Source organism: Pteronotus mesoamericanus, unplaced genomic scaffold, assembly GCF_021234165.1.
Source record: "Pteronotus mesoamericanus isolate MK-2021 breed Mesoamerican mustached bat unplaced genomic scaffold, CSHL_Meso_final contig_202, whole genome shotgun sequence".
Classification (NCBI taxonomy): Eukaryota; Metazoa; Chordata; class Mammalia; order Chiroptera; family Mormoopidae; genus Pteronotus; species Pteronotus mesoamericanus.
In genome coordinates, this window is record NW_026555086.1 from 3,815,713 (window position 1) to 3,883,479 (window position 67,767).

General features: G+C 59.8%; 1 protein-coding gene across 1 annotated transcript; it reads left to right on the top strand.

Moving 5' to 3' along the window:
• The first annotated feature begins 747 nt into the window (after positions 1 to 747).
• Positions 748 to 60,035, top strand: NKD1 (NKD inhibitor of WNT signaling pathway 1). The gene is made up of 10 exons (XM_054570239.1): positions 748 to 857; positions 982 to 1,014; positions 1,665 to 1,798; positions 38,758 to 38,824; positions 50,832 to 50,938; positions 52,336 to 52,431; positions 56,523 to 56,670; positions 57,072 to 57,156; positions 58,571 to 58,698; positions 59,458 to 60,035. Exons 1-10 carry the CDS (start codon positions 833 to 835, stop codon positions 60,033 to 60,035), a joined length of 1,401 nt encoding a protein of 466 aa, XP_054426214.1. The 5' UTR covers positions 748 to 832.
• The last annotated feature ends 7,732 nt before the right edge of the window (positions 60,036 to 67,767 follow it).

The window sequence follows — 67,767 nt, forward strand, 5'->3', positions numbered from 1 at the left end:
AGGGGATCCCAGCGATTGGCTAGCAGCTCCTGGTTTTCGGACACTTGTCGCCACCAGGAATGGGCTGGGTCCACCGCTGGCTGGAGGCGCGGTGGGGGCTCTTCCTGGACTCTCAAATCAAAACCTAGAGGGCAAGGCAGGGGACATGCAGCGAGTAGTAAGCGAACACTCGCCGCGAAGGCAGGTCGTGGGGACACTGGGAAGGGGCAACGCAGCAGGAGCTAGCGCCCGAGCAGCAGCCTCTCCAGATCTCAGTTTCGTCACCTGTAAATTGGAGCTCCTGAGTCCCGCCGAGCCCGCCTGAAGGAAAAATAGAGCAGAGAGAAGGCACAGTACTGGTAGCGACAGGAATGGTTGTCCTAGAGACGGCAGGACCCCAGAGGGTGTCTGTCCCAATATGCCTGCTAGCCAGAGCCCCCAAACCGGGTCTCCAGCCCCAGGTCTCCAGCTCCCGGCGCCCGGCTGGGGGACGTAAACCGCAGCCTGGAGGGGGCGCTGTGTCAGACCTGCAGCTCCTCGCTGCGCCCCGCCCCCAGCCCGCTGGCCACGCCCAGCCGCCCCCTCGGCCGCCCGCCTCGCCTTTGATGCGCCGCGCCCGGCCAATGGGCGCGCGGGGAGGTGCGGGCCGCGGCGGCGGGCTGGGGGCTCGGCACGCCCGGGCGTCAGTCGGGCCGCGGCGACGGCGGCAGGAGCTAGTCCAGGCGCCGCCTCGGGCTCCGCTCGGCTTGGGGGCTGCTCCCGGAGGAGGAGAGCCAGGCGAGGGGCGGCGAGCCGCGGGGCCCGCGGGCCGGGCGCATGGCTTAGGGACGCCCCCACCCGCCGCACCCCCAGCATGGGGAAACTTCACTCCAAGCCGGGTCAGTGTCCCCGCCCGCGCGCCGGCCCCCGGGCCCCCGCCGCCCTCGCCCCCGCGATCGCTAACTCTCTGCCTCTCCTTTCTTTCCGGCTCCCGCCGCCGCCGCCGCGCGCGATGTGCTGCAGCCGCCGTGTGCAAGCGCAGGGAGAGCCCGGAAGGTAGGGGCGCGCGGGGCATGGACCCGGGGAATGGATGGAATGGCCTAGCCCGCGGGATCTATTACCAGGGCCACCCCCACCCCCAGCTCTGGCCACTAGCCCCACAAACCCGCTCCCGGAGCAGCCTTCGTGCCCCCTCTGTCCCGCTCCCCGCTGTCTCGTGCCCCCTCTTCTGAGCCTCAGCCCCTCGTCTCGCGGTCCCCGCCTTTCGCGCTCACTGCGCCCCCTGTTCAGATTCCCAAGCCCCTTCCCCCAAGATTCTGTCCCCCCTCTTTCTGGCCTTTGGGCCCTTCTTCCGAGATCTTGGCTCCTGCGCCCACTGTGCCCCTTCTCCTGACCCTCAGCTCCCCTCACCTCGAGTTCAGTGCACCCGTCTGCAGACCCTCACCCCGTTTCCTCAGCAGCCCTGGCCTCTCCGGGGCTCTCTTTTCTGATCCCCAGACTCTTCCTTCGGGTCCTGCTTTCCCTGCTCTTGGGGCTTCGCGGAACCCCTTCTGATTGCCTGCGTCCGTCTCTGGGATTCCGCCCCGGCTCTCGGCCCCCTCCTGGCCCCCGAGGCCGCGGCCGCGCCCGCTTTCCCCCTCCCTCCTCTCTCGGGTAACTTTCGCCCCGGGGGCCGGACTCAGGGGCTTGTGTCGTCCCCGCCCCAGGTGACAGCTTCGCCGTGAGTGCTGCCTGGGCTCGGAAAGGCATCGAGGAGTGGATCGGGAGGCAGCGCTGCCCGGGCGGCAGCTCGGGACCCCGGCAGCTGCGGGCGGCGGGCACCGTTGGCAGAGGAACCCGGGTACGACCCCCACACGCCCATCTTTCCCCCTCAGAGACGGGTCTTCATACACCCCCCCCCAACTTTTAGCACCCTCTTGGCACAGCTTCTGAGTCCAAACTCCCTTCTCAGCTGCCCCTGCCCCACCAACATGCCCCTGTGTCCCCATGCCTTGAGGATCCTTAGAGGTGACATGGACGGCGGTCTCCTGTCTGGTTGGGGGCAGAGGGCTGCCTGTGGGGACAGGTCCCAGGTGAGGAGAGGGTGCGGGTCCAGAGGATGAGAAAGCTTGAAGCTTGTCTGTGCTGGGGGCCGGGGGGGGGGCAGGGTGGGGATTTGGGAGCCCGCTCTGGCTACCTTGTTTTTGTGGCCAGCATTCAAAGGTGGGCTTGGAGGTGGGGCCAGGAGAGGGGGCAGGCACCAGAGGGCTGTCTGGCTGGAGCGCGGGACTGTGCTGGCCTCCGAATACACTCCGTGTGTCTGTGGCACTTGTCAGTACCATCTGCCCAGGAACCCCAGCAGAGCAGGCTGCCGTCTGGGTGACAGAGCTTGGGGGGCACTGAAGGTACCCCGTTGGCCCACTAGCTGGGCCTGCGAGGAGAGAGAGTGTGCCTTATTCTGCTGTAGCCTGGGCCCGTGCCTGAGGGTCCCCGACGCTGCAGTTGTTTCTGGGGGAGCAGTAGATAGATATGACAGGGGAGTGAGTGAGTCCAGCCCAGATCCTGGCCTGGGACCGGTGTTCACAGATGTCCTCTGAGCTCCGGAACTCTGCACGGGCTTTCAGATGGTCTGCGTGGAACTCAAGCAAGCCAAGGATCAAAGGATGAATCCACTTTTTGATGTGACATTTAATTTTTTTTTTAAACTTAGAAGGGAACAGACTGAGTCTCAGGGCTGGTTAGTTCTTTGGTCTTGTCCACGGGCTGGGGAGGGGCTGGTGGAGTTTTCAGATGTGTGTTTGTATTTGGGTGGTGGGACCTGGGCCGGGTGCAGCTCAGTGGCAGGGGCCCGCGTTGGGAGGTGAGCCTGCGGATAGAGCCGACTCTTGTGCACGCGCGAAACAGCCTCTGCGTCTGGGAGAAGCTCCCCTCCGCCTCCACCGCCTCTGCTTACTGAGCCAGGGCTTTCTCTTCCATGTTTCTCTCCACCTGTAGCTCGGGCGGAGCTGGAGCCGCTGTCCCCTAGCTCAGGGCAGCCTTGGTGGGGGGGACTCTGGAGTTAGGGTCCTTGAAAAACAGGCCTCCACATTTCCCTGTCTTCCCCTAGCATTTCTAGTTTATGATCTACATATGTTTTTAAAGCCCAATGAAAATGATCCGATTTAGCCATATGAACAAATAAATGCATTTGTGGCTCAAGACAGAGGCCAACTGAGTGGATTTCCATTAATCAAGTTTGGGGTTTTTTCAGCCTGTTTATTTTTACAAAGTATTCCTGCAGAATGACATTTTTTTGCAGCCTTCCCTCCACCCCCCTTTTTTCCTTTCCTAAACTGCCAGGCAGCTTGCTCCATGCTTTAGGGGAACTTGAAATACAGCGAGGGCTTGCTTCAACGGACTTTTATCTTCAAAGCCGTAACAAATGTTACCCGCATGTTTTTGGTGGGTCTCCTTGGCATCCAGTCCTGGAGGATGGGAGGGAGGAGGAAGGAAGGAGAGAAAAACAAAAGTCTGTCGTTTTTAATTAAATAGTAGTGTTCCCAGCGAAAGGAATGCGAGCCAGTAAAAGTTGCCATGGGGGGAAGTGAGGGAGGGTGGGGAGGGGGCCCCGGCTTAAATCGGTGGCTTTGGGGAAGTCATGGAATTGTGTGGCCTGGCTTCTTCCCCCAGCTGAGGGTGGCATGGGACGGGGCTCTCCCCCTCCCTGCCTCGCCCCCTGTCTTGGAGAAACACTGAGGGGTCGCTAATGTTTGTTCAAAGCATTTTTGAAGATGTGAGACACAGAGCCATCAGCGTGACATTTGTTGGGTGTTGGAGGGTGGGTCCTGAGCTTCAAGATATAGAGGAGGAGGGAACCTCTGCTTCCCTGTAGTCGTGTTTGGTGACGGGGACCCGGACGCCTGTGTTTCCACCAGCCCAGACCCTGCTCCTGGGTCTGCAGAGGTGAGGGTAGTGAGTGCCCCCGGGGTAGGCCAGGCGAGCCCAGTGGGGGGGGACCTGCAAGGCGGCCTCAGGTGGTACCTGGAGGAACATTTTCAATCTTAATCCTTATTTCTCCAATCAGAAGGAAAGTAACTAGGATGTGAACCCCATGATTTTGCAGATATTACTGCGTAGGATGAAGCTCAGTTGAAAGAGGCTAAAATTGACTCTGAAAAAAACAATTAAGTGCCAGTGGCCAAAACGGTGAATGTGGGAACGGAGTGCCCAGCGTTTGGGAAACACCGCGGCCCGGAACAGGCCCGTGGGGGGCAACCGCGGGGCTGGCTGCCTCTGGGACTCCCAGTGGCAGGGTCTCCATGACATCATCAGGATGTGAGAGGGCGTGGGCTCCACAGTTCCCGGGGCTGGAGGAGGCCCCCCAGCAGCCCCTGGTCGGCCTTGGGGTTGGCCGCTGTCTCAAGTCCTTCACTGCCCTTCCACCAGAGTGGCTGTGAACACGTTAGTGGCGCAATTAGCATCCTTATCATTATAACTACTATATAGTAAGTGCTTGTGTGGGTCGCGCACTTCGCTTACATTATCTTGATCCCCCTCGTAACCCTGTAAAGTTACCAGCCTGCTGGTGGGGACTGTTTTTTCTCCATTTCTGGAACACTTTTCTGGAACAACAGAAGCCACATGTTGCGAAGCCCTGTGCCACAGTGTCTGCCCAGAGGCTGCCGCACTTACCCTTACTAGAGAGGTGGTGGCCTACCAGCTGCGAGTGCTTCGGGGTGAGGCAGATCTTGGGGTGCGCAGAAGCAGGAGGGAACCCTTCTTGCCCTCGCCCTCCCTGGTGAGTGTGAGTAGCTTAGTAAATGTTCAGGGTGGGTCCAAGTCCCGCGCAAGGTCCTGGGGCGTGAGAGGGTGACCTCGCTAGCGCTAACCTAAACCTGTCTTCCTGAGTCCAAATGTGAATGAGGCCAGGCTCCGCCACAAGAGCCTGTCCCCTCGTATGAGCCCTTTTCCCTTTGTGTACCTTAGTGAACTCGTCTGTAAAATGGGCGTAAGAACATTCTCATCCCTCCTGGGATTCTAGCAGATAACTCTTCAAAACTGGCGGGGTGGGAGGTCGCTGAGATGCTGGTCCAGGGGCACTAGGGAGATTATGAAACACCGTATACACTCTAGGCTCGCTCGGAAGGACGCAGGCCAAGGCTATGGCTCCTGTTCCTTCTGTGGAACGAAGGCGACCTCCCAGGGAGTATGAGCTCGGGGAAGAAAAGTAATAAGGAATGCGAGGTGTACACATACGATGAGAGAAGAGCGATAAAGTGATCAGTGTATATGCCCAACAACAATGTACTCAACAATGAGAAATTAAAATAAGCATCAGAGTCTCAAAAGGATGATGGGATAGTTCTGGAAATATGAAGCAGCAACAGGCAGCTCCAAAAGCAAACCAGTTGGCAACTTTGGGTCTGGAAAATATAATGGGTGAAATAAGAAAGCTTAACGGCATAGAGACAGTGATGGGACAAGACTTGGAGAAGCGAGCCTGTGTGCCTGTGCGCGCTTGTGCGGCGAGCGTGCGCTCGCGTGACAGGTACACGTGTGTGCAAATGCATTTAAGACAGCCGCCTCCCCATCCGCCCTTGGCCCTTTTGTTCTTTTCTCTCAGATGCCTGGAGGGAGCCTCAGGAGCAAAGGTGGCAACCAGGCGGTTGGCAAATGTGACGAGGGGGCACCTAGTGCGTTGTAATATTGGGGGAAGACGGGGCGGGCGCAGGCGCGGTTGGAGCCCGCGGGTCCCTTTGGGGCTGGGCGGTGAGCTTGGAGGCTGGCCCAGCTGCTGCCCGAGCACCGGATTCCCGGGGAATTACCCTTGACTGATACCAGTTGGCACAATTAAAAAGCCCCATGTCTTCACCATATGGAAAGTGTTAGGCCTTCTTACGTGGTTTCAAAGCTATGTGCCGGGAGGTGGACTTGACATTTGAGGTAGGGCATAAATTAAATATTTGGTGTTTTGGAATTAAAAGATGATTTGCTTTGAGGCCGGCGGAGGCCTTTGGGCCTCCACTCGCTGGCATCTCCGCATTTTCCATGGAGGGTCTTCTCTGCCTGCGGCGCCCAGACCACCTTCGCAGCCCTGCCTGGCGTGGGCCGGGGCACAGTGCCGGGGGGTTTCTGGTTTCGGGCAGGCCTTTGTCCTTCGGGCTGGTGCGTGGTGGGCAACGGCACTTTCTCTGTGATGCCATCTTTGGTAGAGGCTTCGAGCTGTGTCTCGTCCTCCTTTTGAAACTTTTCTTTTTTGGAAAGGAGGCTGTTTCCCTGAGTCAGGCTCTGTGCATATTTTAGCCCCTTGAACTTAGGAACCATCCCCTGCGTTCACATTTTGCACAAACTGGAATAAAACCCAGGGCCAAGCTAAACCCCATGACACCACTGCGTGTCCCACCAGCTCCTGGAAGCTGGAGCATGTGTCCTCTCCTCTCCCGAGGGGGACTTTAGGAGTGAGGAGAGAAGGTGGGCCGTGGACAGACAGAGAGTGTTCCTCTCTGTGGCACCACACTCGGCGACCAAGCTGTCCCCGGGAGGGCTTCCAACAGCAAGGCCGAACCGCTCAGCGAGGCAAGAATCCCTTTCTGGGCGATGCGCCTTCCCCGCGGCAGCTGCAGGGCACACAGTGGGCACTCATGGGATACCTGCCGAGTGAATGAGGGAAGGAATGAATGAGTGGAGGGCGGATTAGGCCACCGGCCCTGCCTCCTCCTCCCCCACTCCCTTCCCCAGCCCGAGGGAAGCAAACGGATTAGGCCTTTCCTTTCAGGCACTCAGCTGTTAATTAATTACAATCAATAATGAATTGTCATTCATTGTGAGTTCCTTGCTGGGCCAGGCCTTGAAGATACTGTAGCAAATAACAGAGATGGCCCCTGTCCTCCCCCGGCTTCCCCTCTGCAAAAGTGAGCAGTAACCGGGTAGGCTGGCCGACAGCGACACTTGACACTCGGGGGAAACTGGGTGCGTTTAGGCCAAGACCTGGACGCCGGTGGGGAGGGAGGGATGGCAGAGGGGGCGGCCCACGTGCAGGGCGGCGCCTGGGCTGGCACTTGTCTGTGGAAGTGGGTGACGGTCCGGTGGGGCTGTCCAGAAGGGACTGTGGGTCCAAGTGGCTCCACAGCCCCAGGGGACTGGCTGCCTCTCCTAGGACGCAGTCTTTTGAAAAGCCCTGCACATTTGGGACACTTGGCACTTTGAACTCCCCGTCCCTCTGGACAGGTGTGTGGGGTGGAGCTGGCGGGCAGTGAGCGCACTGCCCCAGCCTGGGACCTGGTTGCTGTGGCACGTCAAGGACTTAGGGGCCTTTCTCCAGCTAGTTGGGTGGAGGGGTGGCCCCCGCTGCTCTGTGGGGGAGGAAGGTCGGCCGAGGGGCCAGGCTCTTGGCCTTGGTGGGATGTGGGGGTCCTGCAGGGTGGGATTGGCCCCCAAGGGCCAGGGGACAAGAGGCAGTAACAAGCCGAACCCAGAAACAGTTGCCCTACCCCGGAACTGCTGTGAGCCTGCACCCTAGGGGATGGGGTCCCTGGCCTTGGGTTACCAGGTGTGTCCGAGAAAGCGGAGCGCAAAGGGGCCCCGTGTCAACGGGCAATGCAGGGTCCAGGGGACCGGCCGGCCCTGGTGCCAGGTAGTCCGCCACCCTCCTAGTTCGCGGGTTCTCACAGCCTCGCTCACTGGCTGCGGGTTCACAATGTGCTTTGGTTTAGAAACTCTTGGAATTTTTAGGTCGCTTGTTGGATTCCAAAGCAGGCACTTCTGGCTGCCTCCCTGGCTTCCCTCTCTTTTTTCACTCACACATGTTCTTTTTGTGGCTCTTGTCTCTCACAGACATTCTTTCTCTTCCTCTCGCTCTCATTTCCCCCCCTCCCATTCCCCCTCTCCCCGAGGAAGGAAAAAATTCAGACTCTCACAAACAAAATATCTGCCATTCCATCTGAGGGAGAACGGAGGCAGGAGCCCAGAATATCCTGGAAGAAACGCCAGCGAGAGCTGAAGGCCTCAGTTGTTTAATCTGGAAGGCGGTCTTTGATGTCACCGTGCTCCGTTTATCCTGGGAAGCTGCCTGCTCCTTTATGGCTGGCTCAGGCTCTCCGCGTGAAGAGCAGCCGCGTTCCTTCAGGGCGGAGGAAAAGCCTGACCGCTCCCCAAAGGGCAGGCCTGGCGATGCCGCCGCCGCTGCCAAGCCCAGGTCGGGTGGAGAGCCTTTTCCAAACAAGCCTTTCCAGAGACATAAGTAATTCTTTGATAACTCCCCGGGAAAGCAGAGGGGGCTGTTTGTCTGTGTGGGCCCCAGTCATGGGGCTCCGCGGGGAAAGCCTCAGGTCCCCCGCTGAAGTCATCCTCAGCCCCAGAGAGGTGGCACTCAGGAGCTCCTGCCACGGGCTCTGCCCACTGGGGTGTGTCCCGGGCGCGTGTGTGTTTAGAGGGCTCCGTGAAATTGATCTAGGCTTCCCTTTCCTTGCCTGGCGAGCCACGTGGCCTGTGGCCTGTGTGTGTGGCCTTGTGTGTGGCTGGCGCCTTTCAGAGGACTCCAGGTTGCTGGGTGGGCTTCACTGTGGTGTGGCATCAGGAGGAGGGTCCCTCCCTTCTTTGGGTCTTGGATTTTCCAGCTGAGAAGCAGGATAAGATGTGTATTATAGTTTAGCAAACACCTATTGAATACACTCTTATTCAAGTCATTTATGCATCTGTGTAATGCACACTAAGTACCTGCTTTAGGCCGGGTACACATTTGCTGTATCAGTCGATCATGGTCCTTATTCTCATGGAGCTTACACTCTAGTAGGAAGTATTTTTTAAAAAAGATTACCCAGTCTAAATGGTGGTATGTGCCTCAGAGGAGAGGTACAGGATGCTTTGAGAATGTTTGATGGGGGATCAGACCTACTCTGCGTGTCTATTCATTCCACGAATCTCTGATTATGCACAGGGTGTTGTGGAAACTACCAGGAATAAGACCCAGTTCCTTACTTGCAGAACTTAGCTTTTCATGGAACTAAACCTTCCTGCCTCTCGTTGATTTTTCTTATCTTATTGCATTGGTTATAATCTCCTATACTGTTTAATAGCCATTAAGAATACGTTCGTTGTTTATCCAGTTGAGCAAGCCTTCTTCAACTCCTGGCTTGCTAAAATTTTTAAAACCAGGAATGATTATTGAGTTTTATCAACTGCTGTTGGGGTGTTGATGGAGCTGGTCATTCTTCACGAATGTATGCTTCGTGTGTGTGATTTGCGCCGCTAGATTTCCTTTGGCCTTCCTGAATTAAATCCTTGTCAGAGAGATTGCTGTTTTAAAGTGTCTCTGTGCTTGAGTCACTAGTATTTTACTTTGTATAGATGTTCTTGTGAGATTGTTTGGCTCCGAGGTTGGGAAGGCAGATATGGGACACCGAAGACAATGTAGGGGGAAGGTTTGAGGACCCTCTAGGGCACTGAGCATCTAGAGCAGTGAGTGCTAACTGGTCTAGGGTCAGAGGGGCTCTCCAGGATCTGTGATTTAAGCCCTGGGGTGAATGGGTGGGGCAGGGGGCAGTGGTAGGCCAGGCACGGGGAGGGGCTATGAAGTAGCAGCATGAGCACTTGCTGGGTGGACCAGCAGCGCAGGGTGGCGACGGGAGTTCATTTGAGGTGCTGATGGAAGTTCAGTTGGCTGACAAGGGGTCAGGACCGGGGCCTGGGGGCTCTCTCGGCCCCCTTACGGAGCTCGGTCTCTCTCTGCAGGGGAGACAAGGGTCCGGCCCTGTGGGAGGGGCCAGCAGGGCCGAGGTGAGCCCCGTGATCTGGGGGAGCTCCCGTGCGGGGGCAGAAGGAATGCGGGGATGGCTCTCAGTTTTAAAAATACTTTGGAGGATAAAGAGGAATCAAGTGACTGTGTTCTCTGGCCTCCGTGAGAGGTTCTGGAATGTCTGTATTGGTCCAGGCGCAGCCCTTAGTTCTCAGCTGTCGTCCGGGGACCCTGGAGGCCTTCCTCCAGGACCAGGACCAGAGAAGTCGAGTAGGACATAAGGCAGAGCAGGGCAGTGGTTAGGGAGCAAGGACTCTGGAGTGTGACGTTCTGGGTTCACATCCTGGCCGCCCCGTTTTCTAACCGGGGGCCGAACAAGCACATGGCGTCGAACTTCTGAGCCCGCCAGGAAAAGGATGGCATGCGATGAAGGCAAATAAAGCAGGGGGTTCTGCTTTGGGTTGGGGAGCAGCATTACTTTGTTGAGACTCGAAGAATATTAGCCATGGGGTGAAAGGTTTGGTGGGAGCATCTCAGACCAAGGTGGGAAGGGCAAAGGCTGGCAGGCACGTTAGTGCTTAGAGACGGTCTTCGGTCCACTTCCGCTGTCTGACTTGGGACGGGACGGCAGTCTCCGAGGTGCCAGGGCAGGAGTCCGCATCCCGCAGAGGGGAACGGAGGGGGCCTCTCTGTGTTGTAGCCCCTTGTGAGCCCTCGTCCGCCCACTGCAGACCTTCCTCTGTGATTTTATTATCTGCTTTACCGATGCCTGTTCACTCCAGCCTCTCTCCTTCCTGGTTGGCTGGGAGGTTGGGGAGAACCTGTCTGTCAAGCAGAGTAGTGTCAGCCTGGAGCTGATTGGCTGGCCTGCCACATGCTGGCCTTGGCGGCAGAGCTGGGCACCTGCAGAGGGCAGGGCAGAGGCCCTAACGGCCCGTTAGCAGAATGGGCCTGTCCACCCTCAGGCCGCAGGTGAGGCCTGGGGAAGACCACAGCTTCCGAGGATGTTTTTCTAACTCCCGACAGCCACGTGGGCTGGCCCCTGGCACAGAAGCTATGGCTTATGGTGGCCCCACTGAGTGGGCTTGGGGGTGCTGTTAGGGGTGCCACGCCGTGCCTGGCTTCCGGAGGGAGCCTCATCACGGCGTCCTTCGACCTTGACTTTGTTGTTTTACCCTTCTTTCCCCCAGTGAGCCACGCAAACTTCAAAAACAAAGAGATGCTGTAAGGAAACTATTGCAAACCAGGGACAGAGTTACCTTTCAGTGGGTACTGGGGGCTTCCCTTCCTGCTCCCCTGTTCTAGAAACCTGGAGGGGGCACCGCCTCAGTCAGCCCTGGGCACACGCCTCCTTCCTCTGCGCCCTGTGGTGCAGCTCGCTGCGGCGTTCGGTGCCCAGCGGGAGCTGAGCCGTGGGTGCGGCACTGAGCGTCCGCTGTCCGCCAGGCCCGGGGCTGGGTGCTGTCTGTGCTGCTCAGTTCTCACAGCGTCAGTGGGGGGCTGGGACTACTATTACCCGCCTTTTCCTGATGGGGAAACTGAGGCTTTAAAGAAGCCTGTTCCTTGCCCAAAGTCACCCACCTTGGAAGTGGAATCTTGCTCCAGCCAGGTTCAAATTTAGGTCTGTCTGATTTGAGAGCCATCCTAAATCAGAGTAGATGACCATTGTTTTTCTTAAACTATGTTTTAACCCCATTTGCATTTCATAAAAATCAATGTAGAGACCATCATTAAAAAAAAAATGAAATAGAAAAATGATAAAGTTGTGACAGAACTTTGCAGAGAGTAAGAGAAAGTGTCGCTTTGTGTAACTTTTTGTTGTTTGTAGACATGGATGTCCACGTTCGTAGCTGGCTGGCTAGATCGGCCTAGCTGATCCGCATCTGCGCCCCGCCCCACCCCACCCACCCATACAGAGGCCCATTACAGGACACAGTGTTTACGGTGGGTCGCTGTCCAAGTGGTGGACAGCACGGGTGGGCGCTGAGGCGCAAGGCGTGGCTTCGCGTCCCAGCGCCGCTCCTCCCTGGCCGTGCGACCTTGGGCCAGCTCCCTGACCTCTCGTGGCTGAAGTTTTTCCTGTTAGCTTCAGGGCCTTTTGGCGTGCTGACTCCTTGGTCAGGACGAATTCTCCCAGGACGGCCGTGGGGACTTCCTTGCCTGCTTAGGGGCCTGGAGAGAGTGGGGAGTCCTTTGTGGGTCTTCATGCCCTGCCGCTGAGAAACCAGCCTCTGAGCACGGACAGCAGTGGCTCCGTCCTGGGACGAGGTCACAGCTGAGCCTTTGGGGACTGGACAGAGCACTGTGTTGGAATCCTGAGGCTGGGTGGCGGTGGGTGGGGGGGGTGGCTTAGTGAGCAGGCGTCCACTGTGATCTCTCCCAGTCTTTGCTTCCTTCTCTCAGAACGTGGTGAAGAAAGGGAGGGTATTTAAGTTATGTTTTGCCATATAACAGATTACTCCAAAACGTAGTGACTTTAATCATGTTATCGTTTGCTTGAGGTTATGCAGTTTGCGTAGGGCTTGGCAGGGGTGACATCTCTGTGGCTCCATGCGGCATCATTGCCGTGGCTCAAAAGCTAGGGCCAACGGCAGCAGCTCCACTTGGGTCACGCGTCGGGGGCCTTGGCTTCCGTCCAGGTGGCTGCGCACACGGCTAGCTTGGGCTTCCTCAGAGCGTGGCGGTCTCAGAGTAACCAGGCGCCTTACGTGGCGCTTGGCCTCCCCAAGAGCGCAGACGTGGAAACTGCCAGGCCTTCTTATGGTTAGGACAAGAACTGGCAATGCTACATTCTCTCGGTTAAAACCAGTCCTGGGTCCAGCCCAGATGTAGGGGAAGTGGGGTCTTTGGGGGCCACCAAGGTCACCTACCAGAGAGGGCACGACCTCCAGGAGAGAAGCCGCTGAGAGGCCGGGAAGGGAGAAGGACTGAACGGCGTTGGCTGGATTTCGGGTCCTGGCGGTCACCAGTGGGTTGGCAGGGGCTGTCTTGACAGAGCGACATCAGAGGGGTCGTGAGGGCGCCGCGGAACTCTTGCACGGGAAGGAGCACACGCTAGCAGGAGCATCCATGGCTGTGTTATTCGGAGGACTGAAAGCTGCGTAACGGCTCCCATGTCCGGCACAGGGGACGGGCTTGTGGGCAGTGGTGTGGCCGCTCCACGGCGCTCTCTGCGGCAGGCGAGGAGGCTGCACGCCGACCGGAAGGCGGCCCTCGAACGAACGAGCCGAGCAGGAAGGTGGCCCACAAGCAACGTGGTCCGTTTTCCGCGTCACGCAGGTCGCTCCGGGCGAGCATCTCTGCGTCGGCAGGGGCCCGGCAAGGCTCTCTGGGAGAGTGCCGGTCAAAGGCTGTCCCCCCCCTCACCTGGCGCGCAGAGCTGGGGGGCGGGGAGAGAGGGACCTCACTTCTCACATCATCCCTTTCTACCCAGTTCACTTGTTTTGTTTGTATTTTTCAAAAAGCGAATACATTTTACAAGAGAATGAAAGGGGAGGCTGTAGCCTAGGCAGGCAGCTCTGTGAGAAGCTGTACGGGAGGGGCGGAGAGAGAGGAGGGGCGGGGGTGGGAAGCGCGCCGGGCCTGGCCCCAGGACGCCCTCCATCTGAAGCTCCCCTGCGCTGTTAAACGCAGGACCTGGGGTCCCCGTGCCACGCAGCCCTCGGAACCAGAGTCCGCCTGTCCTGGGTGACCACTGTGCTGACAGGGACCCTGTAGGGGAGCGGGGCTGGGGGTGCAGGCGGGGGGAGGGCCGAGGCCGGCTGAGGGGGGACGGCCCTCCCCTCCTGCAGAACCAGGGGGATCTGGCGCGTGGCCCCCAGGAGGAGCCGGCACAGCCCTCTCAGCCATGGCTCTGTCTCCTTCTGCGCCCTTCCCCAAGGCCATGGCCCCCTGAACTTCTTACCCGTGGGCCTAGAGCACCACTGACGGCCATTGACCTCTGGCCGCTCTTCCATGGGCGGCCAGACCCGTCCTTTCATCCCTGGGAGGAAGGGGATGTTGATAGGACCTCTGGACGGGCGCTCAGCGACACTCTGGTTTCTCCTGGGTCGGCTTCATGCTCAGACGGACTCCCCCAGGCAACGGCAGTTCGGCTCCCGTTGGTCTGGGCGTCTGTCTCCGGCTGGGGGAGAGTCCAGCCGAAGCCCAGGCTGGGCTCCCGCTGTTTTCATGGGTCACACGCCCCTTCCAGAATCGGTCTCTGTGCCTCTGCTGGTCTGGGTCACGTGGCTGTTATGGGGTGGGGACTGGGATTAGCTGCCCCCAAGCCAAACCTGGAAGGCAGGGCGGTAAGGGGCCAGTGGCTTCCTAAAGAAAAACCAGCGGTGAGGAGAAGGCTGTGAACGCAAGCAGGGCGGGCGGAGTGAACATCTGTGGCTCTCAGAACGAGGCCCGCTGACCGCAGCTGCGGTCGGCGGCTGGTGAGCGTGGGTGGGGACAAGGCAGCCCAACAGTTAGCTGACCATCTTGGGAGACCCACTCCTTGACCATGGATCTTGCAGGAGCCCGAGTGATTTGCTGCCTCCTCCATGCAGCCCACATGGGTCACAGCTTTTCTTTCAAGCTCCCCGCCTCTCCATGAGTTTTGTAGAGCGATGATTGTTACCCCATCGATCAAAGATTCTTAACCCTCAGCGCGTAGGGAACAAACACTTTGGGGAGCCCAATGAATCTGACGGTGTCTCTCTCCTCAAATCAATGCTCTTACACCTTTAACTCCAATTTCAGGGCACTCACAGCCCCAAGATGAACAACTCCTGACTTAGTTTGCGTGGCTGTTTCAAACCTCCTTTTATTCCCTGGTTTCCCTATGTGGGTCTCCCCGTAGTTCCTGGGGGCACAGAGCTTTGAACCTGGGCTTCATATCTGGTTTATACTAAACTGTGTCGACGCCGGGCCTTCGCTTCCCCACCTGTGAAATGAGGAAAAGAATGCCCACCCCGGGGAGTCATTGCGAGATGAAACGGAAGAATGCGCGCAGTGATTTACAGCTTCGGCTGCAGGGAGCGCCCGGGGCCGCCCTCACCAGCCTCCAGAGCTGTCGGCGTGTCTGCACTGTCCCCAGTAAACCCACTCTGCCCGCCCCGGTCCAGGACATCGCCCGGACAGAGCGCGGATGCTGTTTGGTGGACGAAGAGAAACCATCTTTGTTTGCTCAGGAATTGCCATGGGATGATTCCCCCCGCCCCATTCCCAGGTGGGGAAACTGAGGCCTGGGCGGTTCCAGTGGCTTCGTGTCTCGAGGCTGGTTTGGGGTAGCCGTGTGTGGCTTTACACTCTGACTGAGGGCCACCCTTCACCTACAATCTGTGCCTCCTGCCTGGACAAGGACAGGCCCCCGGGAACAGCTCACCTGGGCAGGCGGGCGGCGTGGCGGAGTTCTCCGGGTCCCTGGGCCCCAGCCGGTGGCTCCCCGGCCCTCCTGGCGGACCCCACGTTCAGGGCGGTGGGTATTGTTCTGCAGAAGTTCAGACCGGTGCTTTGCTTTGAGAGTATTAAGGCACAAGGTCCCTGGGGTTCACAGCAAATTAATCACTGCGCTGAGGAGGGACTGTCTGGGTAGACATGACTTCATGAGCTTGTCATAAAGTCTGCCCCTGCCACGTTTCACTCTCCAAGATTTTCGACTTTCAGAAAAGGAACCACAGATAGAGTTACCAAGTTTTACAGAAATATTTTTACTGGGCAGAAGATTGCTTTATGGCGAAAGCCAGTTATTTCAGGAGACAAGCAAAGAGCCCTTTATTCTCACGTTCCGTGGGGGGAAAATATTATGCTAGGAAGCCCGCTTCTTGGACGGGCCGTGTGAGAGGCCAAGCCACACTTCTGGAGTTGGGAGTGGGTGACAGGAGCTGGTGTGGGGATCTGGGGGACCCTGAGCATGCACCCGCTTTCGCTTAACCCTCCCAGGGGAACGGGGCTTGTTTTGCAGGCAGAGGAAGCCCAAGGTTGAGCAGGGAAGGGAGGTGGTCAGAGCTGGGCTTTGACCCGGAGATGCAGGGTGGAGAGAGGAAGAAACTGGGGCGGGGGGGCATTATGTGAGGTCCCCCACCGGCGAGACAGCAGGCCTGGGTTCAGAGCTGGCTCTGCCATCTGCCGTCTGCCAGTGTGACTCTGGTCCTCACCCATCTGAGCCTCAGTTTTCCATGTGTAAATTGGGGACAACGTCCTTCTCCGCTGCATGGGCTTGTCAGCGTCCACCAAGGTCATCCACGTGGAGCATTTACTCGCTGGCTCTGTCCGTGCCATTCGCGGTGACTGTCCGCATCGCAGAGCCAGCCTGCTCCATGGCTTCCTTTGCTGGAGGCTTCGAGGGTGGGTGGCTATTTCCTGAGTCTCGAGGGAAGACTTCCGGTCTGGTAACACCGCGCGTTTGGGGACCTGGGCCACCCCAGCCCATGGGAGACGTGCGGGCCTTGTTCCTCAAGCTGCCATCAGTGCTTCTGCTCATGGAAGGGGCTGTTCTCCCCTGGAAGTTAGGGGAAAACATACCGGCTTGCTCGAACTCAAGGAGGGTGCGTCTGGCTCCGCGGGTTAAGAGTTGGTTCTCCCCTCCCTCCCTCGGCGTGGGGCAAGGCTACGTGCCAGGAGTTTTGTCTGTGTCTGGAGCAGCCGTGTCCTGATAAGGCGCCGGCATCCTTGCCCCCTTCCTGCTGTGGATCGCGATCCCTTTTCAGTCGGGCTGTAGGGAGGGTTGATTTATTCCGCTCTCTTCCTCACCTCCTTTTCATTCTATGGAATGGGAGGGAGAGTTTATCTTGGTCCCAGGGAGATCTATCGTTTCAGCTTGGGAACAGAGTCCAAGTTTACAGAACGGAGTCTGGTGCCCAGAGCCTTTGGGTAAATATTTTGGGAAGCTGGATTCCACCGGCATTCGGGCCTGTGAGCTGGGCAGTGTGGGTGCTTTTCCTGGACTAACTGGGCTGGGCTTGGGCTCTGCTCATGCCTTGCCCGGGGGCGACTTGCTGCGGCATCTCAGCACCTGGAATTCCTGCCTCTTACGACCCTCTTGTGCTGTGCCGCCGCCCCAGCCCCCCACCCTGGGAACGCCACCCAGCCTTCCCACACATCACCTCTTCACTCCCTGCAAATACACCCGCCCCCATCATCCTCGGAGCCCATTTGCTTCCTTCTCGTGCACCTTTGACCTTCGTTGAGCACCCCATCCTGAAGCCCTCCCCCAGGGCCGCCCCCACCCCCAGCTCCTAAAAGCCTTCTTGGTGCTTTGCTGACACTCCGATGTTCTGCCCCAGCTCCACCAAGTTAGACAGGTGGGCCCTGGACAAGGTCCAGGTTCTCGTGCCTCAGTTTCCTCATCAATAAAATGGGAGAGAAAGAGCAGAACCCCCTTTCTAGGGTGAGCGGGCAGGGCCTGGGGGGCAGTAGGGTTTGGTAAATATTTCACTCCCCTCCGCCCCCGCCCAGATGAGCAGCTGCTTGAGGGCAGAGGCCAATTTTTGTTCATCTCTGTATCTGCTTGAGAGCTTGGCGTGTCTGTCAGCTCTGAGAACGTGATTCGATGCACCTGCTGCCCAGGAGGGGCGGGGATGCTCCGAGGGTGCCCTGCTGGAGAAAGTCTCTTCCGCTTGGTTTTTAAGGCTCAGGGCAGATAAACACCATTGCTTTGCGGAGCAGTTAGAGCCCAGGGGACGCGGTCCACCGGCCACTAGCGTTACACGGCCATTGAGCATGGGAAATGGGGCTGATTTCAAAGGCTTAGCACGCAAACAGAGAACATAAACTTTGTCATCAATGATTATTACATTGATTATATATTATGATATTTTAGATGACATTATTTTAGATATATTGGCTTAAAGAACACTATTAAAGTTAATTTCACTTTCTAAAATGGGGCTGCGGGAACAATTAAAGTTACGCATATGCTTACATCCTGTTACTATTCAGCAGTGCTTGTGTGGATTCCAGACCCTTCTGGATTCGCTCCGAGGGAGGCAAAAATTGGTTCTTGGGGGCAAAAAGACTTACTCTTTTTCAGGTATAAAACAGATATACATGTTGATCTATATCAACAGACACACAGGATATCTGTGGTGTGAAAATCCCACGGTGGGGTGGTTAGGGGAAAAAGGCTCCATAAGCTCTGTGTGGGGCGGGGTCAGATCATGAAGGAGGAGAGACCCGGCCCCCGAGGCTGCCAGCCCCGAGCCGCAGGCTGGCTTTGCTCAGCTGTGTGGCCTTGGGTGAGTTCCCTAACCTCTCTGTGCCTCTGTCTCCTCACTCTAAGTGGCCGTAGAGATGTACCTCACCCAGCAGTTCTGCAGACTAAATAAGAACGCCCATGAAATACTTTGCTTAGTATCTGACACACAGAATGCAGGTAATAAGTAGGGCCAGTTAGTATGGTTATTCATATTCACATGCAATTAATAGTAATGTAATTACTATATTCTGAGAGTCATAGAGGTTGAGCGGGGTGGGGCTTCCACTTCCAGAATTCACACAGCGACTGTGTCTGGTAGCCTCGGTTTTGCCGTCTGGAAAGTGTGTCACCAGGGACGGCTGTGACAGCTGTGTAGCGCTGTGTGCTGAGCGTGGACGTGCCCGGACTCGGGGGTTTCTGCCCCCAGGGCAGGTCGCGGTGGTCTTTGGTGGGCTCGTGGCAGGCCCTCCTGGCCGGGCGGACACCCAGCTACCGGGGCTGCGCTGGGCTGCGCTGGGCATCGCCTCCCTGGGGCTCCTTCACAGGGAGAGCTGGGAGGAGGTGGGGGGGACAGGGGGGCTGCCAGACATGGACAGTTGGATTAGAGGTGCCCTTTCAGGACTTGGAAGTTGTCGGTGACATGGCGCCTGCGGACGGCAGCCTTTCAATAACAAAACCAAACTCCCTCTTCTGAGGTCGTGGCCAGAGAGACACAGGTGCCCAGGGGCCCCTCCTTCGGGGGGAGCTGATGGAGAGTGGCTGGTCCCCGGCGCAGCCGGCGCACAGCTGGCGCACCAGCGCGGAGGCGCAGGGTGGCTTTGGCAGTCGGGCGGGCGCCTTGGGAGTTTCAGGTGCCTGGAGACCTGGGTCTGCACTGCTTGATGCCCCCTCCCAATGTCATGCACGCACTCGAAGGTGCCCTGCCCTCTTCCAGTGGAGTCTGTGAGCGCTCCGGCCGCGGGGGCTCGGGGCCTGACCCTCCATCTGCCCGCTGCTCCCTCGTTGCCCGGAGGGGACCCCTCCCCGCCCTCAACGGGAGAGCCCCCGGATGCATGGCTTTTGCCATTTCTGTGACTCAGTGAATCTCAGATTTGCTGTTCGCTTTGGACAAGGCCTCTGCGCCTTGGCTTCCACCGTCCCGCTGGCAAGTGGGGGGCAGCCGGCCTCAGTCCCTTCTACGTTGCCGCCATCTTAGACTTTTTAAGGAGTAAACCTGTGCTTCATCGGGGACCCCACGAGGCACTCGGAAGGCTGGGTGTCGCACGGTCCCATGCGCCATGCCCCCCCCCTTTGTGCCCTGGCTGGGCGGGGGCTCTGGGGCCTGCCCAGAAGTCCTCTGTGCGCCAACTAGCCCTTCTCGAAGTGCGGGTCCCTGGGCCCCCAGGGCTCCCCCTGTTCACCGGCTTGCACGTGGCCTGGCCTGGGGCTCGAGCGTGCCTGTCTCAGGCGGGCCTGAGGCCCAAGCCGGTCCTTGCGGAGCCCAGGGGCCAAGGCGGGCGCTGGCCGGCCTGCCCGCGCAGGAAGGGGGCGGGCAGAGGGGAACCGGGGGTGTTCGGATCCTACTACCTACCAGTTAGGCGACTTTAAGCAACTTCCCCGACCTTTCCGGGGCCTCAGTCTCCCCATCTGCGAGATGGCGCTAGGGTTGACCCTCCCTCTTGGGGCCGGTGTGTGAATTCCGTAGACCTTGTGAATGCCCGTGGCCTGGTGTGGGGACATGGCGCTCAATACGGCTGCTCCCGTTGAAATGAGTAACTATTCCCTCACGATCGCTGCCTGCGAGGGAGAAGGAGATGGACATTTTTCTGGAACCCCTTTCCCCCGTGGAAGGGTGTTTGTGGTTTTCTTCCTTCTGGAGGCCCCCAGCCTCAGCGCTGTCCTCTCCCTGTCCCTGCCTTGTCCCCCTGCACCCTGGTCATCGGGCAACTCAGCCCCTCCCCGTGGAGGTGGCTGTGGAGACCGCTTTTGGCCAGACTTGCCCTGTGGCTGAATGGATGCCCTGTTACCTCCCGCAGCCCCGGGGGCTACGGGTCAAGGGTGAAGGGACGGGGAGCCTCCTCTGGAGTCTGGGCCTCCATCCCCGCCTCGAGCTGCCCCACAGAGTTGGCAGCGCCTTCGGGGTCCGGTCAGATTCGCCAGGTCCCTGCCGCAGAGGGGCCCCCGCCCGGACCGTCCTGTCTGCCCAGGGTCGGGGCACACCCTGGGGGGATTCCCACGCTCTCCCAGCCAGGCCGTGCGCCCTCCCGTGGGCGTGGGGCGGCTCTCCCCAAGGCCGCAGCGTAACCTGGGAAGGCGAAACGTACAGCTCCTGGGCGCAGCCCTGGCGATTCCGATTCGGTCGGCATCCGGGGCCCCTTATGGACACGGGCCAGGGCCGCCTCAGCCAGGCTGTTGGGGGGGTGGCGCCCCGAAGAGTATCAGGGTGTCATTACCGCAGATGGGGGAGGGGTGCCCAGCTGCACCAACGACAGCTGTTAACTATGTACATCGGGGGTGTGGCTCAGGAGTCTCTTTAACACAGGTACGTACATGTGTGTGTTACATGTGTATATACACCTATACATTTCTGAATTTTATGGGTGCCATATCCCAGCTTTTTGAAATAAACATTCCTGCTCCCATTTTACAGATGGTAAAAGTGAGGCCCGGGTGATGAGGGACCTTCTTCCAGGTGCTGGGTGTCGAGGCCGGAACTCGACGTTGGGTCCCTCCTACCTCAGGGCCGCCTGTGCACCCTCGGCCTCCCTGCCACCTCTCCCGGGACTCGGCGCTCCCGCCTGCCACATGGGCGCGCCGCCCACGCCTCGGCCACCCCGGGGCGGACAGCGCTCGGAGCGCGGGAGCTGGCGTGCCTGTGCGTGGCCCTCCTGGCGCGGGGTGGCCGCTGGAAGTCAGGGCTTGGGGCCGAGGTTCCTGGGAGGGCCTGTGTGGTACAGTTGACATTCCCATGCCACGCGGGGCCCCACAGGTGCGCGCGGCACGGCCGTCTTCCCCAGGGACTAAATTTAGGGTTCCTCTGCTGGTGGCCAGGCCTCGTCTTGTTTTTGGAAAGGGTCCGTTTTGTTCCTCCCGCGGCTGGCGGCCAAAGCCCAGGCGCAGCTGGGGGACGGTCCTGCCTGGTGCCCACGCACGTGCTCTGACCTGAATTGATCCTGAGTGGGTCGTGTCCGAGCCCATTAGCAGCTGGCCCCCGGGCCCGTGGCCGTGGGCGGGAGGACCCCGCTCGGGGCGTGCCAGGAGCCAAGGGGTCCCCTCCCCGCCGTGCCGCTGGCGGAGGCCCTCTGACGGAGGCGCCGGCGTTTTCTTTGGCACGTGGTGAGCCAATGGCTCCCTCTCCCTTTTCTTCTGAGCCCTGTAAAAATAAAAAGTTAAAAAGACCCTCAAGTTTGAACAGTAAAACCAAATACATGAAACCAAGCTGTTTCCATGCGGGGGCCACGGACCGAACACCCAAGTTTGAAACTTCCTCCCGTCGGAATTTATGGAAGGCTTGGAAACTTTTCCTTTTCCCTTTAAACATCAGAATTGGCCCAGGGCTTTCTTTAAAAGCATAACCCTGGTGCCGCTCACAGCTTGATTTAATACAGCTTGAATACAATAGTAACTTCTGAACCCGCTCTCTTCAGAGAGACATGGAAAGTTGTTTCATGACACCAGTAAGTGGGTTTTTTTTTCTTTAGCCAAGAAGTATATTCTAAGATTTATTAGATTCTCCACTGCCCTCCCCCTAGTAACCCAGATTTTCGCTGGAAGTAAAGGAAGCTCGCTCAGAGCAAGCCCTCTAACTAGGGGCTGGAAGGTACGGCCACCAGCCCTGGGGGAGACGCAGGTTCTGAAAGGCTCAGCAGTGCCCAGAGGCCTGGCTCACTCGTATCTGCTTCCTAGACCAGAACCTCAGGGCCTGGGCCTTAGGAGCCGCAGCAGGAGGGTAATTGTATTTTGCGGGGATGGGGCTGGTGGGGGTGGGGACGCCGGGGAGGAAAATCAGCTTTCCTGCGCGGGGAATGGGGGTTCAGTCAGTTCCTCGGGGAGGGCGCTTGGAAAGCCAGCGACATTCTGACAGCGCCCCCCGAAGGAACTCAGATTCCTTATCTGCCTCTGCCTTTGAGTGGGAGTCTCGCATCGAGGGGCTCCTTCCCAGGGCTGTGGGGTGCATTTCGACCTTCCGAGAGCTCGGGGGATCCAGCGCTGGGGAAGGGGGTTATGCCCTTTCTTGTTTTCCCTCTGGATGTAGCAGAGGCTCGGCTGGTGACCTGCACATGTGTTTTTAGCTCTTATCGCATCAATAATTTATGTTTAATTCATTCATTGCCTGCATGGAAAAATTGGACATTTTCCATAAAAATCCAGATAGGAGAAGATGGGAGAGGTGGACACTCCAGGCGCCCTTGGGGTGCGGCTGCCCTGGTGGACCCTGCAGAGCAGTTTCGGGGGGAGCAGGGGGCTTTGGCTGTCACAACTTGGGGGTGGGCGCTGCTGCTGGTATCTGGCGGGTTGGGGGTGCCGCTAAACATCCTACGGTGCACGGGACGCCCCCGCACCCCCCGCCCCGCATCAATAGTGCCAAGGTCGAAAAACCCTCCTGTGGGGGGCTTGTGGGTTCCCAGCCCACGCCTGGAGTCTGGGTTCACTCTCGTCCTCTGGGCAGAGATTGCAAATTGGTGGCTGGAGTCAAGCCCCCAGGAATGTTTTCTTGGACCCACTCATTTTTTTTTTTTAAATTTGAACCAACATTTAAAAATGAGGGATGGTCCCTTAGATGTCCCAAGGGAACATCCCCATTTCTGGCTTCTTTTGGAAAATGGGGACGCTGGCAACAGCGCCTCCGCCTGGCAGCGTCTGCCTGGAGCTGAGCGTGGCTGGGCCTGCGCTCAGGGCGCGTGGCCCCCGCTGGCGCCCCGCGGTGCCTGCCGGTCCTGTTTCTCTCTTCGTGCCCTTTCCTCCTTGGCATTGTGTCTGTTGTCCTGCAGAGATAGGTTTCTTTTAAATAAATACTTGCATCTCTCTCAGAAAAAGATTCTATCAAAGATTGGGGTGAAGGCGGGGAGATGAGCCAAGGTGGTTCTTCGTTTTAAGAAAAATGAGAGCAAGCGTCTTTCGTTATGGAGGCGGAAATTCTGTGAGCTGCCGACGCAGGCGTGGCCTGCTTCACCTACAGGATTGTAGCTTCTGTCGTCTGCCCCACGCTGACCTCTTGCTTCGTGCAGGACAGTATTTCCCAAGCATAGCGTCCCTCCTGGACTTTTAGGGGAAAAAAGATCCTACACTCAAACAAGTTTGAAAAACAGTAGATATGACCACCACGTAAACAAGCCTCTTTGCTGCAGGACCGCGCAGAGCCTTGATTGTACTAAGGCGCACTGTGAATCTCGAATGTGGGGCTGTCGGATAACTGCGTGTTCCATCCTTTTGGTGACCAGTTTCCCGGAGCCCTTGGGACCCAGAGCTGGAGGGTCCGGTGCTGTTGCTGTCTTGGGTGCCCTCTCTCGCGTTCACTTGGCCTGTGCACCGCGTTTATGCGCCTACGTACACGCATGCCAGAGGGCCCCCAAAGAGGCAGACTCAGCCTTTGCAAAGGTTTTGCCTTCCGCCCACCCCTCGCTGAGATTTTGAGTCTTCCGTGCTGTGAGGGGCCCTGCCCTCGCCCTGAAGCAGCTGGGTTGAGGGAGTGGGCTGGACAGCCCGTGCCCGCTCTCTGTGGTCGGTCTGTGGCTCTGGGTGCTTTGTGGGCTTCCACAGAGCGGGAGGCTTGCTTTTCTGATCCAGAATGATGTTGGGCAGTTTTGCGACCCCTCCTCAGGGGTTGTGAGCCTCCGGGGCTCAGGGTGTGGAATCCGGGGAGGGCAGGTCGTGGGTAGGGGGACCGTGTGTGCTGTCAGATGCATTTCTTGCCCAGCAACGTGTTTGTGTCTCTGCCCAGCCAGAGTGAGGCAGCTCCTGGACCCGATGCCAGCCTTGATCTGCAGAGCTCGTGGGATGTTCCTGAGGAGGCCAGAGTGCATTGCCCGCCCAAGAATGCCTCCGCTAATTAGTCCGTTAGAGCCGACGGGCCTCAGATCTCGAATTTGGAGCTGTCTGCTAATTACGCCTTGAATGTGATTTCAGTTAAAGGACTAAGGGCCCTCCCGGGCCGCTCTCCCTCCAGCGGTCCCCCGGGCCTCTGCCTGCAGCTCTTGCCAGGAGGAGGTCTTTCCTGTCCTGGGAAAGACCTGCTCCCTCCCAGAACCCAGAGGAGGTTCAGGCTTACAGGTGGGCCACTTCCAGGCTGAGGTCTTTGCAAAGCATGCGGTGGCCTTGCACCTTCCAGACGTCCTGTGTACACGCATCGAGGGGAACAGCGCCGTTCCCTGGTTGGCTCACGTAGTCGCTGTGCGCTGGGTGGGGGGACCGGCAGGGATTCTGGGGTCCAGAGCCTGCTGCCTTTGCCCGGGCATTCACCCTAGAATGGTCTGTGGACCTGGTGGGAACACAGGCTTGCACAGTCAGGGTAGGTGCTGCGGGCCCTTCCCAGGCCTGCTGTGCAAGATGAGAGGGGGTATCTTTCTGTCCCCCTCAGGCTATGTGCTGCCCCCACGTGGGTGCTGGGCTGGATGGGTTGTGTGTACGAGGTCAGAGGTCGTGGCGAAGTGGCTGCGTCGTCTTTGTCGCCCTCCCCACGAGAGGTGCAGTTGATTCCCTGCCTGGAATCTGGGCAGGTCCAGGAACTGCTTTGCCCGGTAGAAGGGTCTGGAGGGAACCCCCAAGAAGGCCTGGCTGCTTCTGCTCCTGTGTTTTGAGAGCCCCAAGCCTCTGTATGAGCAGTGCAGCCACCTGGGGTAGGGGGTACCCCAAGGAGGGGTCCCAGGGAGAGAGGGAGGCCCACATAGCCCAGGGTGTGGCTGAGGTGGGCCTTTCGGCCATGCCGGCCAAGGCCCCAGAGGTGGGGTGAGCTGTTTTGGGGGCTCCAGTGCAGCCTCCCTGTGCCGGCAGCCACATGGGGACCTAAGTGCCACTGGCAGAGGTGACTGGCTGGGCCAGTCAGCCCATAGCAGCAGAGAGGTGACGAAGGAGTTCAGAAGGAGGTAGTAAAGCCACGAGGTCTGGAGGCTGTTTGTTACAGAACAACAGAGAACCAAACAGACGTGTAGCTAATTGTCAACTTGCATGGAAGGAAGATGACATGTCGGCCCCTGGCATGCGGCGGAGCGTCGCCTCATACGCACGGAAGAGAGCAGGGCAGAGTGAGAAGTGGTTTCATTTAAGGGACACAGCGCATGCATGTGACAGCGGCTGGAGCCGTCATCACGCCAGATGTGCTTGATCCCTTCACGGGAGTCGCCCGAGGCCGAGGGTTCAGAGCCTGACCTAAATGCAGAAGTTCACTGACAGCCCCTCACCTGTTGATCTCAGGCGGGTGTTCCTGTGTCGGAAGAGAATGGGACGTAAGAGAGGGGACACATACGTGTACCCGCATATCTGCGTATATGCAGCCATATTTTATATATACGTATGTTATCAGGTTAGCTGTTGTTGTGTAACAAGCCACTCTAAGGCTCGGTGACTTAAAACAGCCATTGGTTAATTATTCATCACATACATGCAGGTTGGTTGAGCATATTCATTGATCTGGGCTGGGTTTGCTCACGCTTCTGCGGACAGTGGGCAGGCTGACCGGCAGCTGCCCGGTCTAGAAAAGCGTTGGCTGGGACACGCTGCGTCCTCCCTGAGCGTGTCACCTCCCTCCAGCAGGCCAGCCCAGGCCTTTCCCGTCAGGGACAGGCGTCCGCGAGAGGAAGTGGAACACCCAAGCGGCTTATCCTGTCTCTGCCTGTATCACATTTGCTCTGGTCCCATTGGCCGGGCAAGTCACATGGCTGAGCGCGGAGTCAGCGTGGGGGGGCACCGCCAAAGGGCGTGAACAGCTCAGGGCCCTTAATGCCACCGGCCCGCCATGGTGGGCCGAGGGGCCTTTTTTCTTGCCCACAGGCCCTGGAATTGCCACGTTCCAGAGGTGGAACGTGCACCATTATTCAGTCTGTCTGTTTTGTCACCTCTAAAATGGGTGCGATACTAGAAGGGATGTGGCCAAGGAATGCCAAGAAGTGGAGAGCATGTGGCCCAGTGCCTGGCACCGCGGAAGCACTTGGCAAGTGTCAGCAGTTCCAATGATCAGCCTCCTTGCCAGTGACCCTAGGTCACAGGCACGGGGTCATTGGTGGCTACGGGGGCTGGCTTGTTTCTCCTGTTGGGCCTTCATGGACAATCACAGTTTCCTCCTTGTACAGCGGCCCCGCCGAGACTGTCTCTCCCTTCCTGGGGACAGCAGGGACCTCCTGACACCCCAGCCCCATCCTGCAGCCCCGGGGTCCCCCAGGGCTCTGGGCTGTCATCGGGAGGTGGAACAAGCCCCAGGTGCCCAGACCCAGGGCTCCAGGTGTCCGCCCCGTGGCCACAGGTGGCTGCACAGAGCCGGCCGAGGAAGGGGCGGGCCGCTCTGCTCGGGATGTGCTGCTTGGAGAAGAGAGAGCATTCGTTTTTGTTCCTTTTCCCTTAAAACTTGGCCTTCCAAGGGATTTTGTTCCAGGGTGGGGAAACCTGTCATTAGAGTCAGATTTGGACCACGTGGTGCCTTCCACCATCCAGGCTCTGACAGGCCTACAGAGGTGGCCAAAGTCCCTCGCTGGCCTTTGTACCACATAGATGGCTGGGCCCTGGGCTGGGACCCTGGCAGTTTCAGGGTCCTCTGCTCAGGAGCTGGCGGAGCATTGCGGGGTGTGTGGGGGCAGGCGCCCCAGCAGCTGGGCTGTGTCAGCCTCGGGGAGACAGGGTCCCTGCCGGCCAAGGAATTCTGGGCCCGAGTCGGAGGAGATGAAGCTGCGTTGGCCGCACATCCCGGGCCCTGGAAGGATGTGAGCACCCTGGGCAGCGGGCCCGGCTGGGGACTTGGGGCCGGAATGCCGGGAACTGAACGCTGGCCTGACTTCTGAGGCCCGGGGAGCTGGCTCTCCCGAGGCCCCGTGGCCTCCAACATCCAGCCGCCAGGCCTCTGCTCAGGCAGGGCCTGGCCTCCCCTCCCCTCGGCGCTACCCCCACCCGCCCCCACCCCCGCCCCTGCGGCTGTGCCTCAACCCCCGGGCCGCACAGTGTGTCTGACTCGATTTCTTCCTCTTCTGTCCAATTAGACTCTGTAACGGTAGTAAAAATAACAGCAGCCAGAACAACCGTGGTAACAGCTACTGTGTATCCAGACACTTCCATGTGCCACAGCCCATTGTGTGCGATGTTTCATCGCATCTTTGGCGACTTAATAAACACGCCCAGGAGCTCACCCTTCCGCCGCAGCATCTCGAGGATGCTGTTGCCCGCTGTGTGGGTGTTTATCAGACACACCGCCCACTACGTGCCGGGCCCCAGGCGCTCTTAGTACCTTCGCCGTTTCCAGACAAGCATCCCAGAGTGGGCAGCTCGCACGGGGGGCTGCGGTTTCCGCTCCCGCGGCCAGGCGCGAGAACCTGTCGGCCCCTCACGCAGGCCTGGCGGGGGCCCAAGGCGGAAGCAGAACCACCCACGCACACTGCCACCCCCTGCGGGTCAGACCAGCCGATGCTGAAGGCGGTCGCCGCCAGCCATCCCTTTTTAGGGAAGGAGGCGAGTCATCCTTTTCTGTTACAGGTGCACCTTCACGTGCTTTATAGGAACCTTTATTTTTATTTGTTGCACAGCATTTAGACAGAGCCTCTAACGAGCCAGGCGCTGTTCTCAGCGCTTTGCAAACGTCACCTAGTGTGATTGTCACGGCAACTCTGTGAGGTAGATATTATTTCCCTGTGCTGCAAAGGAGGAAACTGAGGCACAGGGAACTTGAACACCTTGCCCAGCGTCACACACCTGGTAGGTGACAGCGCTGAGACCCAAACCCCCGTCAGCCTGGGGCAGGGTCTGGGCCTCGTGTCCCCGAGGTCCTCTTGCGAGCTCGGGGCCAGTAGCTCTCCCGCCCGCTGCACAATGACCCTGATCGTTAACATTTTCTGAGGTGCACCCTGTGAGGCGGAGGCCGCTGGGGCCGGTCCTAGGCGTTTCGTGCAGGCATGTGTTGGCCCTTCACCCCACGCCGGGGCAGGCCTCCTGTTTCTGAGCCTGAGCTGCGCGTCTCTGTGGTCACCGCGGCGCCCTGCCTGGGTCAGAGCGCAAGGCGCGGGACCGACCCCAAGTGTGGTGGGGGGACACCTTCAGGTCCACAGACCGCCCTGCTGCTCCCCACGGCGCTCACGCTCCTGAGACAGGCAGCCCTGAGAGGCTGACCCGTGGCGCTGTGAGCGGGCGGTGGCCCTTCGGGGTGGCCTGAGACGGGAGAGGGACGGAGGTCGGGGCCTGGCTGAACTGACCCCGTCATGAGCCCGTGGGACTGTTGTAGCAGGAGAGACTTTGGGGAAACTGAGGCATAATGGAAGGCTCCCCGGCTCGCATTGTCCCTCACCGTGACCATGTGGGTCCCCCAAACAGGGCTGGGGAGGTAGGGCAAGACTACAGGGGGGTCTGCGTCGGTCAGAGACGGGGAGCCCCCGAGGGCTGCGGAGCAGGGAGGGACCCCGGGAAAACAAGGAGGCGGTGTGCCATCGCGTGCGGGGCGTGAGCCGAGGCGCCGGCGTGGCCCCGTGTTCCTCAGGGAGCCGAGCTCAGGCGGGGAGCCTGGCTGAACCAAGGAGTCAGGCGGGGAGGCCGCCTTCGGGCAGGCTGGGGGAGCCGCGTGGGATGGGCTGAGCCGCCCAGGCGGGCGCCGCCTGCTCACGCGCAGGCACCCTGGGCCGTGGGGGCGACGGCAGGGCCTGGTGCTTCGGTCGGAGAGGCCCCGCTCACCTGTCCGTTGTGCCTTCTGGGCAGCGACCCGGCTGCGGCGGAGGACAGAGCTGGCCGAGGCTGCCGGGGACGCTGGCCCTGTGTTTTGAGCAGGAGCCAGAGCTGGATTCTGGAACAGACGGCCGGCCCTGGCCCAGTCCGGGCTGGCCGCAGATCAAGGCGAGCCGTCACAGGGCACTGCCGCCGCCACGGCCCGGGAGCCGCTGTGCTGGGCGGCGCCTGCTCGGGTTGCTGTCCCCAGAGTCGCTACTGGCTCTGAGGACATTATCAGCCTGGCCCGGCCTGCCAGGGGTGGCACTACCCCAGCCAGGCCCCTCCTCCACGGTCCGTGGTCCGTGGTCCCTGCCCCGCAGCTCGCCCAGGATGTTTTGATCGACGCAGAGAAAGCACAGGACCTGCGGGGAGGAGGAAAAGGAGGGGCGCCCGCTTGCTTTCCCGGCCGCTGCCTGAGCTCCAGATGCCGGCCCGCTCTGTGGGGCCTGCAGGGATGAGGGAGACGTGTGCCGTCCCTGTCCTCCGCGAGTTGGCCCAGCCACGGCGGGGAGACTGGCGGTCCAAAAGCAATAGTGACGCGGAGCGCAAGGGCCGCAGTGGGCGTGGCAGGCGGCCGGCCCACGGCGCTGAGCCTGGGGCCCGGGGTGGGCTCCCCAGCCGAGGCCCGGAGTAGGAGTGAGGAGGTAGGTAGGAGGAGGGGTGCGTCGTGGGCAGGGCAGGCAGGGGTGGGGGGCGGGGGGACCGGGTGGAAGGCGTGGGCTGTGGGGGCAGTGGAGTCCGCCCGTTGTGGGTACAGCTCCTGCCGGTCCATTTCCCTGTGGCGGTTCCAGTCGCCCCTGTTGTCCTGCCCTGGTTGTTCATGTCCCCTTTCACTCTCAAAAGTGTCCCAGTTTGTGCTGTAAACTTACACGAGCACCCCAGACACAGGTACTAGTATCTCTGCTTTCCGCACGAGGACACTGAGGCTCACAGAGACTTGGGTTAGGCTTGAGGGAGACCCTGGGGCAGAACTGGGGTGGGAATGGAGCCTGTCTGACCTGAAGGCCCAGACTTTTCCATGACCCCAGGCTACCTTCTGCCGTGAAGTATAAAGTGACAGACGGGCCACCTGCATGTTCTCTGAGCATGGAGTCCGTGCCTGGCACCGTGCCGGGGGCAGGTGGGCTGAGAGGAGGCTGGGCTGAGCAGGGCTCATTCAGCAGCTCATAAGAGAACACAAGCTCAAACTGGCTTCACCAAAGGAGACAGTGTAGTGGTTCATTTAATCGAAAAGTCCAGGGAAAACCAGCTTCAGGTACAGCTTGATCCAGGCGCTCCAACAGTGTTGTCATGGCGCATTTTTTATTTCTTCCCCTCCTGGACCTGTTTTCCTCTGTGCTGGCTTTTTTCTTAGACAGAGTCCCCCAGTAAGGAGGTAAAGTGTTCTCCTCAGTGTCAGAGTCCCACTTTTGCATCTCATTGATGTCAGGGTATGAGAACAGACATCCTGAGCTGCCTCCCGTGGTCCCGGCTTGGGTCCTGTGCCCTGCCTTGTGGCCAGGGATGCACAGAGTTCTCGTGGGTCAGGCTGGGACGCGCCTCCGCCCTTGCGGTTTTGGGGGAGACATGAGCTCTGGCCATGCCTCATGGCTGGAAGTGGTGGAGGGGTAGGGCTTCCAGATGAAATACATAGAGGTGCGGGCCACAGAGTGTGGCTGGGGACTGCCGTCTGAGGGTCTGGGCTGGCGGGCGCTCAGCGCATGCTCCCTGGCTCCCATGGAGCTGAGCGGCTTCCGTTTGTATTCCCAGCCCCGCGGGGGACTGATCTTTTGCAGCCTGGTTTGCATGTGCTGACTCTGACTGTGGCTCTGCCGCTCCTGGACTTTGTGACCCTGGCCGAGTCCTGTCCCTCCTTGAGGTCTCAGCTTCCTAGGCTGTACTCTGAGAGATTCCTAACCCAAAGTTCACCAAAAGCATCAACATGCAATTTTACTTGCATGGCACTTTTTTTTTCCTGGGGGGAAATTCTCAGAGGAGTTTGGACTTCCCACAGGTCCGAACCTGTGAATGGGGGCTCTGGTCTGGCCCCAACATCCTGGGGGACACCAGGCGCCACATCGCGGGAGGCCTTGGCCCCTCCCAACCACACCACGCTCTTGCCTCCCCTTCCAGAGCCTCGGTCTCCTCCTTGGTGAGAGGGGTGCTTGCCCGTTGCTGACCTCTTAGGGCTGTTGGACGAGTCACATGACCAGGGAGGACAGGACCAGGTGCAGGTGGAATGGATGGAGTCCTTCTGTGACCACCTGCTTGCCCCCGGGCCTGGGAGCCTCCTCAGACCTTGGATGCTGGCCACATGACATCGTCCAGACCTCCACGGACTTCCCAGGGGACCACTCTGTGGTGAGGAGAGGCAGTGGGGCTGGAATCCCTTTTCAAAAAAAAAAAGTTGCAGGTCGTCGCTTGCCCGAGAGTGGGCATGGTTGAACGGGGGGCACTGGGGCAGGGAGCAGAGGGGCCCCCTCCCCCTCTCCGCGGCGGCCGTCTGCCATGCCCAGCTGGCCTCGCGCCATCTCTGGGATCAAAGCCTCGCCTGCGTTACACGACCGCAGAGAAGGGTCCTGCCGGCCCCCCGGCCTTGCTCTGCGCACAGCCGGGAGCCGCGCGAGGCTTGCGGTTTCTGGCCGGGGCGGGGGGTGCTCCCCGTGGCCTGCGGGCATGCGTGACTGGGGGAGGGAGCCGTGGGGCCCGGGGAAGGAGAAGCCGTTGCCTCCGCCTTCCTTCCAGCTGGAATCCAAAAATGGCCCACCGCACTGGGAAGTCGCAAACCTCACCCCCAAGACCGTGCCGCCGACTCCTGGGTGCAAGTCCTCTCAGGAGAGTGAGGGCTCCCACGACGCAGGAACGAGAGGACCTTGTTCCATCTTGTTTGTTAGGAGAAGCAAGAAGCCAAACCCCTCGGCTGGAGGCGGAGAAAATACCGCGCTTCCCGGGACTTCAGGCCGCACGGAGCCCCAGTGGGGCTGGCCTGAGCCGCGGGCCGGGGTGCACACCCTTCTCCCACAGCGAGGTGGCCCGTGGTCGGTGGGAACACTGTTCTCTGGTCGACAGGACAGCGCTGTCTGTCATTGTAAGCAGCCTGGCTCACGGCCATGCCACTCAGCAGGGCACACGCGCTGGACCCTGGCAGCAGACCCAGGGCCTGTCCCCGGGCCAGGAGCTGCTGCAGAGGCAGTCCCAGCTGCTCTGTGATCAGAGGTACATCACAGTCCCTCTGGCCTCTCCTGTTATCAGCACTCGCTGTGCGACGTGGCGGGTCCGTGGCGTGGCGGGTCCGGGGCCGGTGGGGTCAGCGGCATGGCAGGCAGGGGCACGGTGGGCCCGTGGCCAGGCAGTAGGGCAGCTGAGTGCAGGCGACGCTGCAGGTGCCGCTTGAGGCCTCACGGGGAGGTTGAGGCACTGCTGGGCGCCCCCGGACCAGGCGTACAGCATCTCTGCACACAGCGGACAGAAGAGAGGATGGGGGTGGGGAGAGAGAATGAAAGATGGGCCGAGAGGAGCAGCAGCAGCTCCGTTGGTGACAGGCCGGCCGCCTGGCGCTGGGCGGGCGCCTCACGTTAGCTCTCCTGCGCCCCCGCGGAGCTGACCCCCTGCTCTGGTGAGGAGACCGAGGCCCAAACAGGCGGAGTCATTCGTGCCAGGAAGCGGAGGGCTTCCCGTCAGACCCTCCAGTGAGTCACCTATGACCTTCTTGAGCCTCAGTTTCCTTGGGTTAAGCAGCAGCTCACAGGGTCGTGGGAGAGCTTAGCAACGGGCCTGTGTGCTGAGCAGGGCGCTAGGCACGGGTCAGGCGGTTGGTAATGAAATGTGATCACTGGGTCCTTTATTATTCGTGACCTCAGTCGCTCCCACGCTCTGCCAGCCCATCCCATGGCTTCCCCTGGAGAAACACCTTTGAGCACTAGCAGGAAAACCCCAGTCACACCAGCAGGAACCTTCCAAGTCCCCGTGAGGCGAGGCGTGGCCACGGGAGGCTGCAGGGCCCTGGGGGCGGGGGTGGCCACGGGCTCTGTCCGTGTCTCGCTTGAGAAGAGGTGCCACCTGCATGTTCTCTGAGCATGTTACAGACGGGTTTCCTTTCAGGAAAGAGCCCCTTGAGGTCTCCGTTCTGCAGGCATTTGGGAGGAGTGAGTCTGTTTCCCTGCCCGCCCTGAGCTGGCGGGGATCCCCGGCCCCTCCTGGCCTGTCCCTGGAGCCAGGGCCCCTGCGAGGCCTCCCCAGCGCTGCCCCCAGCCTCCTCTGCCCTCTCTCTGTGGTCACCTGTGTGACGCGGGCTTGCGTGTGGCAGAGGCTGGGGTTGAGCGAGTAGTTCTGCACGCTGGCTGCCGTGCAGGTGGGTAGAGTGGGTTCTAGAAGCCAGAGGAAGCCCTGGGGCGGGGGGCCCACAGAAGTAACAACGGTGCACAGGTTAGAGACTGGAGACAGGGACATGGGGGCCCAGAAAGACGGTGGCCCCGGTTTTCCTCCCACTCCCATGACCCCTGGGCGCAGCCCGAGGGCAGGGCTGCGTGGGTGTCTGGCGTCTCAGGGCATCTGTACTTGGGGGTCCGTGGGCATTGCTGCGGCCCCTGCCCCTTCTAGAGGCGAGCAGCCCAGGGTGGAAGGGCGCTCACGCAGCTTTTTCTCCGTACGTGACCCTAGTCACTCGATCCGCTGGCGGAGCCTTGGGTCCCTCTTTTGTAAAGTGGGTTATTGGGTGGGGTTTTGTTGAATTAGGTTTGAATAACCCAAGATACACAGGAGTATACTCATCTGAAAAATTGGAAAGTTTCTTCTCTGGCCAGGCAGCTCCGTTGGTTGGAGCCTTATCCCATGTGCCAAAAGGTTGTGGGTTCGATTCCTGGTCAGGACACAGATGGGAGGCAACCTATTGACGTTTCTCTCTCTCCCCCCCCTCGCTCCCACTCCTTTCTTCCCCTTCCTCTTGCTCTAAAATCAAAAACACATCCTCAGGTGAGGATGAAAAAAAATCAGAACAGTTCTGCTAACGCTGAGTTTCTGACCCCCTTTCCATCCATCCATCTTCTCCTTCCCGCCCCTGAGGGTGACTGCGGGCTCGCGCACACGTGGGTGATCCCACGGTGCAGGTGCGTGTGTGATCTTTTCTCTGATGTGCACGTGGCATCGCACCGCATCTTCGCTGCGGCGTGTGCGCTGCGCGTCGGTGTTTGCAGACCTGCCGGCTCTTTGGAACCACTGTGTTGGGTTCCGCCGCGCAGACCCCGCAGTTTCCTCTGAGGAGCATTCTGCCTGTTTCTGACTCTTGGTTCCTGGGGACAGTGCAGCCCTCAACGTCAGTGCACTCGAATGGGCCTCCCTGGTGCCCACGCGTGAGGGTGGTCCCAGGGTGGACGCCGAGGCCTCGCCACACTGGGCTCTTGCAGGGGTAAGTGCAAGAACGTCCCGAGCACGTGGTGAAGTCAGGCCCTGCAGGGGGAGGACAGAAGGCCATACTTTGTGTCCCCACCTTTGCATCTGACACCGCCCTCCGTATTTTGTCTCTTGGACACTAAGTCCCCCTTTTACAGGACAGCAAAATGGGGGCCAGTGGGGTTCAGCGAAGCGTCTGCTGCCTCATGGCTCCAGCGGGTTCTGGGAACGGAGGAGCCTGCCCAGCAGCAGGGGCGTGCTCTCAGCGGGGCCTGCCCGCAGGGGTGTGGCCCCCAGGACGCGGCCGGGCTGCTCTGCGCAGTGTGCTGGGATGAGGGAGCGCGCCAGGAATTTCTGGGGCAGCTCCAGGGCAGGCTGCTTGGATGGAAGGGCTTCGGGGTGGCTGGGTCCTGCCTCCCAGCCTTCGCGTCCCCGGCCGGCGGGTCCCGAGCCCTCGCATTCCTGGGATCTCTGAGTAGCACGGGTTCCGTGGGCACCAGGAGTTTCCTTTGAAACCCGTGGCACCAACATCTGTTAGCTCTTAGGGCCCAGAAAAATTGACAAAGAACTGCTGGGGCAGGCGGCGGGGAAGATATTAAGCTCAGGAGCGTGGAGTCGCAAAGACAAAGAGGAAAAACCCCGACTGAACTCAGCCCGCTCCCCAAGGCCCTGCTTTGATGTGGTTTCCCGTCCCCGGAGGCCTTATAAGGCGTTGTGCCTGTGATTCTGGGCTCAGGGCTGGTACGGGCTGCACAGGCCCGCCCAGGGGAGCCGGCCTCTCTGCCTGGGGCCGTGCAGGGTGGAGGGGGAAGTGCTGGGTGTGGGAAGGCAGGGACAGCAAGGCAGGACGTTGGGGCAGGACTTTGGGTCCAGGAGGCCTTCGATGTGAACTTGGAGCAAAGACTGGGGCCCGCTGTGCTGGGCGCCAGAGGAAAGGGGGCCCGGGAGCTGGCGGGGAGGGTGGTGGGCAGAGGGACAGCTTCTCACGGGGCAGCGGGCTCTGGAGCCAGACGGCCCGCTTTTGGTCCTGGCTCTGATGCCAGCTATGTGACCTTGGGCAAGTCACTCATCCAGCGCCTGAGTTGTCTCATCTGTAAAGTGGGGGTGATAATGGTGCTGCCTCAAAGGGTCGCTGCAAGGACCAGGTGCAAAGCACGAGAACTCGCGAGCCAGGCTGGGAGCGAGGTTCCAGGGGCCTGCGGGGCGCCTGGGGTCTGGCCAGCCTTCCAGGGGCCTCCCAGCAACGCTCTGGTGGCCGTCTGACAGTGAGAGGAGAAACAATGAGCAGTCACTGCCGATCTCTGGGACACAAGGCCAAGCACTTGACATCCAGTGGCTGACTTAACCCGCCCGTGCATGTGAGATATGGTCGGGGCCGTCCTTCCTGTGCACACGTTGGAGAGAAGCCCCTTCACCCGGGGACCCAGCTCGTGTGAGGCAGAGCCAGGATTTGAACCGTGGTCTCAGCAGCCCCAGTTCCATGCTCTGGACCCCCTGCGCCCTTTGCGCCCCCTGCACCCTCTGGACCCCCCCCACCACGGGCAGCTCCTTGCTGTCAAGGGGCCCCAGTGCCTTCCTGCAGGGTGGTCCTGAGCACCTGGACTGGGACCTTGCATGCAGGGCTCCTGCCCAGGGCTGTGCCAAGTCCCACTCCCAGTGGGGAAGGGCTGTGGGGACCCTCTGGACAGACGGGACGACTTGGCTCCTGACCCGCAAGAGCTGCCGGCCTGGCTGGTTTTCTTGTACTTTTTTTGGTGTGATCCTTGGTCCCTGGCAAGTCCCTCTGTCCCCGGGCCCACAGCAGCCCTGATCTCACTGTACAAGCTCAGGCAGAGCATCGAGGGAGGCGGCGTGAATCGGGGCCCCACCGCTCGGCGGCTGCAGGCCAGCGCCAGCCGCCTGGCCTCCGGAGCCTGCCCCTCATCGCAGCGCAGGGCTGGTGGGAAGCCGTTTCTGTGGCGGATCCGGGGAAGGGTCCCCGAGCGCGTGGAAAGGGATGCAAGTGGCTGTCGCGAGTGTTGCTTTCCTGTCTCATATGGTCCTTGACGGTCAAGGGCACTTTCTTGGGAGGAACAAACCTAATGACAATCACACCTGTCCCTTTACCATTTGCAAATCATTTTTACGAGCGTTTATCCCGTGAGGGATGGAAAGAGCAGGGCCGTTGGGACAATTAAAGGACTTAATACATATAAGGTGCCTGGCACAAGAAATGCACAGGAAGTGCCCGCTGTCATATTATTGATGTTTGTCACTGTGCCCATTTAATAGATAAGCAGACTGAGGTTCCGAGAAGGCAGCAGCTGGCTACAGGTCTGGGGCGCAGGAGGCCAGGGAGGCAGGACGTGACCCTGGGCCTGGCTCAGGATCCCACGTCGCCTCTGGCCTAGCGAGTCAGCCACTTGAGGACCACAGATGCTGCCTTGCACGGGCCCTGGGCCGGCTGGCTCGGCGAGCGCAATGAATTTCTGCCGTCCTTGAGCATCTGCCGTGTGTCAGGGACCCTGTGCTGAGGTGCTTTTGAACTGTCATCCGGAGCAGAGCACGGCTTAGCGGCAAGAGGCGACCCCCGCCCTGGCCGGGTCCCTGCTCGGACGCATCAGGGAGCGCAGTCCCCCCAGCAGACAGTTCTTCGCGGCGGAGCACGGAAGCCGCCATCAGAGCGACGACTGTGGGCGCGTCCCACACCCTGAGAGGCATCGTCGCGGGGTCCTGGACGGCTGCTGTGTCGCTGGTGACATCCGGAGTCTCTCCGCTGTGCCACGTGTGCCGGCAGAAAGACGCAGGGGCTCCCGAGCCTTTGTCGCGGAGGTCCCGCCGGGGGCGGTCAGGGTGGTGGCCGAGGCCGGCGGTCAGCGGAGCCCCGCCCGCTCTCCAGACGACCCCGGCAGGAGGTCGTCTGCGGTTCCCGTGAAGACGGTCACCGGCTCCTGGGAGCAGGGCCGCCTGGCGGTCTTTCGGCCGCGGCAGCCTCTGTCTTCCTCTGGCATGAAAGATCGGCTTTAATTGGCTGCTGGGGTGTCCCAGGCATCCCATGATGCCACCCGAGCGCGTCCCCTTCCTGTCACCGTCTCCCGGCTCCCCGTCAACTCCGGCTCTCTTCACAGCAGCAGCCAGTTTGCAGGCCCGGGAAAGGCTCGGTGACTGTAATGGGCAGAGGAGGGGAGAGGAGCCGTCCTGGCTTGGGAATCAGGGAGCTGGGTTCTGGCGTCAGGGGGCACCAGAGTCTGAGTGGCCACCTTCTAACAGCCTTTAAGGAAGAGAATGCAGTGCCCAGAACGACTTGAAAGAAGAGAACAGGGAAGACCAGCCCTAGCCCGTAAAATGTGAGCTGTTTGTCTTTAAAACAAAACAAAACAAAACAAAACAAAACAAAACAGGAGAGTCGCCCCCAGCTGTGCCCAGTTGATGAGATCAACTATACAAAGCATTTAACGTTTTTTAATCAAGACGAGCACCAGCTTTTCTTTTAAGCGTCTGAGGTGTAGGATTTTTTCCCCCTGATTTTTCAAGGAGAGGGTGCTTTTTCTTTCTCTTTTCCCTTTTCACTTTTTGTTTTTTTTCTTTTTTCAAAAAGGGCAGTTGGTGACAGCCTGCTGAGTTTGGGCTTTTTTATCACTTTTCATTTTGCGGTTTGAGAAGCGCTGCCGTAGTGTGATTGTGGGCATCGGGAGAGAGAAAACAGTGCAACCCGCCTCCCCCCGCAAAACTCATCACTCCCCCAAAGGGGAGCGCTCCTCAAAGTGGGTTCCTCGGAAGACACGTCCTGTGTCATGCTTTGGAGACACAGAACTCCGGGGTCTCACGGGGCTTGAGGAGTACAGCGTAAGCGGCCATGCTATTTGGGTGCTTGGTGTCCCTTGCCATTGTAAGACGTGCAGTAAGGGACCTCTTTAACTTTGTTTAAAATTATCTTTTTTGGTCATAGAACTCTTCCTGGCAGGAAACAAATAAATACAGAAGACGGTCTGACAACTGGCCGTGGCCTCTTGTCTGGAGTCACCCTGGGGGCCGCGGTCGGACGGACGGGGCCCTGGTGGACATCCCAGAACTTCCCCAGCCTGCGGACTAACCAGGCCCCACTGGACCCCCTGGCATGGCAGTCTGAGCGGGGCAGGGGGCAGCCCTGCCCTCTGGGTTGAGATGCCAGGCAGGGCGTGCGCAGGGGTCGGGCCAGTTGCCGGAAGGCGTGCGTGCTGGGGGGACGTGGGAGGCGGGATCGAAGCCAGAGTGTGGAGACGAGGAGCCCACCCTGGAGCCCCCGCCTCGCTGTATAAGCCGCCCGACAGCCCGCCTGGGACCCTCCGCTGGGGGGGGTGCACACTCAGGTCTCTTCTGGAGACCCCCCGCCCCCCGCTAAGAAGGCTCAGTTCGCTCAGAGGGACGGATGAGGGACGTTTTCTGATCTTGTCTTGGTCTTTCTCTGGGGTCTCTTTCTGAGGGAGAAGTGGGATGCGTTGTGGTTCTTCATGGTGGGCTGTTGGCCGAGAAAACGTACGCCCCACGAAGCCGTGTGACAGTGGCTTTTCCGGGGTGGCAGGCGCTGCCTCAGGTGGCCTAAATTCCCATCAGAACCGTCAGAACAGGGGCCCTTCTTCCTTGTGACCAGCCAGACACAGGTTCACGATGCCACCTTCTCTGTCCCAGGGCCAGGCACCCGCCTGACCCTGATATGTCCTTAGTGTCCCTGTCTTGTCTTCTCCTCTAGGAGCTCGTGGGCGAGGTTTTCAGAGAAACGCTCAGCGAGGACGAAGAGGAAGACTTTCGACTGGAAGGTACTGAAACCCATCACCTTCCTCCCAGAAGGCAGTGAGGTGGCGAAGGGGCCATCTGGTCTACCATGCCCTGCACCCTCTCCAGGAAATATGCACACCCGGTGGAGGACAGGACTCTGGGTGGGGGTAGGAGGGGCTGAGGAGCAAGAGGGAAGGGTGGCTTCCATAGTCCGGGCCCAGAATGGAGCCAGACCACCTGGGTCCACATCCCGGCCCTGCCCTGTGTCAGCTGCGGGCCCTTGGACAGGTCGTCTGTCCTCTGCTTCTCCAAGGGGAGGTGATCACGGTGGCTCCTCATAGGCCCCTGCCACAGGGTCAGGCAGGTAGTCAGCCCTCCCTGAGGGAGCTGTTATCTTTCCCATCTCCCCATTCATTCACTCGCCTGGAGCCCACGTGAGCGTGTGCACACAGACAGGGAGCGAACCGGGTGGCATCGGGCTGCATCCCCCGCCCCCACCAGCTGCGTGTCAGACCTCTGGGCAGTCTGGGCACCTTGCCAGTCACAGGTGGGTTCAGGCCCATCCTGGGGCCACTGGGCCACCGCCGACGAGGGGGGCGTTGCGAGCCACTAGCCTGCCTCGGTCTCCCCACCGGGGATTGGACTGGGTTGTGGCGGTCAAGTTGTTCAGTCTCTTTTTTCAAACAAAAGCTTCCCAGAAGCACAAAACGTAAAGCAGTCAGAGCAGGTTGCGGGAAGATACGTATGTTACATACATACGTATGTATGATATGTATGGGAAGATAGGTATGTTACAGACAGCGTGTTCTCTCACATAAATAACGGCACCAGACAGGACTCTGTGTTTCCTTGTGTGTGTGTGTGCCTACCACATATGTGTGTTAGAGTGTAGCTAGAGGCCTGGACAGGCAACAGCAGTCCTGGACCCGCGAGGAGGAGCCTAACGTCGGAAACATGGTCCCAGGGACTATAATGTTGCTGTAATTAATGCTTTACCTCCTACAAGAATGTAATCACGTATTCCCTGCGAAATGAAAGACTAACGACAGGATTAAAAAGTGAAAACAGTGAGTGAATAAAGCAGTAAGAGTGGCTGCTGTGGCTCGCGCTTGGCCTGCCCGCCCAGGAGGGCGGCTGGGCCCAGGGACCCGCAGTGGCTCTCTGCCTGCCCACCTCAGGGTGCGGGACGTGGCTGTGACCAGCAGGCCACCGCGGTGCCTGGCCGGGGAGCGCAGGTGCTGTGAGTCCTGGCCTCCGAGAGGCATCCACCTGGCTGGGCGGCGGCGGGGGGGGGGGTGCGGCCGGGGGGCTGCAGGCATCCCTGCGCATGGGCTGGCCGAGCAGAGCAAGCCGAAGCCTGAATCTCTTCTTTGTCTTCTGTTGGCCAAGTTCATTGCCTCTTGGCGGGCTGGAGGCTGTTTAAGGGAGGAAAAAAAGGCCATCTGAGGCGCGAAGATAAAAAGAAGTCTTTTAGCCATCCCAGGAGAGGATGGCTTTAGCGCCTGCGTTGTTCTGTAAAGCCGGCCCTAATCCAGCGTCTTAACCGCCTTAACTGGCCAGCTGGGAGCGCGCTGGATGGGAGATTAAGGCCCGGCTTGGTGCTGGGCAGGGGCTGCTGGGCTCCTTTTGAACTGTGGCGAGAACAAAGTAAACATCAAAGGTCCCAGGCTCAGGGCTGGCCGGGCGTGGCAGGGGCAGGACACGTGGCTGGCGTGGGGAGAAGCCCCTCCCAGGGCTGCGAGCACAGGGGCTGCGCAGCCCCCCACTTCACTCCAGTGGGGCGTGCTGGGGCCTCGGACGGGAGGGCACGGCTGGCGCCAGGCCTGTGTGGCAGACCTGTGCCACCCCGAGCCGCCTCCGGGAAGCGCCGGGTCTGGGGTCTCCGCCCGACCCAGCTCAGGCCACAGCTACTGCTCTGCGCCCCTCAGAGGGTCCCCTTCCCTCCCGAGTGCTGCCCCCACAGGCCCAGCCTCTTGGCTCGCTTCTGCCTCTCGCCTTTGGCCTCTGCCCACTGCGCCCCACCCGCCCTGCATCCCCAAGTGCCTCGTTCTGGCCTTTGGCCTCTTTGCTTGGAGGGGACCGCAGGCAGAGTGCAGTCTGCGTGGCATTTTCTATAGAACGCTAACTTCATAGAACCTGAAGGAGCCCTCAAAGCCACCAATGTTAGGTGGCCCCTTTCTTTGGGGGTCTAGCTGCTTCCCTGCGGGCCCCGCAGCCTGGGGTGGGCCTGGCAGAGCCTGGGGCGTCTCTGCTTCCCCGGCCCAGGTGTGGCTGCGCCCGCAGCTGCTGGTCCTGCCAAGCAGGGCGGTGGTGTCAGGGCTGAGCCCTGGGGGCCTGCCCCAGGGTGCCCGGCCGGCACCCTGCCTCCCCAGCCGTCCGCTTTCGGGTCCGACTCTCCGGGAGTCTGCAGGTCAGACACCGGCTCCTGCCGGGCTTTCCCGCGACTCACTGTGTTGGCCTTGGGGGAGCCGCTTGGCCTCTCTGCACCTCAGCTTCCTCACTGGGGACAATCAGAGCACCTCTCCCTTGGAGTTTCTGTGAAGGGAGGTCGTCCCCGTACCCCCAGACAGCAGCCCTGGCCTGGAGGAGGTGCCGGGGTACATGAGCTGTGGGGATTCGTATGGTTTCGGGGTCCACCTTCCTTGACGCGGGGCGACCAGCGGTTAGCATCCTTTATTGTCCAGATCAAACAGGGCCTGTTTCCAAAGCTCCTCTAATCCTGTCAGAGTCTCTGAAGGGCCTGGCAGGCTGGAAGTGCTCAGCAAGTCCTCATCAGAAGAATGAAGTGAATCCCAGGAAGTCCCTGAAGTCAGGTGACCCTCTCCCTCAGGCCCCCCAGCTGGGCCGCGGCCCGGGCCAGTCTGTCCAGATGCCCAGGTGTGGGTCCAGGTGTGAGACGGCAGAGCCCAGGAGCCCTGGGGGAGGGGGGCCTTTCATTTGTCCCCGCATTTGTAGTTGGAAAGCTGAGGCCAGAGAGGGGATGGAACCTGTCCAAGGTCACCCAGCAGGTGGAGAACAGAGCTCAGGCTCTAAGTCCTCCCCATTTGACTGAGCGTCTGCTGTGTGTGGGGGCCCGGGGACCCTGCTGGGGGGGCCCTGGGTTCTCAGCCTCAAGCGAGGTGGGTGTCAGGGCTTTCAGGTGATGGAGGCAGCTGGTGAATAGGTAAAGCAGGGAGTGCGCAGGCAAGTTTCCGGCAGTGGTAAAACCCCGCGAAAGGTTGCATGTGACAAGGCCTCTCCGAGGAGGTGACATTTTAACTGAGATGCAGATTCCGGGAAGGAACCAGTCATGGGCGGATGTGGGGGGAGGGCAGCCCCAAGGAGCGAGCAAAACCCCAGGTGGAAGGAGCTTGGGGTCCCGGGGAGACCAGAGGGGAGGTGGCCCACAGGGCAGGAGGGGCTCGGGCGGAGGGCAGGGCCAGGCGCTTGGGCCTGACGCTGCTTTTGAAAGAGAAACCTTTGGAAAGTGGGGGTAGGGGGGTCCAGGTTCGGACCTCATTTCAGCGGGATGGCTGTGGCTGCGGGGAAGGATGGACCGCGCGGAGGGAGGAGGGAGGCCAAGAGAACGGACGGCGGAAGCAGCGGGGTCGGCGAGAGGCAGTGGCGTGGCGCAGCACGGGAGCCGTGGGCTGGGAGAAGAGGGTGGGCCTGAGGGGGGCGTGAGGGAGAGAACGGGGTCCCGGACACACCTTAGACATTGTGCTTAAGGAACTAAGAAAACCTTGGTGTCACTTGTGAAGCGGACGTTTTCGCAGGTGACCATTGGGGCTTTTGTTTTTGGACGTGTTGGAATCAAGATGCCTGCGGGACATGCAAGTAGAGATGCTGAGCAGACAGGTGCTCACTGAGCCTGGAGTTCAGAGAGCGGCTGGGAGAGAGAGCCAGCTTCACCTGGGGACACAGGGAGCCCTGCAGGGTTCCTGGCGAGGCGGGTCCCCCCGAGGGACCGGCTGGAGGGCCTGGGAGCCTGAGAAGAAGGGGAGTCACTCGGGAGCAGCAGCCCTGGCCGCCCCCGCCCCCCCGCCAGCCCTGCCCCCACCGCGGAGCGGCCGGGTGGGCCGCGCCCGCTGGCCCCCTCTGCCTCCGTTCAGAGCCCGCCCTGCTGGCCTGCCACTCGCCCGACTCCACTCCTCGGCAGTCCCCAGAAGCCCAGGTTTCAGCAGTGACAGCAGTTTCTCTCAAGTCTGTTCTTCATAAAAGCTCAGCATGAACAGTGGAAATTCTGACTTTGTCAGGTGCCGAGGAGGCTTTAATAGTTTCAAGTAGCTCGGGGTTAGATTTTTAAAGTTGCATTTCATCACATGTTTTAACTTGGGCGGGGACAGGGAACAGTGGAAGGGACATGATATTTTTAGCCCAAAGAAGGCTTTTTTCCCTTTCCCTGTCCCTCTCCCGGCGTGTCCCCTCCGCCCCCCCGAACAGATGTTTCGTCTCAGTCCTATTTGAACCTCAAAGTAGAGTGGCCATCCACCTTCTACTCTGATGAGGAAAAAGGGCCGGAGTGCTATTTGTTGGAAGGGTTTTTCCCCCCTCTTTTTTTTTTTCCTCCCTTTCCTCTTTCCCCTCAGCCACAACTGGCCCTTCAATAAAATCTGCTTGCAGTAAAATGCAGCCTGGTTGGGGGCGGCGGCGCGGCAGGCTGCTGGCGAGACCCTGCGTGGCGTGGCTGGTCTCCGGAAGGCGGGCGCGGCGAGAAGCCACCTTAGCGAGTCCTGCGCTGGGTAAATTACTGCTTTAGGGGTGGTGGTTTTTCCTGAAAAGCAGGGGCTCTAAGTGGGGCATTGTCAATATAGGATTTTTTTGGTTCTTTTGGATATTCTACCCAAACTTGCTTAAGCCTTGGCTCATGGAATTGAAAAATTTGAGGGTTAAAAGGACGGACTGGATGCAGGAGGTCAAGCTTGTCATCCACCTGCAGGTACTTGCTGCCTCCGTCCCTCGCCGCCACCTCTCCCTCTGCCCTCTGTTAGCCCTTCTGCTGAAGGTGGCCAAGGGGGCGACCCAGCCCTAGGCACTCACACCCTCAGAGCTCAGCCACCGCAGGGGAGAGCCGGCAGGCCCCCATCCTCCTTGCGGAAGTTTGGTTCTCGCTTTAGCGGCCGAGCTGGACGTAGGTTTGTGGGACCCCCAGCTCAGGTCTGGGGCACCTTCTTTAAGAAAAAGAAAGCACGATTCTTTTATAACTATGACCCATATATGTCCCACTAAACCTAAATAAATACATCTGCAACTGCACCTCCCCTTAGCTGGATTCCACAGACGCCGCTTCAATACCACGTGAAAGGGGTCAGGAGTGGGGTCAGAACGGAGAGAGACAAGCAGGCTTAACCGATCGAGGAGAAAAATGCCTGAGTTTGAAAACGCCAGAGAAAGAACCCTGTGAACTAATTGCTGGTTCCAAGTTGGAAGAGGCCTGTGCCCACGAGGGTGCAGAAGTCTTGTTCGTGCCCTTGACTGTGAACTTGGCTGCTGACCTAGGACCAGCCACAGTGGCCTTCAGGGCAAGACAAGCGGAGTCGGGCCTGGGCTCCGAGTGTTCCCCCGGAGCCGCAGTGGGATCAGCCCCCTAACCCACTCAGGTTGCGGCCGAGGAGCGGGGGCCACCAGGCGAGCCCCAGATGCTGTGTTCAGCAGGAGAACGGCTGTGGGACAGGCGGGGGCAGGTGTCCACGACTGTGGTGTGACAAGGTGGACGGTCCAGAGGCCGGGGCAGGCAGGTGGGATTTCAGTTCTTCTGCTTCTACACCGTCTGGCTTCAAATCCTAGGTCTGTGACTTGTTTCACTTTGACGATGGTGATGAGCTCGATCCAGTGGGCAGGCTCCGCGTGGGCCCTCTGAGCGCGTCCCACAGGGTGCGGAAGCACTTCTCCGAGGCAGGGCGCCGCAGCTGAAGACCTGGGCGGGAGGGGATTGGGAGAGACAGAAGGATGCCCTTGGCAGGGGTCACGCCCGAGGGCGCGGCAGGGTCACGAGGAGGGAAAAGAGCAGTTCGGGGAGGAGGGGAGGGACAGGGCTGAGTGGCAGGAGCAGGCGGATCCTTTTCAGGAGAGAAACGGCCTGATCAAGTTTGCCCTTTAAGCTGCATCTCCTCTTCTGTCCAATGCAAACGGTAGCATGAAGGAGTCCGTGAAATAATAGATGTCCCCACTCAACGTCCCCGCATCCCCAGCCCTCAGGGCTGTGCAGATCGGTGTGTCTCTGCGACCCTCCCCGAGAAGGACCTCTGCATGTAATGCAAGAAACCATTTGGCCTGGAATGAGCACACGATCCCTTTCTCTTTTTACGTGCAGCAGATTAACCCGCCTAATTATATTTGGCATAGGCTAATATTAAAATTCATCTGCCTGCCCTCTAACAGCTGTCGCGGGGGGGTTGGGGAGTCAGAAGCATCCTGGCAGGCCATCCTCAGACGAAAATATTTGCGGCAGATAATCCGTACGTGGACCATTGAGAAAGGACGGTGGATGTGCTAGGGCAAGTATCCAAACTCCAGCCGGGAAGCTCCGGCCTGTGTTAAATCTTAACGTTGTGTTAGCTGAGCGCCCGCCAGGTACCTGGCCTGAAAGAGGTGTCTGCCACGCATCTGAGTGTTAAGAGTCATTTCTGGTCCTTGGTGGGGCTGATTTAGTCATAACTGTGTTTCAAATTTGTCTCTTCTTTCAAAGTTTAATGTCAACCAGGCCTTTCTGGATTGTGTTAAAGTAAGCGGGCCTTTGCCGGTACCGTGTAGGGTTTGGAGCGTAGCCTAAGTACAAGATTCACGAGCAGTCTACCCCTTTCCAATCATCCTCTTCCCTACCCCAGTCCCCAGGCTCAGTCGAGCCGGAATTTACGGTGCCTCTGTTACGTGGCCTTCCTCATGGCTGCCAGTGGGGCTTGGCGCAGTTCAGCACACCATGGGGGGTCCACGTGTGGCACCTGCTGTCCACTGCGGGCAGCACAGGGCCAGGAGCCAGCAGCGCCCCAGCTCTCAGGAGACGTGTGCCGTGGCTGCGTCGACGTGGCCGGCCTCTGCGAAACCGTCAGAGGGTCCGAGAGAGGACCGCACCAAGGGCTAGATGGAGCGAGTTTAGCCAGCACTCCGCTGGCAACAACCAAGTTCTGTGCACGTCAGGAAAAGGGGACCCGCCTCTAGACACCTTTCATCATCTGTCCGAAAAGTGTCACGCACACCCCACGCATCCCGGCTGCCGAGCGCGGGTGCGGCACCTCCTACGGTTGTACAGCAGCGCACGGCCCGCTTCTCTCAGCCAGTCTCCCAGTGACCCCAAATGACTCTGCCCCCCAGCCTGGGGGTGGGGGCGGGGAGGAGCCCTGAGGTGCTCATCCTGCCTAGGCGGGTGGGGTGCGGCTGGCTGGCGGGTCTGTTTTATTCGCAGCCCTTCCTCTTCTCACAGTGTTTGGGTGGCGCCAGCTGTCAGCAGCTCGTGCCGGGTCTGCCGTGCCATCCTGACCCCAGGCTCCCGCTCTTTGCCAGGGTAAACAGTCCCCAGAAAGTGGCGGTGGCTCTCCCGGCGCGCTGTCCCAAATGAGCCCGGTGTGCCTCCTGCCATCGGGCCCACGGGTGGGGGCGGGGGTGGGGGCAGGAGCCTAGACCAGGACCCACGTCGCCACCATGCAGGTACCGCTCTCGGAGCCCAGAGCCCCTCAGCCACCCTCTCCTTTCTCTCTCTCTCTCCGTTCTCCTCCCCCCTCCATTTTTTTAAACTGGGGGAGGGGAGAGGGAAGAGACTGTCTTTGATCTCAGTGGAGGAAAAAAGTCTGTTCTGTTCAGGCTTTTGGCTAACACAACAAACAGTGTTTAAAATTTAACTTTGCTTAATTAATTAGTAATTCTGTTTAATGCTGTCTGATCTCCCTCCAAAAGGTATTTTGAAGCTTGAGAAGGGAACATCAAAGGGAGCCGGGTGAAGATGGTCAAGTAATGCATTTAATCTGGCAGTTGCTGGGGGTGGAGCGATGCCAGGCAGGAGCGAGCGTGGCGGGGGCGGCGGTGGCAGCGTCATCTGGTAAACACAGCCCTCCCTCCTCCTCCTTGAGGCCACTGCGTGGGGCGGGGAGCAGTTTGCAAAGAAAAGGCCCTTCACCCACTGCCCCCGGACTCGTTTGAGCTGAGGATGGGTTGCCTGCCTTCCGTGGCCACCGTGTCTGGCGAGCAGGCTGTGGGCTGTGCAGGGGTTGCCAGCCGAGCAGGTGGGCAGCAGGTGAGACCCCGCCTGTGCCCTGCTGATGAGGGTGCCCGGTCGGGGAGAAGGCTGTGTTTACCAAGGGCCAGGAGGAGATGTATCCTGGGCTCTGTGGACTGTGTGTCAATGTAACTGTCCCAATAAAACTTTATTTACAAAAACTGGCCGTGGGCAGGCTTTGGCCCCCGGGAGCGTGGCTTGCCAATCCTGCTCTATCGTCACCCCCGGGTTCTCCAGAGGCAAGTGACAGGCTTTGCTGTTCTCCTACTCTCCCTTTCTCTCTCTTTCTCCCTTTTTCTCCTAGTTTCTCCTTTCCTCTTTCGAATGAGCAGCATCTCCTGTTGTTGCTGCGACTTGCAATTGAAGAGTTACCAGAGTCCCTTGAAATTATGCCCCCCCAAAGATCATCCCCGGGAAAGCAAACCGCTGGGCTGAGCAGGCGTAAGAGGCAGAATGGGCTCGGAATCTGGGGCTGCAGCCCGTTGCGATAGCAGCATCGTTCTCTTTGCTGAGGTTGGATGGAGGGATGGGGGGTGGGCAGATGGACGGACCCAATGGTGGGCAGGGATTTGCTCTGCAGAGGGATGCACGTGGGCAGGTGCTGGTTTGGCAGCGTGTGGTTCCGGAGGGCCCATGTGGATGCAGAAGCTTGGCCCCCGAGTCCCGGCCCCTGACTCTGGCATTGGGGTCTGCAAAGCTTTTTGATGGGTTCTCTGATACCTCTGCTGGCCATTGGGCAGGGGACAGTGAGAGGTGAAACGCCGCCTCTGGCGGGGCTGTGGGCACCGACTGTCCACGTTCCTGGCCCGCAGCGCGCCGGGACGGGATGTCTCCCAGGCCTGCTACCCGTCTGTGCCCAGCCCCCTGCTGGGAAGGGTCTCCCCCTCCCCCTTGGGTGTCTGCGTGGTTTCCTGAGCCGGGATGGGACGAGGGGCCTGCTGGTGAAGGGAGGACAGTCCAGGCCACCGTGGTCTTTGGAGAAGACATGTGAAGGGGCAGGGGGAATGTTTTCCCCTCCCTGCGAGAGGAGAAAGGAAGGGGGGGACCTGGCAGAGGACAGGCTGTTTCTGCTCAGCGGACAGGAGGGGGCTCCCGGGAAGGAGAGAGCAGGGACAGAGGTTTCTTTTCTTTGGGTTTTATCAAGTGGAACTTGAAAGGCAACATTGAACCTGAAGGTGGTTTTCTGATAACTTCCCTTTGAACTTGAAGTTTGGTTTCGATAAGCCTGGCCGGCTTACATCTCCAGCCAGGACCTCTGCCGAGGGAGGCAGCAGCTTTGAAGATGGAGCTGGCCTTTGTTTTTCTTTCTTCTTTTTCTTCTCTGCAACCCCCTACCCCGCACTCCGGGGTGGCTGGGGGGCCGGCGGTGAATAGAGGATGTTGCAGGTCACGCCAGCGCTGTGTCTCCTGTGGGGCAGCGTTCGGGCAGAGGGATGATTTGGATCTGGGATGTTAGCTGGGACCATGGCTCATTTACATTGTTTGCAAAGCTAGCATTTAATGAGCACTTACTGCATGCAGGCCCCTGTGCTCGGTAGGTGCTCTTCTCACTGACCTCCCCTCCCCCCATCCCAGTAGCCCCGTGAGGGGGAGCCCACTTCATCCCCGTGTTACAGGTGAGGAGACTGAGACCCAGAGGAGTCAGGTGCCTGGCCCCAGGTCCCCCAGGTCTGTGGCAGAGTCAGGATGTGAGTCCAAATATGCCCTGTCAACCTGGACCCCTCTGCTGAGCTCAGCTGCGCCTGCCGGGGGTGCCGGGCGCTCCCGGAGCTCAGAGCTTCTCTTAGTGCTGGGGATGGGGCCAGACACGCCCCAGTTTTTCAGACAAGCCTCTCAACCTTCTTGCCATCTTTTAAATGAGGGCGACCATAGGGTCTACTGCTTTGCGGCCCGGTAGACGTGGCAGTGTCCAAGGATGGTGGCAGCCCAGCCCAGAGGGCACCGGTAGGTTTGGGCTGGAGGAGTCAGGGCGGCTCAGGCCGTGGGCTAGAGGCCCACCTGACTTCCCTGGGTTCACCGTGACCCTCCTGGCTGTTGAGGAGGAGCAGGGAGCAAAGGACTTGGTTGGATCCACTGTCACAGAAGCGGTCAGTGGCCTTCCCTGACGACTCCCAACAGTGAGGGTGCCTGGTGCCCCCACGCTGCGGTCCCCAGCCGAGCCCCAGTAGCTCTAGGGAGTCGCTGCCTTGCTGGGGCGGCAGCATGGGCTGGGGGCTTCCTGCCGGCTGTTCAGGAAAGGGAGGGGGCCCCTGGGCCCAGCAGGGCACGGGGGGAAGGGGAGCCGGAGCCTGTCAAGTCAGTTGTCGCTGTGACCTTCCTGTCCCTGCCAGACAGGGCTGGTGACCCGGGGCATCCTTATCTTCAGCCTCTCCCTCTGTGTCCTGCTCCCAACCCTGGGCTGCCTGGTTTCGAAATGATGCTTTTGTGTCCTTTTGTATTTTGAGAAAACTTAGCTACCAACTGGGCTGACTCCCCAAAGATTATGTGGGGCGAGGACAATACTCCTGACTAGTGGCGGGGACCCTGCGTGTGGGCCCTGGGCCCTGGGCTCCATCACTGCGTGTCAGATCCACACAGGAGTCCTCTGGGGAGGGGCCTGTTATCCCCATTTTACAGTCGCGGAGCCCGAGCCACCTGGTGCAGCTACGTGACCCGCTCCAGGCCACGCGTCCTGTCGGGAGGCTGGGAACGCAGGCTGAGTCCCGCTGCCCAGAATGGCTGAGAGGTGCCGGGCCTCCGGAACCAAACCAGGAGCGGCACTGGGGTGCTCATAGCACGAGCCAGGCTGCTTGGGTGCCAAGCAGGCAGCCTCTCCGTGCCTCGCCTTCCCCATCCGGAGAGTGGCGCTAATAACAGCCACCGCCTCAGTGGGCGGTGCTGAGTCAGCACTGTGTCGGGCTTGGCGGCGTGAGAGGTGAGACAGGACAGCAGAGCCGCTGCCTGGGGACAGCTGAGCGGATCTGAGCAGACGGGCGAGGGCCATGAATCTGTTCTAGAAAAGCATATTCCCAGGCAAGCCCGCATCCCCTTCTGCAGGCAGAGATGGGGCTGAAGTTTTGATTGAAAGAACCGAAGACCCTCGGAGGCCAGGGCGCAGGTCAGGGATGATGACTGCTCCCCTGGGCCACCCTCCGGGCACTTCTTGGGGGTGTTCACAGGACAGCGGGGTGCACAGGCCATGGGCTTTCATGCCCACCCTCCTCACCGCTCCCAGAAGGACACACACAGGACCATGACCTTGGGCAGGCAGCTGGGCCCGCAGGGCAAGCAGGGCTGAGCGTCAGCCCCGGGGTCGGCTTGCTCCTGAAGACAACGCCTGTGCGCGTGTTCACGGGCGTGCGTGTGCTGGCGTGCGCGTGTGCCGCTCCCTCCGCCGCCCGTGTTGAACTGTGTGCTGCCCCGCCTCCTGACCGTGCACCAGCGGGCTGTGTGCTGGGCCAGGCGGGCGGCCTCCTTGAGGTGGCCAGTGTCATCAGCTCGGGAGGCAGTGAGGCTGTGGCCGTGACCCTCGGGGCTCCAGTGTCAGCCCTGTGTCCCCAGCCCCTGCCCTGGCCTGCACTGCCGTGGGTGGCTGCAGTCTGCCCACGTGGGCTTCGGGGCGGGGCGGAGACTGGAGCTGGGGTGCACCTGGGTGGCCGCATGGGCGCACCTGGGGACGGGGTCCCCCAGAGCAGCTGGACAGCCCTGGAGGGCAAAGCGACACAGACTCCAGCAACAGGCAGGGCGGGAAGGGGCCCTAGCGCCCTGGCGGGCCTCCACGCAGGCCTGGGACAGGAACACAGTGTGACCCCGCAGCCCCGCCCCCACGCGCGGTGGGGCCTGGCCTGTCCTCACGCGTCCTCGCCTGCCGTCCTCCACAGTGGCACTGCCTCCCGAGAAGACCGACGGGCTGGCCAGTGGAGATGAGAAGAGGATGGATAAGTCGAGTGAATCTTGCCCGGGCTCCAAGAAGCAGCTTAAGTTTGAAGTGAGTTTCCTCCCTGGCGTGGGGCCTGGGGAGAAGGGCTTTCTTTCCTCGGTGGCGTTTCTCGCAGAGGCCGCAGAGGCCTGTCCCGAGGTGAAGGCCGCTCGCCTCCCGGGTGGACGGGAGAGGAGGGCCCAGGTGGGCGTCTCACTTCCTTGCAGGCCCCAGAAGGGCTGTTTCTGGAAAGGGGCCGGCTGCAAGGGGCGCTCGCCTGCGAAGTGCAGGTGGCGGGGTGGGGGGTGGCGGGGGGAGACCTGCGCACATGACCGCGGTCGGGGGCGGGGATAGGCGCTCAGCCCGTGCCTGTGAGTGTCCCACCCGGGCTTTCTCCAGAGCTCAGCGGAGGGGCCGGGGAGAGGGGGTTAGGCAAGTGCTGGGTGTGTAGGCTTGAGTGTGTGGGCGTGCGTGTGGGTGAGCGTGTGTGCAGGTGTGTGTGTGCGTGCGTGCGTGCGTGCGTGGGGAGACCCGTGTGCAGGGTGAGTACCGGGCCTCCTGAAGCAGCGCCTGGCGCCTCAGAGCGCGGAGCAGGCACTTGGCAGGAATCAGAGGGACGTGTCACACCTGAGGGAAGGCCGACTTTGAACTCAGCGTGGGCTGCCCGAAACTGCTGGCGGAAGCCGGCTCTGAGGGCACAGGCTGGGGGCAGGGACGCCGCGCTCTGTCACATTCGTGCCAGCGTCCTGAGGCCAGGCACCACCCTCCCGTGGGGGCCGAGCCTCCCCTCGTGCCCTGCCGACCCGGACAGGATGTGGAACAGGATGGCCTGGAAGCGAAACCTCGTGGATCCTGAGGGCCACGTGTGGGCTCTCTTTCCCCGCACGGCCATCCTCCTGGAACTCTCTGTCTGGGGTCCAGCCGGCCCCTGCAGACTCCCCACCAGCGGCAGAGCTCCAGGGGCAGAGCTTGCACGTCCCCTGCTCACTAAGAGTCCCAGCGGTGAGACCCTTCGGGCTGTGGGAGCGGTGACTTGAAGTCATCGTTATATGAATCACTACCAAGACAACAGCAGCGGCTGCCGTTGGCTGGGTTTTCTATGAGCCAGCCAGTTCCCACACTTGTTTCCGGTTCCCCCAGAGGGGACCCCGGACCCATGGGTGTGCACACAGGTGTGAGTGCGTGTGTGCACGGCAGCCTCCAGCCTTTGGGTCACGTGGCATCTGTCTGAGGCCACAGAACCCTCTCCAAGACCCCCGCCGTGCCCCCTTGGCCTGCGGGGACCCACGGACTGCCTGGCGCCCCGGCAGGCCCCTCTGCCCCGCCAGGCCTTCCCTGCCTGGCCTGGCCTCTCTCCCTGGTCATTACTCTGCAGTGGGGACGTGGCAGCCCCTGACCTGGCCTCTGGGGGTCCCAGCCAGCCCCTGGGTGACCAGTCATGCCCCGTGTTGTCTGTCTGTGTCCAGGAGCTACAGTGCGATGTGTCCGTGGAGGAGGACAGCCGGCAGGAGTGGACCTTCACGCTGTATGACTTTGACAACAATGGGAAGGTCACCCGTGAGGTGAGTGCGCCCGCCTGGCCCCTGGCCGCTGGCCATGCCCTGGGCGCAGGGGCTTTGGCCACGTGCCTGGTTACTGCCACCCTTCCCGTCTGATGAGGGGGTCCTGTCCCTAAGGGTGACTGGAGACGGAAGCCGTGCAGGGTGATGGCGTGGTGGGGACAAGGCTCCTGAGAGCTTCGGTGGGAGCTGGAGGCGTGTCCCAGGACTGCCCCGCGAGTGGGGAGAGGTGTCAGAGAGGAGGGGCTTTGGGGCTCCCCGGGGCGGACAATACTTTCTTCTCCTTTCTTCTCTGTGGCCCAGAGCTCTGGGGTGCGCTGGGAGCACCCAGGCCGCCCCCGTCCCCGCCCCGCAGACAGTCTGCCCGGAGTCGGGGCAGGTGGGCACACAAAGGCCCCGCCCGAGGCCCTGCAGCGGCTTTGCCCGGGGCCTGTGCTTCCTCCCCGCCCCCTGCGTTCTGCGCCTCTCCCCGCTCAGCCCCCTCCCCGCCCCTCTTCTCCCCATGTTCCTCCACCCCTTCCCCCTGTCTGTGTCTGCATACTGCGCACCTACTGTGTGCATCTGCCACGTGCTGGGTGTGAGACCACAGCAGGGATCCGGCCTGACGGTCCCTCGCCTGTGGCTTTGACTGTCTGATGAGGGAGGCAGATCCCCAACAATTACAGGAAAATTGTAAGGCGTGACATGTTCGGTGAAGGAAATAACAGAGTGGCAGGGCAGGGATGGGCGGGGCGTCCAGGGAAGCCACGGGGAGCAGTGACGTGGGGGCCGGGCCGTGCGGGGTGCCGCGCTGGGGATGCTGGTGCCCCCTGGTGCCGTGGCCGCTTCCGGGGCGGGGGTGGGCGTGGCCACAGCCCGGAGCCAGCAGGGCGGGGCGCGTGGCAGGGCCTGAGGCTCTGACTGCAGGTGCGGATGGAGCCCTGCAGGGCTGGTGGCCTGAATTACCGCTGAGGCCGCCTCCCTGCTGCTCTGGGCCTCGGGGTCATCCCTTCTGCCTCCTTGTTTCTTTGCCTCCCTGCTCCACTCGGACATCCTCTCCCTCCCCAGCAGGCCTGGATATTGGCTGTGGGACCCGTTACAGATCTGCGCAGAGTCTGAGTGGGCCCCCTGGCTCCTCACTCCCCGGCCCGCCACCCCCTGAGCCCACGCATGAGGGTTTCAGGGCTGTTCCCAGAGAGCGCCGGAGCTCTGCTGTCCCATGTCCCTGTGCTGGTTCGGTGATAGGTCCTTTCTTCCCCACAAAGGGAGCAGGGGAAGCCACCAGAGTGGGGAAACGCTGCCGCTTTCTTCTCGTATCTATGGTTTTGGGGCATGAGAACCAGGGAGGGGAGGGAGCTCTGAGTGGCCTTTAGTCGCTCAGGACTCTTTGGGGTGTGAGGGACAGAATCTCGGCACAAACTGTCACAAAGAGGACCGTGCTGGTGCATGGCAGGGAAGTCTGTCCCCGGTGCTGACCTTGGGCCCTGACCTCGGGCACAGTTGGGACCTGAGGCGCAGTGTCTTCCTGTTCATCTCGGTCCTGTTTCCTCTGCGTCCCTTTATTATCAGATAGGCTTTCCCCGCGGCAAACGCAGGGCGGCGGTCGACGGTTTTAATCGGCACCCCGTCCTGTCAGCAGCTCCCCAAATTCAGAATGTCAGCAGACACTCTGGGACCAAATTTCACTGGCCCCGATGGAGTCATGGGTCTGGCCCTGAACCAGTCATTTCTGCCATGGGTCTCTGACGCTCTCAGTGGCTGGTCCTGGGTCCACGTGCCGACTTCCCCACCTGAAGGAAGTACCCGATCACCCGTCACGCGTTAATTCATGTGCTCGGCATTCCCGGTCACCTGTCCTTTGTGCCAGGTTCTGTGCTGTCCATCGCATTGATTTTCCAGCTGGCTGTGGCTGGAGTCTGCTTGCTCATAGACCCCAAATAAGCTGGGACCCACTGGGGTCACACACTGGGGTCCCAGGCCTGGTGTACTATGCCGGGGGAGGCTGGTGGGGGGCCTCAGTTTCCTCATCTGTAAAATGGAGAGAACGATGCCTACGACGGTGGGGGGTCAGGCATGGCTGGGCAGAGAGGAAGGGAGAAGGGGGGTTCTCTGTGGGCCCCCCAGAGGGTCTGGGGTCACCAAGAGAGCCAGCAAGTCAGGGGCTCGAGCCTGGGCGTCAGCCTGGCAGTCCCCACAATCCCAGCCTCGCCCATACCCCCCCACCCCCTGCCCTGCCAGAGGGCTTTGTTAAGAATTAAATTAGCACAGGCAACAAAAGTAAAAGTAGATACGTGGACCTATGTCGAAATTTAAAACTTCTGCGCATCCAAGGACACAATCAACAGAGTGGGAGAAAATACTGGCAAATTCTCTGATAAGGGAATAATACCCAGAAGCTGCGTATGGAGAGCTCCTAAAATTTAACATTAAAAAATAGTAATTTGATCCAAAATGGGCAAAGGACTTGAATAGACAGTTCTCCAAAGAAGATATGCAAATGGCCCCTAAACACACAAAAAGATGCCCCACATTGCATCCTTAGAGAAATGGAAGTCAGAATCACCGTGAGACCCTACCTTCCGTTCGTTAAGATGGAAACTATGAAGATGGGCAGAAAATAGCAGGTGCTACGGAGGAAGTGGCGAAACCGGAACCCTCGTGCATGCTGGTGGGGATGTCAAGTGGCATCGCTGCTCTGGAAAACGGGATGGAGATTCCTACACAGGTTATACATAGAATTCCTGTATGGTCCAGCAATCCCACTTCTCGGTATATATCCCCCCACGTCAAAAAAAGGGTCTTGAAGAGCTACCTATACCACCCGCGTTCACGGCAGCATTATTTGCAATAGCCCCAAAGTGGAAGCAACCCAAGTGTCCACCAACAGGTCAATGGGAAAGCCAAGTGTGGTCCATGCAAATAACGGAGTATTATCCAGCCTTAAAAAGGAAGGAGATCCTGCCACGTGCTATATCATGAAGAACCGTGGGGACGTGCTGCCCAGTGACAGAAGCCAGTCACAAAAAGACAAGCCCTGCGTGATTCTGCTCCTATGAGGTACCCGGAGCAGTCCGTCCTAGAGACAGAAAGCAGAATGGTGGTTGCCAGGGGCTGGCGGAATTGGGGAACGGGGGACTGAAAGGACAAGTTGTTGCCGGTATCAAAGGTTCTGAAATTGAGCAGGAGCTGGACCTGGCTTCTCTGAGATGCGCCTCAGCCTGCATTGTCATCGGGCAAGTCAGCTGAACGGAGTGGCTGCCACTGGCTGGGGGCGGAGCCAGCGCACACACCTGCCGAGCCTCGGCAGTGGGGGAGGGAGGGAAGGCCGGGTCTGTCTGTGTCCAGGTAGGGTCTCTGGGCAGATAACTGGCCCTCTATGGCCATGGCTGGTAGGCAGCCAGTACCATTTCCAGAGGTTTCCAGCATTACATCACGCAGGAAGCCGGCCCTCAGACCACGACCGTATGCGTGCCCAGAGCAAGGGCAGGCCTGGTGAGGGGGGCCTCCCTCCCCAGGCAGAAGTCTCTGAGAGGCTACACGCACTGGAGCCCACCGCCCAGGGGAGGGGCTCCCCAAGGCCCAGAGAGAGGAGGGGGCTTGGTCACGCTTTCGCAGCGGAGTTTATTGATGGGGTTACATCTGCTTTTCTGGTTTTCCATCAGAGATCTGCAGAGATGCCACGGGTGCCTGGTCCACTGCTAAGTTCCCCTGCTGCTGTGTGCTGTGTGGGGACAGCGTCTACCCCTGGAGCTTCCCCTGGGGCCGGGAAGGTGGCTTGACCTGCAGTGGGCAGCCCAGGCTGGGGCACGGGGGCCCCAGGGTGGCCCTTAACCCCCAAGGGCTGAGACTTTGCGCAGGCAGGTTCCGCACAGTCTCCCCCAGGGCGCTGGTGTGGCTGAGCCAGGGGCCCATGGCTGCCACCTCGCCACCCTTCCCTCTCCCTGCTCCTCGGACCCCTCTCATGTGGGCCTCCACACCCATGCCACTGCCCGAGGCCTGGCTTTGGGGAACCAGAGGGGCTCAGCGTTTCTGGTTTCAGCAGGCCCTCTGATTCCTGTTTGAAAGGCACTGTGGCTGAAGCCCGTGTGCTTTCTGCTTCCCTCCCCACCCCCCAGGACATCACCAGCCTGCTGCACACCATCTACGAGGTGGTCGACTCCTCCGTCAACCACTCCCCGACGTCCAGCAAGACGCTGCGGGTGAAGCTGACCGTGGCCCCCGACGGGAGCCAGGGCAAGAAGAGCATCCTTCTCAACCATCCTGGTGAGGGGCTGGGGGTCCTGGGCGTGTGCACTGGGGGTGGCTTGGCGGACAGGCGGGATTGGAGCAGGTCCTCGCAGGGGCAGGGTTTGGATGGGGAAGGATTCTAGATGGGAGGCCCCGAGTGAGCAAAGCCTGGGGCGGCAGGCGGCTAAGGCAAGGGCCTGGCTTGGCAGGGGTGGGGCAGGGCGGGCAGGGCCTCGAAGCCCAGCCGGGGTGTGCACAGAGGAGCTGAGCCGGACAGGTAGCTGTGAGACCCCTCTCGCCCTCCTGGCTCTGACAACCCTGGCCAGCTTTCGAGGGGCCGGGCGCCCGGCAGCTTGGAAAACCTGGGCAGGACCAGGAGGCCGGCGGGCACGGGATCGAGCCGTGTGTCACCAGGCTGTTTCTGGGGTGGGACTCAGAGCTGCAGAGCGCCAGGCCCAGAGCGGAGACCAAGCCCGCCGAGGAGCTGCGCAGCTGGGAGAAGAAGCAGCGAGCCCCGCTCAGGTACGGCGGGCGGGGCGGAGGGGCAGCCAGCGCAGCGCCTACCGTGCACCCGCGCCCTAGCGGTCCTGGGAAAGCGGCTCCGTCTGTGCTCTCTCCCAGGGCCACGATTTCAGGAGACAGGCGCCCAGGTTTCAGTTTTTTTAAATAACCAAGGATGGGTCAGCATTGCCTTATGCAAACGCGTTTGGCGGCTGTGTGTTGGAATTTCGCATTTGCTGGGTTTGCAAAGTCGCTCATATTGTCCTCCTTCTGTGTTACATTTGGGGTCTGGGCGGCACCTCAGTATTTAGCGCGTTGGTATTTCTGCAGGTAGAGGTACGAATGTTCACACGAAGCAACACAAAGACTGTAGAACCTTCTTATATACAATAGGCTTCAGGCTTTTGGGACTTCAGAGTTGTGGGTAAGGTTGCAGCTACCTTTCACCTGGTGTTAAGTTTTTTTAAAAAGAATTTTATTTATTGATTTTTAGAGTAAGGAGAAGGAGGCACTAATTTGTTGTTCCACTTGTTTATGCATTCATTAGTTGATCATTGTGTGTTCCCTGACCTGGAATCGAACCTGCAACCTTGGCGTATCAGGTTGATGCTCTAACCAACTGAGCTACGCGGCCCGGGCTGGTGTTATTTCTTTAACTTCAAGGAAGGAAGGGAGAGTGGGAAGGAAAGAAAGAGACTGTTTTTAAAAAAGCATTGAGTACAACATGGTAAAAATAACACTGCTACCTGAGACACAAGGATATGCTACCACTTGTTGTGAAAATGGAAGGGAAATATCTGGATTTTGAGAAGCGGGAGCATAGGAACAGAGGGAACGGGGGTGCGGGGGATGCAGCGTGACGTGGGCAGGAGGTTCCCAGGCTGGCTGCAGGTGTGGGGGGCTGTGCTGCGCGGAGGGGGAGGCAGAGGGTGGGGTGTGGGCAGGTCGCGGAGGCCCTGAAGGGGAGGGGCGGGGAGCCGGGAATCACCCCCACCACCACCCCAGGAGGAAGGGCCCACTCTGGGCTCTGGCACAGGCTAAGGAGTCTGCCAGCCCCAACTGGGATGGCCTGGGCCTTCTGCTGCTCATACCCCCGGGAACCAGGCAGGAGTGGCAGGCGCGTGTGATTGGAAGCCCGGCTTTGGGACATCCCGAGGTTTTGGGCGGTAACCCCTGTCCCTTGCTTTGGGTCTGTTCAAAGCAAAGTCCCTCTCAAGTCCTCCCAGAAGGCCCAGGGAGGCCAGTCAGGGAGTCTGTCTCCATTGATAGGAAGAAACGGAAGGAATGGAGGTCGGAGGACCCGCCTCCCCAACCAAGACCCAGAGGGCAATTAACAGAGGGTCCAGAAGGATCTGTCCCGCGGCTCCCCAGCCGGCTGCCAGGCAGCCCGCTGGGGAGCCGGGGCCACCCACTCACGACCGCCTTCCCGCGATAGGTTCCAGGGTGACAGCCGCCTGGAGCAGCCTGGCTGCTACCACCATTGCGTGGACGAGAACATCGAGAGGCGAAACCACTATTTAGATCTCGCTGGGATAGAAAACTACACGTCCCAGTTTGGGCCTGGTAAGGGGGGCGGGAGCCGGGGTGGCCAGGCCAGCAGGTGGGTGGGGCAGGGAGCGGTCACGGTCCCCCCTGGGCTGGGGGAGGGAGTAGCGTGGATGGGAGCAGGCGAAAGATGTTACTGGAGGATCCGACATTAGAAACGTTAAAAATACCAAAGTACTGTAACACCCGTACAAAATGAGCCCAATCGAATAGCACTTGAGAGCTTATAACACAACAAACACCACACCCCAGCCCACCCTCCCTGCTCCCTTCCCTTGGCTCTTCCCCCCCGCGAGGACCCCCACTTCTCTGTCAGCTCTGGCCTCTCGCTCTTGCTAAGCTAAACGGAAGCTGCTCACCCCAGCTCTCCTCTCCCTCCCCTCCCTCCCCTCCGAGGCCTCGTTTCCCTGTGGGTCACGCCTGCCCACAGTTCAGGACTACGCCTGCCGGTGCCCCCTCCCCGCTGCCCTGGCCTCAGACAGCCATCGGCCTCCGTCCCCCTCTCTTTTGCAACTCTCTCGAGGCAGGAGAACTATTTTGAAAGCCCGAACAAAGAAATAGTTCTTCCCACTTAGCAGATGGCAAAGTTCCACTCCGGAGTGGTTTCCTCCAAGAGCTGGAGGAGGCAGGGAGGGGCGATGGGGGACACTCTGATAAGGAACAGCTGGCCCTTATCAGGCCAGGCAGCCTGGGGACTGGGGACGGGGTGATTTCTGGGGCACCGTGCAGCGCCGCCCACAGGAGGTGCCCGTTCACTCTCTGTTGCATTGTTCCCAGGCTCCCCGGCCGCGGCCCAGAAGTCAGAGCTGCCCCCCCGCACCTGCAACCCCACGCGGTCTCGCTCCCACGAGCCGGACGCCGTGCACCTCCTGCACCGAAAGCCCCAAGGCGCAGACCCAGGCTCCTCCCACTGCCCTGACGCCCCCTTCGCCAAGGCCTCCGAGGTCCAGCAGCGGCTTCGGGGCACCCAGGACGGGAGCAAGCACTTTGTGAGGTCCCCCAAGGCCCAGGGCAAGAGTGTGGGTGTGGGCCACGCGGCCAGAGGGGCGAGAAGCAAACCCTCTCTGGGACCCACTGTCCCTGCGGCGTCCCCAGCCGCCCACCTGGCCGCCGGCCCGGCCCTTCTCCCTGCCTTGGCACCCCTCGGGCACAAGAAGCACAAGCACCGAGCCAAGGAGAGCCAGCCGGGGGGCCGGGGCCTGCCGGCGCCGCTGGCTGCGGGGGGGCGCGACCCGGCCAGGGAGCTGCCCGCCGTGGTGGTGTTCGACGGCCCGGCCGGCCCGGCGGTCCAGAGACACGAGCATCGCCACCACCACGAGCACCACCACCACCACCACCACTTCTACCAGACCTAGGCCCTCCCGCCGCGCCCCGCGCGGGAGCCGCGCCCGCCTCCCGCCAGCATCCTTATTCTATTAATTATTGTTATTATGACGATTATTGTTATTAATAATTATTGTTACTCCACTAATCTTCCGCTAGCCTCCGTGTAGAAGATCTATGGAAACACAGAACTCAACTTTTATTTATACGGGCGGGGACCACATGACTCGCCCCGGGTGCGGCCCTGGGTTTGGCAGGGGCCTGCAGGCGGCAGAGGCCCCCGCGGCTCCCGGCTGTGGTTTCCACGCAGGCCTGTGTCCTCCCCAGCCCCGCCCCATGGGGAGCCCCTTGGCCAGAACTCCACCCCACCCCATCTCTTCCAGAGACCCTCGAAATCTCCGAGAAGATAAACAGCTGCTACCTCTTAGTATTATTCTGGTTTTATTTCGCCCTGAACTGACTATAACATGCTCCAAGGATTTCGGCGGACTGTGGATACACCATCTTCCTGGTTGTTGTGTTTTCACGTCCCAACCTGGGACCCTTAGCTGTCCTTTCTGGAGCTCTCGTTCCTGCCTTTCCAGGGGGTCACGCCCTCGCCCCAAGCGAGTCCCGTCTTTTCCGCCACGCACAACGTGAACATACACTTCTCCTTTCCCTCCTCCTACTCTTCCTCACTTCTTTAGAAAGATACACACATTTCAAGACTGCCCCTGAACCCAGGCTTCTCACGGGGGAAGCCTCCGGAGAGGGAACCAAACCCATGAACACGGGGGGCTTCCCAGGGCGGGCAGCGGGCTGTGGCTGGCTGTGCTGGAAGACGGGGAAGCCTGCGTCCTGCCCTCAGCAAGTCTGTACTCCCGACGGGGTTTTCTGACAGCTCTCTGTACCTATAGCTAGGCGCCATCTGTCCATTTCTATGTATCTTTCTATAAATATACACTCTCAGGTACCTTTCCGGTGTGCCGCCGTCGGTGTTTGCTTCTGCAGACGTCCCCTGAGCTCAGCGGCTCCTGCCGCCTCCCTTTCCGCTGCTTGATCTCCTGGCCGCTGTCCCCTTTGCCAGAGCCTCTGGTCTGGGTTCCATGCAGTTGGTAAGGAGTTAATTTGAAAGATAGCGGGCTTAGTTGCTGTCACCATATTATCGGGTTAGGGACCAGTGTGCCTGGGCTGGATTAGGACACTTAATCCTCAGGACAGCCCTGTGAGGTTTGGGAGGCACCTAGGCTCAGAGAGATTGAGTAACTTGCGTGAGATCACAGCAGGTGGCGGAGCTGGGGTTCTACTGTCCCCTGTGGCCCCTTAACCACTGAGGGTTAACCACTGTGTCTGGGTGTCTGACAGTCAGCACCTGGCTGATGGGAAGGTAACAAGGCAGGCAGGGAGGGGGAGGCCCCCACCCCAGCACGCTTTGCCATGGGGTAGAGGCTGCTGGCTTTCTGGGCCACGCAACCAAGTGGGGAAGGATCTTGCACTAGGGGCAGATTCTGATTGGTGGGGCTCAGAGCCGATACCCATCCCTGGACCAATCACTGTGACCCAGCAGGGTCACATGGCCAACCTGTGGCAAGGGAGCGGGGGCTGCACCAGAATGGAGAGGAAAGGTGCTGAGCAGACAGGAGCTGTCAGTGCTCCCGGCCCAGGGTTGCTGCAACCATGGAAACGAACCAGGACTTGGGCCCAGCAGGGAGCTCTCTGCGGCCTGGTGGCTCTGGGGCGTTTCCTCGGCCTCTGACCGGAGGCCCCGTGCTGCTTCCCCCTGCCTCACAGCTGTCAGCGTTCTGTTTCACGCTAACTGGGATTTATTGTAGAAACCACTTTGAAAAATAGTAACGTGCGCAGGTAAAAGATTCAAATATTGGGCTGGTCAAAAAGATCGTTTAATTTTTTTCGGTGAAAGACTTTTTTTTTTCATTTTCACCAATAACTTTATTGATTTGGATATTTCGAGTATGCCGGCTGTCTCCTGCTATTGGCTTCTAGTGGGGAGAGGCCAGGGGCGCCGTTAAATGTCTTCCAATGCATAACACAGTCCCACGGCAAAGAATCATTTGGCCAAAATGTCAATAGTACTCAGAAACTTTGCAAACCACTTTTGACATGTTTGATCAGTCACAGCACCTTCCCCATACACTGCACAAATTTTTATTTGTGTTTCAGTTGCTTTTTTACCCTTCTTGAAACAATAAAACATAATACACCAGAAATGTTGGGTATTTTCTTCTGCCTTCAATATTAAAATGGCTGCACAAAAATTCACCAATTTTGATAGGTTTTTTTTTTTAAATGCACACTGATATGACAGCTGTCACAATACAATCTAACAAAATTGTTTCAAATGAAGTTAAAGACAAGTACGTGCTACTAGAGTCATTTAACAAAAAAAGAAACCCCACGAACTTTTTGGCCACCCTAATAGTACAAAAAAGTTTGAGTGCAAAGTAATTCCTCCTGGAGCACCCGCCAGGGCCGCTCAGCGTGGCACGGGGGCCGGGGTTCAAATCCTGACTTCCTCTCAGTGCTCTCTGACGCTGTGCACTGTACCTCTCAAGCCTCAGTTTCTCCTTGAGAAAGGGGGGCCATAAAAGACTCAGCCCCCAGACTTCCGGTGAGAGTTCCGCGAACCGAAGCTGCGTCTGGCCCTTGGGCGGACTATGAAAGTGGTAGCTGCCGTTATTTACAGGAATAAACGCATTTATATAAGCTATCTCCCCATTTACATTTGGTTCATTTTTTAAAAGATTTTATTTTTTTCAGAGCAGTTTTAGGTTTATAACAAAACCGAGAGGAAGGTACAAAGATTCCCCATGTCCTCGGTCCCCACACACGCATTGCCTCCCCGATTATCGACGTCGCTCGACGTCACTCACCCGAGTGGTGCTTCTATTTTTCTTTTTTTATTTTTTTACCAAGAATGAACCTAAACTGACACATCATAATCACCCCAAGCCCGTAGTCTGCCTTGGGGTTCACGCTCGGGGTTGTACATTCTGTGGGCTTGAACAAATGTGGGCTGACGTGTATCCACCATTATAATACAGAGAATTGTCGCTAAGCACTAAAAATCCTCTGGGCTCTGCCTATTCGTCTCTCCCTTACGCCCAATTTCGTTCACTTAAAAAACCATTTCAAACACAGTGTGAAACGGAAAATCGTGTGACAGTAACTGGGGGCTCCCTCAGATTTCACAAACGCTGACATTTTGCAGTATTGATTTCAGACCTATTTTTAAGAAAGAAAACATTGCAGTTACTGCCTAATCCCCCTCCCCTCCCACCCTTTTATTTTTACCCGAGGAGCAGCATAGTATTCATACTCAGGGCCTCTCTCCCCGGGGCCTCCTGCCTTGGGAGACCTGCCTCCCTGGTCCACAGCTCGTCTGTCCCCTTCTCTCTAACAGCTGCTCGGGCTCCTGCTGCTTGGAGGTTGCCCCGCCCCCTCCGCGCAGGCACGGGAAGGGGGGGTGGGGGCTCACCCGAGGCCAGGGCAGGGCCTTGTGCAGTGCCTCGCCTCGGTGACCGCCAGCGGGAGACACCGCACACGCAGGACAGCTGCATTCAAGAGCACGTGTGATTTCAATTTTGATGCTGTCATAAAGAACCTCCGGAGGAAGCTGTATCAAATAATTAGAAGCTGAAGGAAGAGGAGAGAGAAAAAGGGAGGGAGGGCTGGGGGTGACAGTGACTCCCAGTTGTCAGCCATTCTCCTTGGCGAGGCTTCCAGGTGGGTGAGCTTTGTCTTGCTTGCGAATCTCTTGACTGCCAAGCTAGAGGAGCGGCGGCCGCTCCCTGGTCCCTGAGCTCTGCGCACTGGGCTCGTCCGGGCCCAGAGGCCGTGGGGGAGACTGGACTCCTGCCTCAGCCACGTCTGCCCCTTTCCACGGACCGTCCCTGGGCCCTGAGGGAGCCTGGGGTGTGGTTTGCAGCCCCCAGAGCCCGCCCTCACCTCCTGCGGGGTGTGGGGGTGCGCCCCCCATCCAGCCACGCCAGTTACGCGCTTTCTGGCAGAGGAAGCAGCCGGGAGCAGTTTTTATTGCACACCTCCCCCCGCCGGCGTCTCTGCGTTGAAATGTCAGATCATCACTGGGCCGCAGGGAAGGCTTTCTTGGGGGCGGGGGGTGAGGCTGCCTGTGCTCCCTGTGCCGCCTCTGTCACATGCTGGCACCAATAACCCGGCTTCTGAGAGACCTGTCAGCGCCCAGGGAATGAAAGGGGACCCCGGAGATGTGCCTCCTACCAGCGAGCCGTGACGCACCCCCCTTGCCCCTCATTGAAGGGAGGGCCGCCTGCACCCAGCAGGTGCCCGGGCCCTGTGTGCCCCAGTCCAGCTCAGCCCCAGGACCCGCCGTCCCAGCCCACCTTGGTCCCCGAGGTGCAGGGGCTCAGCCCCAGGGCGGCCCCTTCTCCCGACATGCATGTGGCTGTTTTTGCTGTCAATGTGGACGGTTCAGCCACACGCTCTACTGACTCCTAAATAAACGGGGTCCCAGGACACACTTGCCCAGTCATTCACGTTGTCACTTCCTGGAGTCATGCTCTTGTGAGGGGCTCTGCTCTGGCTTTTGGTCTTGTCACCTTCTCCCAAACCAGCAGACCCCTGAACCTGAGCCTCTTCCCAGGGGCTGGGAGCGTGCAAACGCAAGCGCCCAGGCCCGTCCCCAGAGAGACTGGGTCTGGGGAGGGGAGTGGGGACCAGCGCTTCTCACAAGCTCCCCACCCCGGAAATGGGGGTTCCGTGGGGCCCTATGGCTGGGAACCCGATGGGCTAAGCCTACGTGAGGCGGGGCACCCAGGGGACTGTGTATGAAGGCGTAGGGGAGGCTGGGAGAGCGCCCCCACCCCTGCCCAGCCGGGGACCTCCGAGAAGCTTCATGAGGTTGGGGCAAGTGGCCGTGACCGCAGCAGGGGACAGGACTGGCGCTCAGCACAGGGCTGAGTTCTCTTCGTAGCTGCCCAGCCCCTGGGGCCCTCGATAACCTGCCCAGCTGCCCCCACCCTGGCCCTTGTAGTAAATGACAAGCACCCAAAGGGAGCCGACTTGAATTTGGGAGACTCCCGGGGTGTCCTTCAACAAGGGCAGGTCCACGCTGACCCCTCCTCCCTTGGCCCTTTGGGGAGGTGACGCTAGTGGCCTCTGTCCCATCTTCCCACTCTGCGCTGGGGCCTTTGCTCCCTGGAGAGGTTGGCCCAGCCCAGCCTTGGAGTCTAGGGACTTGGTGCGGCCACCAGCAGCCCTGCTCTGCGCTGTGGCAGACCCAGGCTTGGCTCCCGAGCCTCTGGGCACCCTGCCCTGCCCTAGCCAGGGTCTGCTTTGGGGGTTGTGTCGGGCAGAGCCTCCCGAGGGTCCTTCACAAACCCCCAGGCCTGGAGGTGTGCAGGGAGGGGCGTGAGAGGCTTCGAAGAAGGACTAAGGTGCAAGCAGCCGGCGGGGGCGGCGGGGGGGAGTGCGAGGGTCCCAGGAGGAGCCCTGGAAGAAGACAGAGGTCCCGACCCCCAGGCCCCCGCTCAGCCCTCAGGATGACACGCAGCACCCACAGGCTTACTGACCTCCCCCCGCCCCGCCCTGAGCTCTGACTTCCTCCTTCTCCACTAAAATAACTCCTTTCTAGACGTTTTGATTGCAAAGTTCTGCATACGTCCCTCAGAGCTGAGCTTTTGGGCTGTTTTCTTTTCAAACCAGCCCCCCCCTTCCTGGGGGCCCTCGTTGTTGCCCAGACACAGGGCAGGGGGGTGGTCAGCAGCAACCTGGTGTGCGTGCCGCTTTCCTGGGGGTCTGGAAAGTTCCGAGGGGCAGGCACTCCTGTGGCTGTTTCCTTAGGGTGTGGCACATAGTAGGTGGTCAGTAAATGAAAGACAGGGAATGAAGATAAAGGTGGCTGGAGGGAGAGGAGAGAGGATTCCACATCCTTGACTCTCCTGGGGGGCATACGGCCCCCTCCTGCCTGCCTGCCCTTGACCGTGGACTTGCCCGAAACAGTAATGTTTCAGATCAAAGTTGGATGAAGCAACACAGCCTCACCAACTTTCAATTTCTCTAAATAAGAACATAAAACAACAAAAAACTGCAGCCTCTTACTGTGTAAAGGAAAACCAAGAAGGACTCCATTAGCTTTATTTCGAAGGGAAAAACTCTTCGTGTGCTCTTTCCCCGCCCCTTGAACAGCCCTGAAAACTTGGCCAAACGTTCCTTGCGCTGGTGACTTTGGGAATACCCCTCCCGCTGGAGAGACCAGAGGACCGAGGCCCAGGGGGCTGGGGGTGTCGGATACATTGTCATTCTCACCCGAAGCTGAGCCCAGACCAGATCTCGCTCAGCCCCTGTCACAGGCTGTGACCTCAGCTTATCCCCGTGGGGACGCGGGGATAGGCCGGTACAAACCACAAAAACGCGAAAAGCATGGTGCTGAATCAACCACGGACGGAACACGTGTGAATAACGTGGGAGCAGAAGCAGGGAGGGGCCTCGCCTCGTTGGCCCTCAGCTGGAGACGTGCGCGGCGAGAGGTTCAAAATTGCTGCCGCTCTGCGCACGCCTGCCGACGACCACGGATGTGCCGTGAGTCTTGATTTGGGGCTTCCACGTACCTCTGAGTGAGCAGGCGAATTCATAACTACTCTGCGACTAAGCAGGGGTGCCTGCCTGGGCTGGTTGGGGCCTCTGGTCGTTTAGCGAACATTTGTTTCTGCCAAAGCCCTATCGTGGTCACCAGATTATTGTTGTGTCTCAAAGGCTCGGCACAGATAGGCACTTGTGGCGTATCTGCCGAGCGACTGAACAACAGGCATTCCTGGCCTCCCACCTGGCCCCCGTCAGGCCTGGCCTGGGGCTGCTGTGGGCTCCCTGTGCAGCCCCGCAGTCGGGGTTCATCGAGGTAGACCGAAAACCGGGGGTGTCCGGGATGTGCTGGCGGCCTGGACGGAAGGGGACGTGCGTGGCCTCGGTCGAGGGGCATCCAGCACAGTCCGGGTTCCGGGTGACTCTGAGTGGCCAGTCCCCCGGCTAGATCCTTTCCAGATGGAGAGGGCCACCCCCGCCCCCGGCCATCTTTAACTGAAGTCACCTGACCCCATTTCCTCTGACTCTGTCCTCAAAGAGCAGCATCTGATTGTGATTTGGCTCAGAAATTCCTGGCCAGAATATTCTAGAGTGGTCCATGTGACCTTTTTTGCCTCCCTCCCTCCCCCCTTCCTCCCTCCTTCCCTCCATCTTTCCTTGCTCCCTCCCTTCCAGAGGAAGGATTTGGGTACCTCATTCAGTCTTGAGCAGTCTTTAGTTACTGCCAGCCGGTCTCTGGGGTCTGACCTCCTCCCGTAGACAGGGGGCGACCCAGGTGGAGTTTGCTCGAGGCTTGGGAAAAGCAAAGGGCCACCCAGACCTGGAACTCGCTGCCCAGAGAGGTCCTGCTCGGGCCCAGCTGGCCTGTCCCTGGGCCACACCCATCCTAGTTCATCTCCAGACCCCGCTCTGTCCACACTTTCAAATACAAGGTCTGGCGCAAATAACGCCCCTATTTTACTACAAAATCATAAGCAGCATGTAGTTCTGTAACATAACAGTATCACACTCAAGCACAGCATAGGACATTTTAGGTGAAATGTTCCAAATAAAACTGTTGATTAGACACCACATTATTACCCTACCAGCCACGCTCAAGCAGGCGTTACTCCTGCCGGGCCCTGAAGTTACTGATTGACTTCGGCGCCAGGAGCCGTGCTGCGCACAAAGCAAAAGACACCCTCCCTTCAGCAGAGCTGGAAGCCCAGG

Bases quoted from the DNA above. Each gene is read 5' to 3' on its own strand.
- NKD1 (XM_054570239.1), top strand. From the start codon at position 833: ATGGGGAAACTTCACTCCAAGCCGG. The intron at 1,015-1,664 runs GTAGGGGCGCGC...TCCCCGCCCCAG, and splicing joins GCGCAGGGAGAGCCCGGAAG to GTGACAGCTTCGCCGTGAGT. The intron at 58,699-59,457 runs GTAAGGGGGGCG...CATTGTTCCCAG, and splicing joins CACGTCCCAGTTTGGGCCTG to GCTCCCCGGCCGCGGCCCAG.